Source organism: Bufo bufo, chromosome 11 (assembly GCF_905171765.1).
Source record: "Bufo bufo chromosome 11, aBufBuf1.1, whole genome shotgun sequence".
Classification (NCBI taxonomy): domain Eukaryota; kingdom Metazoa; phylum Chordata; class Amphibia; order Anura; family Bufonidae; genus Bufo; species Bufo bufo.
Window position 1 is genome coordinate 17,346,607 of NC_053399.1, and position 72,089 is coordinate 17,418,695.

At 45.9% G+C, this 72,089-nt stretch overlaps 2 protein-coding genes and 1 long non-coding RNA gene across 5 annotated transcripts in view; 2 read left to right on the forward strand and 1 right to left on the reverse strand.

The window, feature by feature from the left end:
- Window positions 1–3,623, forward strand: part of FBXO33 (F-box protein 33) — a 15,895-nt gene extending 12,272 nt beyond the window's left edge. Inside the window, exon 4 of the mRNA XM_040411143.1 lies at window positions 2,426–3,623. Within this exon, the coding sequence (XP_040267077.1) occupies window positions 2,426–2,697 (272 nt within the window). The 3' untranslated portion in view covers window positions 2,698–3,623. The remainder of the gene's footprint in view (window positions 1–2,425) is intronic.
- An 18,295-nt stretch (window positions 3,624–21,918) lies between these two features.
- On the reverse strand, window positions 21,919–59,702 carry MIA2 (MIA SH3 domain ER export factor 2). Of its 3 annotated transcripts, XM_040411140.1 has the most exons (32): window positions 59,514–59,702; window positions 56,757–56,890; window positions 56,150–56,236; window positions 55,397–55,502; window positions 54,525–55,157; window positions 50,581–51,399; window positions 48,263–48,385; window positions 47,436–47,527; window positions 38,421–38,552; window positions 37,760–37,781; window positions 35,884–35,972; window positions 35,645–35,716; window positions 34,496–34,606; window positions 34,340–34,411; window positions 33,341–33,445; window positions 32,727–32,849; window positions 32,025–32,148; window positions 31,895–31,941; window positions 30,265–30,355; window positions 30,006–30,144; window positions 28,759–28,860; window positions 28,625–28,685; window positions 27,272–27,307; window positions 27,097–27,164; window positions 26,756–26,835; window positions 25,922–25,951; window positions 25,307–25,429; window positions 24,643–24,801; window positions 24,124–24,258; window positions 23,316–23,383; window positions 22,870–23,086; window positions 21,919–22,211 (listed from the first exon to the last, which is right to left on the reverse strand). In XM_040411140.1, exons 1-32 carry the CDS (start codon window positions 59,629–59,631, stop codon window positions 22,021–22,023), a joined length of 4,509 nt encoding a protein of 1,502 aa, XP_040267074.1. In that variant the 5' UTR covers window positions 59,632–59,702; the 3' UTR covers window positions 21,919–22,020. The 3 variants fall into 3 exon arrangements, with proteins under 3 accessions (XP_040267074.1, XP_040267076.1, XP_040267075.1); XM_040411142.1 differs by lacking the exon at window positions 50,581–51,399; XM_040411141.1 differs by lacking the exon at window positions 25,922–25,951.
- Window positions 28,460–33,080, forward strand: LOC120981596. The gene is made up of 3 exons (XR_005774718.1): window positions 28,460–28,571; window positions 29,749–29,751; window positions 33,023–33,080. It is a non-coding gene; the product is annotated as an uncharacterized LOC120981596 (long non-coding RNA).
- Window positions 59,703–72,089: the final 12,387 nt, after the last annotated feature.

A 72,089-nucleotide genomic window follows, 5' to 3' on the forward strand; every position in this document is an offset into this window, starting at 1 on the left:
CAAGTCCCAGCGCTCCCGCCGATCAGTGCCGGCTCCCTGCATCTCTCCATAGCACAGCGCCGTACATTGTATAGTGGTTGTGCTTGATATTGCAGCTCAGCTCCATTCACGTCTGTGGAGCTGAGCTGCTCCTAACATAGGCCATGTGACCGATGTACGGTGAAGTCACATGTCCTAGAAAGAGGCGCATCGCCCACAAAGTGGCCGGCCTCATCTAACAGCTCACAGGTCATCAATATTAATTAAGGGAAAACCCCTTTGTCGCGGTGTGAGACCCCTTATTGCCTCCAGTTTGAATGCTCACCCGCCCCACGTTCCCCCGATGAACAGGTCTGCTGTGACTGTTCATGGCTCAGTTCATGACGTCACTGCATCGTGTCTTCTGCTCCGAACCATCGGAGGCAGGGGAACGGTGAAGCAGAGCTGACGGGCTGACTCCATTCTACTGTATGTGTGTCCTGAGGACATGCAGGGTCCGGACAGCGGCCAGCCTCCGTACTTCTATCCGGGGCATCTGCTGGAAGCTCGGGGCGTCTCTTGTGGATGGATTGTGATGTCCTCACATCTCTGGCGTCGCTCCGATTTTTTTTTTTTTAAATTTTTTTTCATCTGGATTTGCCTGTGGAAAAATCTGCACCGTGTAGCGTGGCAGCAAAATGGAAGAGATGTTAACAAATAATGTCGTCCACATAGTGCAAAACAGTCTGTGTGTGGAAATTGACCTGCGGTGTAGATTTTTAATTCTTAGCGTGTATGTTATTTATAAAACTTTTTTTTTTTTGCTGATTTCTATTGCAAGGACAGGGTGCTGTTTGTTTGCCGTTGTCCATTCTGACTTGCGGATGGTGAGGGGGGGGGGGTCCTTAGCAGAGGGGACCCTCCTCAATAACAACCGTAAGCTGGGGGCTCTCAACATTGTAAACTTCAACTTCTGCAAATTTCAATATTCTTTCAATGACTCATCTTCAAGATCTCTGCCTGCTGTCAGTGAATGGGAATATTGTTTGCTGTAAAAGCTGAAAACCTGGTTTTATGACGTTGCAGTGTGCGACATTCGTGTTGCTGTCGCAAAACCGTTCATGTTTCTCCATGCTGCGCTACATAGCGGGTAAAAAATAATAAAAAATTAAAGGCTATGGACATCTTTGAGGCAGTTTTTGTTTGATTGCATTTTACTCAATTTTGGCTAAAAATCATATTTTCAATTGGCCTTTTATTAAAAATATTGAGCCGCTCTGTCACAAACGGTTAACTGGTTTTCTAGCCGTGTGACTGGTACTTTCACTTTGTGACGGTCATCTAATAAAGCTTATCTGTAAACTGCTGAGAGGTCATAAACGCTTATATAAGCCACGTTATCGGTAAGACAAGAACTGAGCTATAATGTCAGAGAGCAGAGATATGGAGCCCGTCAGCTCCCCAACTGAAGGAAAAGAGAGAGAGACGCCAAAGGCTGCTACTGGAGCATCTCAGCTCTGTACAGAAAAAAGGGCTCCATATTTATAATTAAGACCAATTGAAAAAATATTTTTTGCTCAAAATGAGTACAACACAATAAAAAAATGTCCCCAAAGGTGTCCTTAGCCTTTAAAGGCTATGGAAATCTTCAGGGCAGTTTTTTTAATGATTTGCATTTTACTCCTTTTTGGCTACAAATCCTTTTTCCACTTGGTCTTTATTACAAAGTGTTCAGGTATTTTTGAGATTACAGTTAAAAATCTGTCTGTTTGCAGACAATCATTCCTGAGTTTGGTCAGCTGACGGCTCATGTGAATCCTTTTGCCCATCTCCTGGCCTTATAAACACTCGTTTACTCTTATTAGTTTGAGAAGGGTTTAGCTATAATGAGTGTTTATGAGGTCAGGAGATCAGAGATGAGGCTTTTACATAAGCCATCAGTTGATGGGACTGAGAAGTGATACTCTGTAGACTGATTTTTATTTTATTTTTAACCCCTATATCTCAAAATTGGCTTAAAATATTTAATAAAGACCAACTGAAAAATGCTTTTCGCCCAAAATGAGTACAATGCCGTCTTAAATTTTTTGGCTCGAAGGTATCCATAGCTTTTAATGCTCAGCAGGTTCAATGTTTTTCTGTGTGATTATTGGCCGCGCTGTTAATCATCACATTATAAAATCATAAATTGGCCATGCAGCATGCTTCTGCAACATTTGAACCCAGCCTTACAAAAAAACACCAGGAGTAGTCCCCCACCCCTAAAATAAAAAAGAAGAAAAAAACATCCGGGTGCTTCTGCTTCCTGCACACGTAGCCCGTATCGAACAAGTGTATGACGGGCGTATTTACGTGCCCGTATTGCGGATGAGTGTCACAGATTGGCGACCCGGACTCGCCTGTGAAATATGATATATATCTATTCCACCCACTCTCCAGTAATACTCTCATCATCTCCCTCCTACAGGTTACACAGTCTGGGCCCACAACCTGATAGCAATCGCCCGTCTCCGAGGTCCAGACCTGAAAGTCCTGGAAGTGACCGAAGAAAGCATAGACTTTGACCAAAGCGAGCTGGCCGACCAAGACGTGGACCCGGTGCACAACCTCATAGAGCAGGTGTCCATCGGGCTGGCCCGGCCCTGGCGTGCTGTCATGGACATCGAATTGCTCAGCGTATTCACCGAGCCGGCTCGCCACTTTTACCGAGAGATGCAAAACTTCAGCGAAGGCATTTAAACTTTTTTTTTTTTTCCTTTTTTTTTTTTTTTTAAATCCAGATTTTTTTTTTATTTAATTTTAATTTTTTTGCTTCCGATTTCCCCCCCCCCACCTTTTCCTTGTGGTTATAATATGCAAGTAGGGTCTTTATCATGTTTCCTCAGTAGAGTGAGTTAACCCTTTGTGCTGTGTTTAATCAGTATTGGCGCTATGTAAAAAAAAAAAAAAAAAAAAAATAGTCCGTGTGTATCTACTCTATCAGACTAAGGAACGTCGGGTCTGGGTTCAGAAGCTGAAAGCGACGCCGTTCAGGCTCTTCATGGTTAAAAGTGATTCTCCTGGACACTGGAGCTCGGCAGGTCATGGGCGGACAGTAGAGAATCTCCTTCCCTGCGCAGTTAGCAAAGAACGAGAGCACTTATGGCAGAAACTTCTTGTGCAGAACAAAAACCTTCTTGATCCTTTTTTTTTTTTTTTTTTAACTTTTTTTTTTTTCTTGTCTTTTTTGCTTTACCCCTTCTACATAGATGTTTTTTGATTTGCATGAACTCCACTGTGGGGCTTGTGTATGGAAAAGGATAACTGGCCAAAGTGCACTTGCCCCTTCCAGGTCAAACAAAACTTAGGGGGGGGATAAGTGCCCTTTTAAAGGGGTCGTCCAAGACTTTGATATTGATGGGCTATCCTCAGATCGGTGAGGGTCTGGCTCCCGGCCAGGGCAGGGGTCAGCAACCTCCGGTACTCCGGGTGTTCTGAAACTACAACTCCCAGAGTGCTCCATTCACTTCTAGGGAAGTTAGAAGAACAGCCGAGCACGTTTGCATGCTGGGAGTTGTAGCTTCACAACAGCTGCCGTGCCGATCCCTGCTCTACAGCGGCATCTTCCTGGACCAGTGATGTCACCAGCATCGGTCACATGGCTGATATTGATTACCTGGTCAGCAATATTAAACACCCAGTGTACTCCTTTAAGACAACTTTTTGTCTGCTACCAAGTTTTTATGCACTTTTTGCGTTTTTCTATATTTTCATCTAGGGAAGGGGGGGGGGGGCGGGCGTCTTTTTTTTTTTTTTTTTTTTTTTTTTTAGATAATTTAATAATCTATGCCAGCGATTCTGTATCCGATGTGCGGTAATCGTGTTGTTAAGTACTTTAGAGTATATATTAGAAGTATATATTGTGCTTGGTAAGGGTTATCTCAGCATGCCTTATTACAGGTTAATTGAAGTGTTTAGTCCTTTCCTATGTAAGACCAGGGGGTAGGTGGTGACTTTAGGCAGGCTGTTTCGGCTGCAGATAGGTCACATGATGCTTTTATCCCCTTTTGGGTCATGCAATATTTTTTTTGATTTTTTTATTTTTATGTTTTTGGCCACTAGGAGCAGTGACGCTCCAGAATAGCAGATCATTCAAGCCACAGCGATCCATATGATCTGTGCTGGAGAGCTGCCACCTTCAGGCGTCGTGTGTTTTTTTTTTTTTTTTTTTTCATGCATTGCTGTGGTTGCAACGGCAGGAGGTGTTTTTTTGTTTTTTTTTATGTGTTGGTATCAATAACTTTTTTTTTTTTTTTTTTTTTTTTTTTTTTTTTTTTTCTTCCTCCCTTGGAATATCTAATGGGATTTCTATGTACAGCATTAGATGCTTGCAAGCTTTTAGTCGTGAGATACCCGACAACAGGGTCACTGGGTTTTCTCTGTCAGCGCCTGTTTCAGCTGCCAAAGAATAGATAAAAAAATAAAAACTTTAATGAAGTGCCCACATGCTGGCAGGAGGGGAGGGTGGGGGAGGGCCCTCGCCGCCTTCAGGGGTGGCGTCGGCCAAGATACTGCTAGATTGTAATATAAAAAAAATAAAATAAAAAAAAAGGTCGGGTTTCGACCTGCGGTACGCAGCTGTGCTGTGGTTCAGTGTGAACAACGCCTCAGAATTCTTAAAGAAACACACACCTGTTTTCACTGTGACTAGCGAATGTAAAAAAAAAAACTAAAAGTGAAGAGCTATCGCTGGTGTAAGCTGCTATCATGCGTTACTACGAAGAAAACATTCCACGAAGTTTGTTTTAATATCTCGTTCTATCCGAGAGGCTTGAAAAGCCGACTTAATCTCGTTTCAGGGCAACCGCGGTACGGACGTGGTCTCTGTGAGACTTCCATCTGACCCCAGTTTTAAGTGGTACGAATGTTGTGCATTTAAACGATTTAAGAAAAAAATAAAAATAAAAAATTCTATATATCTATGGACAGTCTGCAATAATGAAACAATAGCGGACGACGTGTGTGCGTGTAGTTGGGGGGTGTCCAGCAGAGCTGACCGCATCCCGGGCCGCGACTTTGGAAATCCGACGATCTTATATACGTTCAAACTGATGTCCGGCTGCGAATTCTATTTATGGGAATTATATTAAAAGTTTAAACGAAGTTTCTATTGTGTTTTACTAAATGGTTTTACCATCTCGTGTTTAAGGACGCTGCTCTGGGACAGGTGTGCGCTGCGTTTATCGCTCCAGCACATACCGTAACGGGTGATTTTATATGACGTACATCAGCGAAGAGGAACCGCTGGCACGCTGTGTGTGGGGGAGGGCGGGGGAAACAACATACATGCCAGATGTGGTGGGAACGATGGCGGCGGTGGTATATTTTTTTTATTTTTATCAGCAAGGTCTGAATGAAATGGGGGAGACTAATTCAGTAACTCCTGACGGGAAGAAAAAAAGGAAACAGCCGAATGTTCGCAACGACTGATGTTGTTTGGTTTATGTTCAATGTATGTTCTTTTAATCAGTGAATAAAGCATTAAAATAGTGCAGCCGCCTCGACTGGTTTCTGACCCCCTAGGGGGTCGCTGGTGTCATGATGGCATCATTTATTTATTTGTTTTTTAGGGGGTTGTGTTTGGTACAATTAGAAAAAAAAAAATTTTTTTTTTTTTTTTGATGATTACACTTTTACTCATTTTGGGCTAAAAGATTTTCCATCGGACTTTATTAAAAATGTTCAGCCATTTTTGACATACAAAGGTTATGCTTGCCGCGTATCACTTCTCAGTCCCATCAGCTGACAGCTCATGTGGAGCCTGAGCCCCTGACTTCATAAACCTTCATTATAGCTAAGCTCTTATCAAACTGAAGTCAGGAGAAAAGGCTTCACATAAGCCGTCAGCTGACGGGACTGAGAAGGGATATGCTGCGAACAGACTTTTTTTATTTTTTATTTTTTTTTATTTTAACCCTTGTATGTCAAAAACGGCTGAACATTTTTAATAAAGATCAGTTTAATAAAAATGATTGTTAGCACAAAATGAGTAAAATAAAATCAGGTATCCATAGCCTTTAAGGCAGGGATGCCCAACCTGCGGCCTTCCAACTCTTGCAAAACTACAATTCCCAGCATGCCTTGACACCCTACAGCTGTCAGCGCATGCTGGGAGTTGTAGTTTTGCAACAGCGGGGGGGGGGCGCAGGTTGAGCGGCATGCTTTAAGGGGTTTTGTTCAGGGTGCACAGAAGGGCTTGGGTCCACCCTAACTGCTCATTTGCGTATAGATTGGCGACACGTTTTCACCAGCAGCTACTGATCACGGAGTGAAAAATATCATGACATTCAGTGGAGCGAGCCCTCCAAGGCAGTGTGCCTGTTGTATTTTCCGGTGGCAGACTCCCTTTAATTCATGTTATGAGAGAAATTCAGAGAATCAGCGATTCCATTAGAATGAGTAACGTTTTCCTTTATTTTTGAAGAATATGTATTATTTTCCCTTCCCCCCCACGACAGCACCACAGAGAGGGGATCCGACCCAGGGAGAGGAAACCTACACGATAAAAAGGCGAGGCCTCTCTCCCACCTCAGTGGTTTCCTGTCCCTGGAGTGGGAGACCTGTAGTTTTTTATTTTCAGGTCCGTACCGCTAGTCTGTAAGTCCCAGATATGTTCTGGAGGACTAGGTGGTAGTATACCTGCTGGGGTCCATCGCCCAGAGGATGGGCTGGCAGGACCCTGGGAGCCTGTGGTTGTCTGGGGCTTCCACTTTGTTCTTGCGGCGGGTGCGTGTGCTCCTCCAGGGGAGTGAGGCCTCACGATGTCCAGAGTGGAAGGATCAAAGGAAGCAGCCCCAGGAGGGGGTGTTGCATTCAACCGCATGCGGCCCGGATCCATGGGGGAACATGTCTTCCGGAGCCTCTCGGCGTGTGGCCCAAACAGGGAGAAAGCGCAAGGGTCCTCTATGTGAGGGTTGAAGACGAATCTTGATTCCCCTGATCTGCTCTTTTTCTTTACATTATAAGATTGTCCTGATTGGAGGAAAGGAGGCCTGATCCGGCAGAAGGGGAGATCCGGGCATCGGTACCGGTTCTGTTTTGGAATGAGTGGGTAAGTGCCCAACAAGTGGTACTGTGTTGATATTTGGTTATTTATTTATTTTAGACCAGGCCTAAAAGTTTTGGCTAAAAGAAAGAATAAATAATGTGCGTTATGTGGATGTCCCTTATCTTCCTCATATACTAAGAAGCTTTGCCAACAAGACAGTAGCGGAGGAGCCTCCATGTTTTCTGAAGAATATAAAAACACTCATTAGGTCAGAGGTGAAAAGTTCCTTGAAATCCTGTAAACGTCATCAGAAAAGATCTGCGGAAGGCTGGTTATCATATATGGATTCTACAGTTGATAGTGAGGAAGTGGTGGAAACATACGACTCCGGATTTTTCCTCATCCTCTGAAGATGATATGGAGGGTAGAGCTTTATTTCCTGTAGAAGATACTGACAAATTATTGAAAGCTATTCGTTCTACTCTGGATTTAGAAGATGTTAAAGATGATAAATCTGTAGTCGATTCAATGTTTGAGGGACTTCAGGAAAGGAGGCGTAGATGTTTCCAGTTACATAAGTGTCTCGGCCTGCGTAAACAAAGTCCAAAAAACCTGATAAAAAGGCATTAAAGTTTTAAAAGAAAGTATCCCTTTGAAGAAGAGGCCTCTTCTTCTTGGGATAAAGCGCCAAAGATTGACGTAGCTAAATCAAAGATTTCTAAAAAATCTTCCCTACCGTTCGAAGATGTGGGTTTCTAAAGGACCCGTTAGATAAAAAAGCAGATTCCTGTCTCAAAAACACCTGGGAAGCAGCGCCTTCCACGTTTAGACCGAATATTGTGACCACGGTTACGGCCAGATCCATGATTATCTGGTTGGAATGATTAGAATGTCAGATTAGGGATAAGTGTCCTAGAGAGCGAATTCTAGCCTCCTTGCCCACTTTACAGAAGGCGTCTGATTTTGTTGCGGATGTTTGCTGTAGATTCAGTCAAACTGGTCGCTCAGGCATCCTCCCTTTCCAATTCCGCTCGCAAAACGTTCTGGTTAAAAAATTGTAAAAGGGGCGATTTGTCTTCAAAGCAAAGATTGTGCAGTATTCCTTGTCAGGGAGAGTTTTTGTTTGGGCCTGATTTTATATTCCCTTTTGGAGAAAGCTGCGGATAGGAAAAGTAAATTTCCCGGTCTTTCTCCAGGTTATTCTTCAACCTCCTTTTCCAGATCCAGGCGTCCCTTTCTTTCCTCATCTAGATTTCGGGGAGGAGGTCAAAATAGCGACGGAAACCAAAGCTTTAGATCTAAAGGTTTTTGGGGGTAAAGGCTTCCTGTTTTGGAGGTTCCTCTTCCCAGCCTAAGAAACCGCCTTAGCAATGACGCCAGGAGTGCTGTGGGAGGAAGACTGAGTTTCTTTCTTCCCGCATGGAAAAAAGTAGCAGGAAAATGGGTCCAGGAGCTCATAGGAGAAGGTTTGAGGTTAGAAACCCCCTCCAGAAATTTGTGGTCACAGAGGCTTAAGGTTCTAGGAATGTCTGCTATGGAGGTAGAAGTCTTAGAGCTGTTTGAGAAGCAGGTTATAATTCCAGTTCCAGTGGCAGAAAAAAAAGGGGGTTCTACTCTCCTCTATTTCTGGTAAAGAAACCAGACAACTCTTTCGGGACGATTTTAAATCAAATTCCTTCTTTTAAGAAAATTCAAGATGGAGACAGTAAAATCAGCAGTTCATCTACTCTACTGTATCTCAATTGTTTTATGGCAGTCTTAGATCTGAAAGACTCGTATTATCATGTCCCCATACACCCTTTGCATCAGCAGTTCCTCAGAGTGGCAGTGACTGTCTAAGGAAGTATTCATCACCTTCATTTTCAGGAGCTTCCGTTTGGCCTGTCTATGGGCCCCTCCAGCTCACGATAAAATCCCTCTGCACGGAACAGACTAGACCGTTCCTTGGCGTGTAAACAGAATAAAAAGTTCCAGCATCCAGGATAAAATGTTGCCAACTTCTTTATTAAACTTCGATTACAATCCAATTTAAACAGACATGATCTCCCTCCACTGCTCGAGCGGTGGAGGGAGATCATGTCTGTTTAATTGGATTGTGACCGAAGTTTAATAAAGAAGTTGGCAACATTTTATCCTGGATGCTGGAACTTTTTCTTCTAATAGCAAAAGTAGCCTCATTTATAAGGAAAGAGAACATTTTATTCCTGCCTTATCTGGACAACTTTCTAATTTATAGCAGGCTCTCGGCGGTACTGTATGATGGCGGTGCAAAAGGTGACGGGAATTTTGGAAGATTTAGGCTGGATAATCAATCTAAAAAAATCCCGAATTACGCCGGAAACTCGTCAGGTGTTTTTGGGTCTTCTCTTGGATTCAGTAGTCCAGAGAGTTTTTCTGACCAAAGAAAAGATATCCCGTGTTCATACAAAGTTGCAGATGCTGAAATCATCTCGGAGCCTGACTATTCGGGAAAGCCATGTCAGTCCTGGGGTCATTGACCTCCTGTATTCCAGCGGTAAAATTGGCCCAGTTTAATGCTCGGCAGCTACAGGCAGAGATTCTTCTAGCACTAAAGAAGAGTGGGGGATCTTTGGACTCGAGGAGGGTAATTTCAAGGAAAACGTTAGAAGATCTTTCCTGGTGAGAAGACAGCACAAATCTAAGTCAGGGGATTCCTTTGAGTCGTTCCGATACAGTGGTTTTGATGACAAATGTCGGCCCTTGGGGGTGGGGGGCATATTTTTTGGACCAAATCATTCAAGGACAGTGGTCACCTGTACAGAGTACATTCTCCTCAAACAGAAAAGAGTTGCTGGCTATAAGACTGGCCTTGGAGACAGCAATACCCTTTATTCATTTAAAACATGTGAGGATAATGTCGGACAATCAGTCAGCTGTAGCTTACATCAATCATCAGGGGGGAACAAAACAGTTTCCCTCATGAAAGAAGCAGATCTTTTGTTCCGAAATCTGGAGCGGAAGGTCAGTCATATTTCTGCTCTCCGCATAAGAACTTCCAGGTGGATTTCCTGAGCCGTCATCAGCTGAGACAGGGGGAGTGGTCTCTAAACCGTTCATTTTTTCGGAGATAGGCTGATAATCTTTTTGCCACTAATAAACTTGCTTTCTCAACCCGGGAGAATTCCCAAATGGGGTGGATGCTTTTCTTCAGAAATGGGGGCTACGATTTTCCTCCCTTCCAGCTTATTCCTCTAGTTCTAAAAAAAATCAGAGATGAGGGTGCAAGAATGATTATGATAGCCCCCTTCTGGCCAAGAAGGGCATGGTTCTCTCTCCTGAGGTCCATGTCAATAACAGACCCCTGGATTCTTTCAGAGATCCCGGACCTTCTGATGTAGGGCCCAGTTTGTCATCCAAATGTCAGAGGCCTACACCTTACGGCCTGGAATTTAAAAGGTCATTTATCACGGTCCCTCCCATGACAGAGGTGAGAAGAGGGTATCTGACAGTCTCTCTGTTTTCTCTTTGCAGTGTTGTTTGGTAATGACCACACCTCTTGTCAGGTGCAGCTTGTGGTCATTACTGAGGCTCTATTTAGTTCTGACTTACCATGCGGTTGATATTTCCTGCTGGTGTGTTGTTCCTTAAGATCTCCTGCTCCTCCATTCTTTTTTAAGCGAAGTGCATTTTGTTTTGCATTTTGATTGTTCGCTTGTGTTTGTTGTTTTCTAGGCCTCAGGGAGACGCTGGTTCCTTCATCTGGGAAAGAACCAGTAGTATCATTCCCTTCCACCACTCCTAGGGTTTTCCAGGGTCTCCAGGGGTAAGGTTCCGGTGTATGAGTATTTCCACATTCAAGGTCTACTTATATTGGCAGGAGTCAGGGAGAGGTCTGGGGATTCCTAGGAGGTCCCCATCCCTCTCTCTTAGACCGGAGTCTAGGCCTCAAAGCTATTTCCTTCTGTGTGTTTTCTGGTGTTTTCCCCTCCCCATTACCTGTGACATCATTATTGATTAGATAGGGGTTTTCGGAAGCTCTAGTATCCACCTTACTAAACAGTAGGAAAGCTGTGACCGTTTCCATTTATGCTAGGGTTTGGAAAAAAAAATCGTAGTATTTTCAGGGATCAAGGCAGGTTCTTTGCCCTCTGAGACTTCGGTCATTCCGATCCTGGAGTTTCTCCAGAGGGGTTTGTCTCTGAGGTTAGCAAAAAACACTCTCTACCTCATGGGCTGAAAGAGCTAATCTGTAAGGCTGCCTTGTGGTCTTCTCCTTCTACTGTCTACCGTCACTATCTGCTCCAACTGAATTCTGCCTCTGATCTTCTGTTTGGTAAGAAGGTTCTGCAAGTAGTGGCCTTCCCCCGTAAGGAAGGGGTATTTTTCTTCTCTGAAATCTCTCTCTGTGGTGCTGTCATGTCGGTAAGGGAAAAATGATGATTACACTCACCGGTAATCAGATTTTCCAGACCTAACGACAGCACCCTTCCTTATTCCCTCCCTGGTGCTTCGTGGTTCTCTGTCTTAAGATGCACGGGGTGTAGCAAAAATAAATAAATAAATATATATACATATTTAGATGAACTGACCTAGGTTGGAGGCTGCACCTTATTCCGCAGGTTTCCTGTCCCTGGGGGTGGATCCTTTCTCTCTCTGTGGTGCTGTCGTGGGGTCTGGAAAATCCGATTACCGGTGAGTGTAATCATAACTCTTTTTTCACCTATGAAGATATTAACCTCTCTGGGGTGTTTATTTAAAGTGTTTAATGCTGGTGAGCTATCTTCTGGATAGGTTATCACTGTCAGTGGTCATCAGTATCTGATTGGTTGGCTCTGACTCCCGGAACCAGTCAGCTGTTTGAAGAGGTTGCAGCGCTCCCGCGAGGCCCACCGCCTCTTCCTAGGCCAGTGATGTCGCGTTCATCGGTCACATGACCTTGACGCAGCTGAGTCCTATTCAAGTGTATGGAGCTAAACAGCAATACCAAGCACAGCCACTATCCAATGGGCGGCGATGTGCTTGAAAAGCTGCGAGGAGGCCATAGACCTCTGGCCTTTTGAGGCTAAGCGTACATGATCAGGATTGCATGCATTGTATTCTATGAGAATTTGAAGTTCTCATGCATACAATGCGGATTTTAAAATATGCAGCATGTCCATTTTTATTTTTCCTGACCGGATTTTCTCAATTCACTTCAATTGGGAGAGGAAAATCCGCATGTAAATCCGCACCAATTGATGCGGATTTCCCTGTGAATGCCTGCGGATTTCAGTACAGATTTTCCGCACATAAATCCTGAACGTGTGCATTTACCCTCAAACAGTTGATATGCAGGGGTGCTGGGGGCCACACTCCCACCGATCAGGTATTAAACACTCTAAAAACGCCTTTAATACACTTTATATTTTAAAATACTGTTTGCTGTTTTTTTGTTGTTGTTAGTTTCCCTTTATATTTTTTTTACAGTTTACCCATTAAGATAGAGATACTGTGTGTGTGTGTATGTGTGTGTGTGTGGTATGTATGTATGTATGTGTGTATGTATATGTATATATATATATATATATATATATATATATATATATATATATATATATATATATATATATATATATATTTTTTTTGTGTGTGTGTGTGTTTTTATTTTAATTGCTTATGTAAGTATAATTTGTATGATTTTATCTTTTGAATCTAAAAGTCCATTCTCTTGGTTTTATTTTCATATGTGTTTTTAATAACTTTTTTTTTTCCCTGAAGGGCTTACTAGGGGACAGAAATAAAAAAACTGTGGAGTCGGAGTCGAGGAGTCGGAGGCAATTTTGGGTACCTGGAGTCGGCAAAAAATGAACAGACTCCGATTCCGACTCCTACTAGATTTAAATTGGAAAATTAAAAAAAAAAGCAAGTTTAAATGTCCCAATTCACAAAAAATTAAAATTAATTACCGTATTTTTCGCCCTATAAGACTCACCTGCCCATAAGACGCACCTAGGTTTTTGAGGAGGAAAATAAGAAAAAAAAAAATTTGAACCAAAAGGTGTGCTTTTGGTGGGTTTTGAACTAATGGTGGTCTGTGGATTGACACTATTATGGGGGGTCTGTGGATTGACACTATTATGGGGGGTCTGTGGATGGCACTGTTATGGGGGCACCTGTGGATGGCACTGTTATGGGGGCACCTGTGGATGGCACTGTTATGGGGGCACCTGTGGATGGCACTGTTATGGGGGCACCTGTGGATGGCACTGTTATGGGGGCACGGCACCTGTGGATGGCACTGTTATGGTTGGCACCTGTGGATGGCACTGTTATGGTTGGCACCTGTGGATGGCACTGTTATGGTTGGCACCTGTGGATGGCACTGTTATGGTTGGCACCTGTGGATGGCACTGTTATGGTTGGCACCTGTGGATGGCACTGTTATGGTTGGCACCTGTGGATGGCACTGTTATGGTTGGCACCTGTGGATGGCACTGTTATGGGGGCATATGTGGATGGCACATATATAGCATCTTATCTTATGTGTCATCCACAGATGCCCCCCCCATAACAGTCTCCCTGTGTAGTGAATGGGGGCCGGCATCTGTTTCTGTAATGGCAGCGGGGCCCCGTGCCTGCTTCATTCATAAAGCAGGCGCGTGACGTAGTGAGCTACTCTACGAGCGCCCACCCGGCCTCCTGACTGCCAAGAAGTTAGTAGTAAGCAGTACAGCGCTAGATTTAAGATGATTGGAATACTTTAACAATACCCACAAGTTAGATATGATTACCGTATACTACAGTGAGCGGGGCCCTGTGTAGTAGAATACAGTGACTGCACCGGGCCCCGCTGCACATTACAGAAACAGATAGCGGCCCAGTCCCTCCTCCCTCTCAGCCTATTCACCGGACGGTCGCAGCATTCGCCTCATAAGACGCACTGCTATTTCCCCCCCACTTTTGGGAGAAATACGGTACTTAAAGGCCAATGCTTGCAGTGCGTCACGTTACCGCAAAACGAACACGTTAAGTGACCGTGAAGAAGCACGCTTTTCATATGCTTCACTATATGGCACGCAACGCACAGTTAAGGAGTGGCAATACTTATACTTTCCATTGTGTTGTGTTCCGCTGTTACAGGGAACGTGACGTCCATGGTTAACCTCGCCTCTCACTGATAACGGATTAAGTAAATATGTTTTTTGCAGGACTAGAGACACTTGTATAAGTGAAGGGAATGGATGGTCAATAGCTCAAGACAGTGTGGATCTATGCAATGATGGGGATCAATAAGGGTGAGTGATGTTTTTTTTTTGTTGTTGTTGTTTTTTTAACCCATTCCACCATTAATTTAACCTTTTACCTACATAACTTTTCATCCCTCTGTGTCACTAACAATCCCTCCATAGCAGAGTGACTGAGGACAGCTGAAGAAAGTAAGGGGCGAAAAAGGACCGTACAGTATAAACGGTGAGTCAGAAAATCCTTCTCATCCACTGGAATATAGAAATGTGTGGTACATTATACTATTTATGCAATTTATTATTATTATTTTTTTTTAGATGTAATCACTTTTTCTCCAGTTCTCTTATAATATGAATGGTGACTATTTTTTATTTTTTTTTGGTCATTGTGGCGTACCGGTCACCAGTTTTTGGAGGTTTATTTATTATCAGTTTGATCTATTCTCTTGTGTGTATCGGCGTTCCTAAAATAAGGGTAGACCGTGTGATTGCCAAGAGGCCTGTTCTTGAGATAGGTGCAGGTCCCACAACCTGTAAGTGTTCAGTTTGCCTGCAGCGCCTCCACAGGAGAAATGAAGCATTGCAGTATGCCTATTCATATCAATGGGTGTAATGCAGGGCAGGTCCTACAGAGCAAGAGATGGTTTTTATAGCTGCTTCCCACTCTGGCCAAGAGATGAGGATCCTGAATAGAAGACTTCAGGATAGGTCCTAAATAGATCGGTGGGGATCCCACACCACGCACCTCCATTGATCACTGGAAACTACGGTATACAATGGAGGGGAAGCTTCATCCGCTGGTTGGTTTCTGGCGTACTGCTGCATGGCTCCCGTAATGACTGTGCTGATCTGACCAGTACACAATGTATGGAGCCTTCTACTTCTGGTCTGTCCACCATATACTTTTCAGTGGTTACCCAAAACAGCTGATTGGTGGTAGTGCTGAGTGTCGGACCCCCACAATCTTACATTAATGGCCTTGAAGTGGACTTGTCACCACAAAATGCACTGCAGGCAGCGGGTACATAGAGCAGGAGGCGCTGAGCAGATTGATATTAGGTTTTGTGGGAAAAGGTTCAGTAAAACTTGTGATTTTTACATTTTTATCTTTTGCCTTTTCTGACTTCAGTTGTACACGGGGGAGGTGTTTATTAGTGAAAGCATTCTCAGTGTAAGGGCTAATGCACATTAGTGTAATTGCTCAGTGCCCGTGCTTGAGCACAGTACATGGGCACTGGCCGTGTGCACTCCTTTTGCGGATGCGGACCTATTGACTTGAATGGGTCGGCGATCCGCAAGATATGGTCAAAGATAGAACAACTTTTTGCAGTGCAGAGGCACGACCCGAAAGCCCACGGAACTGTTTTGTAATACTCCATGCTTCAAGTCATAGGGTCTGCATCCGTGATATAGAGTGCGCACGGCCTGTATATTGCGGACCTGCTGTTTGCGGTCCACAATACGAGCACAGTCGGGTGAATGGGCCCCTAGTGTGTACATAGAGATAGCTGTCAGTCACTAATAGCTGTACACAGGGAGGTGTTATTAGTGATTGATAGCATTCTCTGTGTAAGTTTGTGTATAAAAAGATAGCTGTCAGTCAGGGGCGCACCACCGATGAGGCGATTGCGTCAGACAGCACCACGTAGGGGCAGCGGAAGGGCCATGGGCAATGACTGCTTTCATTGTGTGGCAAAGGGGTTAGGTTAAGAAATTGGCATGGGGGGGGGGGGGGGGGCGTTTCAGTTTTCGCCTCAGGCAGCAGAAAGGCTAGGTGCACCCGTGCGGTCAGTCACTGATATCTGTACACGGGTTGGTGTTAGTAACATAGTTTATAAGGCTGAAAAAAGACATCCGTCCATCCAGTTCGGCCTGTTATCCTGCACGTTGATCCAGAGGAAGGCAAAAATCCCTATGAGGTAGAAGCCAATTTTCCTCACTTTAGGGAAGAAAATTCCTTCCCGACTCCAATCAGGCAATCAGAATCACTCCCTGGATCAACGACCCCTCTCCTTGTATGTACGGGTGACTTGCATTATTCCTTCCCATGTGCAGAACCTTACATTTGTCATTGTTAAACCTCATCTGCCACTTATCTGTCCAAGCCTCCAGTCTATCCAGATCCCTCTGTAGCAGTATACTGTCCTCTGTAGTATGTATATACAGTATACTGTCCTCTGTATTATATATACACAATATACTGTCATCTGTAGTATGTATATACAGTATACTGTCCTCTGTATTATATATACACAATATACTGTCCTCTGTAGTATGTATATACAGTATACTGTCCTCTGTATTATATATACACAATATACTGTCCTCTGTAGTATGTATATACAGTATACTGTCCTCTGTAGTATATATACAGTATACTGTCCTCTGTAGTATATATACAGTATACTGTCCTCTGTAAGATATATATATATACAGTATACTGTCCTCTGTAGTGTATACACAGTATACTGTCCTCTGTATTATATATACATAATATACTGTCCTCTGTAGTATGTATATACAGTATACTGTCCTCTGTATTATATATACACAATATACTGTCCTCTGTAGTATGTATATACAGTATACTGTCCTCTGTATTATATATACATAATATACTGTCCTCTGTAGTATGTATATACAGTATACTGTCCTCTGTATTATATATACACAATATACTGTCCTCTGTAGTATATATATACAGTATACTGTCCTCTGTATTATATATACACAATATACTGTCCTCTGTAGTATGTATATACAGTATACTGTCCTCTGTAGTATATATACAGTATACTGTCCTCTGTAGTATATATACAGTATACTGTCCTCTGTAGTATGTATATACAGTATACTGTCCTCTGTATTATATATACATAATATACTGTCCTCTGTAGTATGTATATACAGTATACTGTCCTCTGTATTATATATATACAGTATACTGTCCTCTGTATTATATATATACAGTATACTGTCCTCTGTATTATATATACACAATATACTGTCCTCTGTAGTATGTATATACAGTATACTGTCCTCTGTATTATATATACACAATATACTGTCCTCTGTAGTATGTATATACAGTATACTGTCCTCTGTATTATATATACAGTATACTGTCCTCTGTAGTATATATACAGTATACTGTCCTCTGTAGTATGTATATACAGTATACTGTCCTCTGTATTATATATACACAATATACTGTCCTCTGTAGTATATATATACAGTATACTGTCCTCTGTATTATATATACACAATATACTGTCCTCTGTAGTATGTATATACAGTATACTGTCCTCTGTAGTGTATATACAGTATACTGTCCTCTGTAGTATATATACAGTATACTGTCCTCTGTAGTATGTATATACAGTATACTGTCCTCTGTATTATATATACATAATATACTGTCCTCTGTAGTATGTATATACAGTATACTGTCCTCTGTATTATATATACACAATATACTGTCCTCTGTAGTATGTATATACAGTATACTGTCCTCTGTATTATATATACAGTATACTGTCCTCTGTATTATATATACACAATATACTGTCCTCTGTAGTATGTATATACAGTATACTGTCCTCTGTATTATATATACACAATATACTGTCCTCTGTAGTAGATATTTTACTGTGCAAGCCTTCTACAAGGTCAATAATAGATATATTGAAGAGAATAGGGCCCAATACTGACCCCTGAGGTACCCAATGGCGTGCCTAGGGTGTTTGGGGCGGATCCTTTCTCTGGTACCTCCCCCGCCCCAAATACTTTAAAAAAAAATTGTACCCCCTCCCAGTAGTATTGCCCTCATTGTACAACCTTCACAGTAGTTTTGTACAGATGTGTGCCCCACTCACACTAGTTATGCCCACATTGTGCCCCCCCTCATAGTAGTTATGCCCTCTGTGCCCCTTTCACAGTTGTAATCCCCTCTGTGCCGCCTTCATAGTAATAATCCCCATTGTGCCCCCTTCATAGTAATAATCCCCATTGTGCCCCCTTCATAGTAATAATCCCCATTGTGCCCCCTTCATAGTAGAAATCCCCATTGTGTCCCCTTTATAGTAATAATGCCCACTGTGCCCCTTCACAGGAATAATGCCCACTGTGCCCCTTCACAGGAATAATGCCCACTGTGGCCCCTTCACAGGAATAATGCCCACTGTGGCCCCTTCACAGGAATAATGCCCACTGGATCAACGACCCCTCTCCCTGTATGTACGGGTGACTTGCATTATTCCTTCCCATGTGCAGAACCTTACATTTGTCAGTGTTAAACCTCATCTGCCACTTATCTGCCCAAACCTCCAGTCTATCCAGATCCCTCTGTAGTAGTATACTGTCCTCTGTAGTATATATACACAATATACTGTCCTCTGTAGTAGATATTTTACTGTGCAAGCCTTCTACAAGGTCAATAATAGATATATTGAAGAGAATAGGGCCCAATACTGACCCCTGAGGTACCCAATGGCGTGCCTAGGGTGTTTGGGGCGGATCCTTTCTCTGGTACCTCCCCCGCCCCAAATACTTAAAAAAAAATTGTACCCCCTCCCAGTAGTATTGCCCTCATTGTACAACCTTCACAGTAGTTTTGTACAGATGTGTGCCCCACTCACACTAGTTATGCCCTCTGTGCCCCTTTCACAGTTGTAATCCCCTCTGTGCCGCCTTCATAGTAATAATCCACATTGTGCCCCCCCTTCATAGTAGAAATCCCCATTGTGTCCCCTTCACAGTAGTAATGCCCACTGTGTCCCCTTCACAGTAGTAATGCCCACTGTGTCCCCTTCACAGTAGTAATGCCCACTGTGTCCCCTTCACAGTAGTAATGCCCACTGTGTCCCCTTCACAGTAGTAATGCCCACTGTGTCCCCTTCACAGTAGTAATGCCCACTGTGTCCCCTTCACAGTAGTAATGCCCACTGTGTCCCCTTCACAGTAGTAATGCCCACTGTGTCCCCTTCACAGTAGTAATGCCCACTGTGTCCCCTTCACAGTAGTAATGCCCACTGTGTCCCCTTCACAGTAGTAATGCCCACTGTGTCCCCTTCACAGTAGTAATGCCCACTGTGTCCCCTTCACAGTAGTAATGCCCACTGTGTCCCCTTCACAGTAGTAATGCCCACTGTGTCCCCTTCACAGTAGTAATGCCCTCTTTACCACCTCTGTATTAATGGTTTTTTTTGTTTTTTTTAACTACTCACCTTGTCCCGTTCCTGAGGCTCACATACCTCTCTTACCTGCAGGCACAGATCGCTCTGCAGCACTGTGTGGGCGGAGCTTGTGCAGATTTCTGGGCTGCAGGCTCCGCCCACACAGACCGGCAGGGCGATCTGTGTCTGCAGGCTGAATGGTGGAGCGGGGAGACGTCTGTATTGATGGAAGCGCTCATTGCTTCTGGCACCCCGACTGAGAGCCGACAGCCGGGGCGGACTGCGCCCCCCCTTAGATTGGGTCACTGCAGTGGCGTACTGAGTGTGTACCATTAATAACCACCCTCTGTTTTCTATCACAGCCAGTTTCTTACCCACATACAGACAAGCATTCTCATTTTATATACTAACCTTTTATGTGTATATTTTTTATACAATCACCTCAGGTATATACTGCACTTTATTCTTGATGTCTTTTGTCTCTATTTTAATAACGCTTTGTAATAAAATTTACTATATATTTAGAGCCTTTTTTAGACTGACTTTTTTTCTTTTGTGTTGACATAACCTTTTATGTGGTACAGTGTCAAATGCTTTGGAGAAGTCCAGATATACGACATCCATTGATTCGCCGCGGTCAAGTCTAGAACTTACCTCCTCATGGAAACTTAATTTAGTTTGACATGGCCGATCCCTCATGAAGCCATGCTGATATGGTGTTATTTGCGTATTTACATTGAGGTACTACTCCAAGATAGCATCTCTTAGAAAACCTTCAAACAGTTTACCCACAACAGATGTTAAACTTACCGGCCTATAGTTTGTGGGCTCTGTTTTTTACAACTTTTTGAACATTGGCACCACATTTGCTATGCGCTAATCCTGTGGAACACTCCCTGTTAGTATAGAGTCCTTAAATATCAGAAATAAGGTTCTGGCTATGATGGTGTATGCCATCTGGTCCCCGCGATTTGTCTATTTTAATCTTTTTAAGACGCCTTAAAGAGGACCTTTCACTTGTAAAAACTATGTGAACTAAGTATGCTGCCATGTAGAGCGGTGCCCGGGGATCTCACTGCACTTACTATTATCCCCGCGTGCCGCTCCGTTCTCCCGTTATGCCCTCCGGTACCTTTGCTCCTTAAGTTATAGTAGGCGGGTCTTCCCTTGTCCTGTGGACGTCTCCTTCTCCCAGGCTGTGAGCTGTGCGCTGCGATTGGCCAGCACTACAGCCTAGGAGAAGGAGACGCCTACTATAACTTAAGGCGCAAAGGTACCGGAGGGCATAACGGGAGAACGGAGCGGCGCCCGGGGATAATAGTAAGTGCAGTGAGATCCCCGGGCACCGATCTACATGGCAGCATACTTAGTTCACATAGTTTTTACAAGTGAAAGGTCCTCTTTAAGATATTGGTGATTGATAGCTATCTTTTGTATACACACTTACACAGAGAATGCTATCAGTGATTGATGGCACCATCAACAAGTTGGTTCGCTGCTGCATGTTCCCCGCTTGTGCCGGGCTTCCTCTGCTTCTATTTTAGTTTTTCTTCCGAGCCTCGTTTTTTTTTTTTTGATGAGGCTGCAAAAGCACCACGGAGTGCCCTTGTATTGTGGAACTGCTGTTTGCTGTCGGCAACACAGGCACAACGGCAATATGGTCGTGTGAATGGGCCCTAAGTCAATTTCTGATTGGTGGTGGTCCGACTCCCAGCACCCTCATCATTCAGCTGTTTAAAAAGCTGTGGTGCTTACAGCAACAGTGCCATAGGTTGCACAGTGGCTGTGCTTGGTATTGCAGCCCAGGGCAATTCACTTGACTGGGACTGAACTGTGCCTAGGATATGTGACATCACTGGCCTAGGAAAAGGCCACAGCGCTCAGCGGAGTGTCGTGGCCTCATTAAACAGCTGATTGGCAGGGGTGCTGGATGTCAGAACTCCCATAGAGAAGAATGAAAAGCATGCTGCACTCTTGTTAGAGCTGGGACCCACCCCTGTCTGACATTGATGGCATATCCTAGCAATGGTTTGCCATAAATGTCCTTGATGGGCTAATCCCTTCAAAAGAAGTCTGGCAGGCCCCCTCATTGTGGCTTACCTGCTCTCTGCTACAGGGTCTCAGTTCCTTCGCTCCAACCAATGACTGACTTTCCGTTCATTGCTATGGGACTTCTGAGTAAGGCTGGACTGCCATTTTCACAAGTCTCATAGAAATGAATGAAGAACCAGTCAAGCATGCATATGGGCTGCTCTCCCTTCACGGTAATCCGGCCCCGTACTAGAGACGTGTGGGACCCACACCTATTGGACATTTATGTTCTATCCACAGTTATGACTTCCTATAACCATCATGAACCCACTGAGTGTCGAACGCTTGTAATGTTGCATGTCCGATTAAAGGACCTTGAGTGTATTCCTGAATGTATAGACACACAAGTAGGCTCAGGCTTAAGATGCATCTATTGTGTCCTCATATATACACAAAAGACTGGACTTTACTAAAAAATCAACTTCTTAAGACAAAAGTCTGCTCCTTTAATGAAAAAGAAGATCTTCACTTCTAAAATGAAATCGCATTTCCTTAGAAATCTAGGTCCTAAAATATCCTTAATTTGAACCAAAACTATAAATATTTCTGTATTTGCAGCCGTAAAGTCTCTTTTTCATCTCCTGCATCAAGTTGTCGGTTCTGGTAACTTGTCTTGGGGTGGGAGGCTGCTGGTGGGGGGAGGAGCAGAGTCCGAGGCAGGATCGTTCCTTGTTGGGGGTCTTATAGGTTGTGGAGAGAAATACGCCTCGCCGTGCATCGGGAAAGGAGGAGGAGGAGGGTAGTGATGCTGCTGGAGCGGGTGCACAGGGCTTCTCACTGCAGTGACAAAAGAAAAATGCTTTTACGTAATGCAGGGGAGATGGAATATCACTAGGCTATGCCCCCATTGTCTGATAGTTGCGGGTCCCAATCTGGGGCCCGCACCTACACAGAGAACAGAGCGCTGCTATTTTCAACAGCCTCATTGGAATGAATGGGGAGCGGCTGCGCATAAATCCTCCACAGCTTTCAGGGCTCCGTTCTCGGTTTAGGTGCGGGTCCCGACAGTGAGACCTGCACCTATCATACAATGAGGGCGTATCCTAGAGATATGCCCCCATTTTCAGGTTTTCTTTGGGCACAAGAAACAGCCGGGCACTTGGGAGCCATTTTGCAGCGGCGCGAGTCAGGACGACAGATGTGGAGTTGTATTCTTTATTAATTACCTTTCTCTTAATTCATTAATAAAGAATACAAACTCCACATTCGTTGTCCTGACTCGCCTGCTTGTGCCGCCATCATCCTCCTATTTATACCTTACTTTGTTGCGCCAACCTACCAAATGTGTTTTAGTAGAACAGATTGGCAGGACTATAGGATCAGACTACACAGCGTTTGTTTGTAGTCTGTTACCATGGAGACACATACCCCTGACTAGGATGGGACTGTTGATGGGTGACAACACCACAGTCACACAATGGCAGACGTGACTTACTTGGCATGAGGGGCGGTGGCATTCCTGGGTAGCCTGGTGGTCCGTACATCTCCATTGGAGGAGGAGGCATAAGAGGTCTTCGGAAATATGGCGCCCTGGGGTCTCTGGGTAACAGGGTCACCCTCATGGGTGGAGGGGGGTGCATGGGAAACTCTCCAGAGGGTCCATCCATTGCTTCATTATCCTGACTGGGTCCTGACTGCAGAAGAGAAGCGTTCTCCAGTTAGAGGGTCAGTATCCCTCATGTTATAACAGCAGCGGCCGGTCACACACAAATGTCTCTCATAACTGAAGGGTCGACAAAGCCGTGACCATTAAGGGGGAAGGGGGGGGGGGGTGGCGGGCAAGGGAGGTTCTGTCATTTACCACATTCACACCACACTCCGTATCACCCCAGCCTGAAAGGGCAGATACCCGGTAGCTGTAGTACACATCCCAATACTTACATTGGCTTCTTCCTCCCCATTTCTACTTGTATTTGTCCTTCCCTTATACTCTGGAGAAGATCGACCCTCTGTGGATTCAACACAAACATTTCACCTCAGGCTGCCGTTTTCTTGGTTATATCCGTTTCTGGGAAAGTTGGGTGATAATTAGTGTTGAGCGAACTTGTGTTTTAAGTTCAGCGTCTAAAGCTCGGGTTATCGAAGAATCGCGTTATGGATTCGGCTACCACGGACCATAACGGAATTTAGAATCCAGAACTCGATTCTTCGATAACCCAAACTTTAGACTCCGAACTTAAAACACCAGTTCGCTCAACACTAGTGATAATCAAAATGGCCACCAAGCTTTCCCACACCCCTAAATAGAAAGTCCTATAGGTATAACGTTACACGGACTTACTATTCAGCACTCAAAGAAAGCTGTAGGAGCTTGAGCAGTAGCCATACTGTAACCCAGCTTTCCTTGAAACAGATGAAACTACACAAACTTTAGCAGAACCAGCAAATATGGCCGTATGAGGGCAGTCACCCAGATTTCACTGCATGGCAAAGCTGCAGCAGTGCAGGGAGAGTGGACATTCAGAACTCTAGGAAAGATGGGTGACATTTAGCATAGCCATAATTATAACACAGCTTTCCCAGAAACAGATACCGCTAAATACAATTCTTTTAACAGCAGCAGATAATTCCAGGACTGCCGTCTGGGGTACCTCTGATTTTAGGGGGTGCACATGACACAGGATATCGTAGGTGCCGCCCCCGGTCAGGTCTTCTGTATTTTTCTTATCTGCATTGGTCATAACGTTACCTTGCGAGTCCATGAAGGGTTTGCCTTGATTCCTGGTAAGTTCTGCAGGACCGGAGAACCTCCCCGAAGGTGGTGGGTAATGATAAAACCTCTCTGCCCGTCTGGGTGGAAACAGGGGCTCAGGGTAGGGCAAACCTGAGGAAATGCGTATAGATACAATGTAACAACCCCCATCTATTACCACTATATACAGACATTATGTAAGTGCAATGTTGCTGCAGGTCAGAACAGCAAAAGTGGAATTTTTCTTGACTGGATACTACATTGATCCCCTAGTGGCAGCTACTACACCCCCATCCTGACTGCCATATTGTACTGATCATGTGGCGAAGGAGAAGACTCGAGAGAGAGAGGAGTAAAGTAGTCAGAACCCAACAGCGGGGCGCAGGTAAGCGCGATTTCTCTGCAGGTCTTTGCTATGTTGGGGGTCTGCCCGAAAGGTCCCCCGGCGGAGTCTGCAGTGTCACCTCTGTACTGTTTAATGTTATCTGCGGGTATAGATTTGGGGGCAGCTGTTACCTGGTGGAGGCATGTTGTTTCTCTGTTCCCTGTCCCAGGGTGGTGATAAAGAGCCGGCATCTGATAAGGTCCGCTGGTGGTCCGCTCTTCTGTCTGCGTTTATTTCCCCTCGTTCTCTAGGCCCAGGGTATCCTGGATAATATCCTGGTGCTCTCACACCTGTCATGAATGCACACAGTCATCATTAGATCTAGATTCACTTCTCATATAAGACATTATGCTGCAGTTTGTGCTCCAGAGCAGCTTTTCCTACAGCTGTTGGGTCACGCCTGATCTTGCCCCAGTGCACCATGGGAGACAGGCATGCAAACGTTTCCTCTAAGGGTATATGATCATGAGGCCAAAAACACACACTGGCAAAATCTGAGATGTATTTGCCATAAATCCAAACCAGACTTTAAGTTCTGCAAATTTGACCTATCGCCCATGTGAGACCGTGACATACCGCATGGGTGACAAGTGACTGCAGCAGCCAGCGATTGGCCGCTATGTAACGTGCCCCCCCTTCCCGTCAACAGGATGTTGATTCCCAGAGATCAAGGACTTGTGGAGGCGGCCATGGAGGAATGAACCCCACCACGGGTCTGTTACACAAGTTTAAATCTTTTATTAACCTCTTTAAAGTTGTCAGTTTGCCCCAATGGACGCTGTAGTGCTGTCGTACCTCTGTCTGCTGCAGGGAGCATCGGGGACAGCCTCAACGGACCCTCCAAAAGAGTGGGGGGCGAGAGGAAGGCGCGACTTTCAGGGAGACGATTTATTGGAGAAATCCCAAACGGTGAGTTCTCTACAAATAAAAGGCCAAAATATAGATGAGCACAAGTGGAGCACACAGAACGAGCAAAAATATGCAGATCACAGCCAAAAGTATGTGCCCCCCCCGTTACATTTTAAATTAGTAAAGGCAGCCATTCCGGCCGCACCTGTCAACAGGTTGTGTGCGGTGGTATTGCAGCTCAACTCTCTTCACTTCAATGTGGCCAAAACGCAACCCACAGACGAGGTAAGAAGCCATGTTTTGTTTTATAACTGCAGGGCCGTGCACTCGGATATGAGGGGTTGTCCACAATCTCCATACAGGACCAGCAGCAGCAGAGTGGGTCACAGCAAAGGTCTCAGTTTGGCAGGGATGTTGAGAAATGGGGCAGGGGTGCACATACTTTTGGCCAAGAACTGAGATGATGTAGACACGTGAGCTGAAGCAGGACGACGCTATGTCACAAAGCACAGGACTTTACAGCATGCAACAAGACTAGAGACTCAAAAGGGTTAAATATACCTTGATGGTTAATAAAAGCATCTGCATAAGCTACCAGGAGGAAAAAAAAAAGACAGAAACGAGACATGTTTAGGGCAGGAATTATGGAAGATAAGACCCAGAGCAGTAAAGCAAGTGCTGATCATTTGAAGACTGTTTCCATGCAATTTAAATAGCTCCACATATAAAATACCACCATACGGTGTGTAAATACTGCCACATAGTGCCCACTTAAAAGGGCACTATGTGGCAGTAAGATATTGATGGCCTATCATCAGGACGGGTAATCAATATCAGATCTGTGGGGGTCCGATGCCATGCTCCCCGCCGATCGGCTGTTTGAAGAGGCCAGTGACGTCTTCTTCATTGGCCGAGTCCCATTCAAGGGAGAACCGAGCTGCAATACCAAGCGCATCCACTATACAATGTAAGGCGCTGTGCTCGATAACCTGCACGAAGGCCCCTCCAAACAGCTGACCACTGGCAGGCGTCGGCCCCCCACCTATCAGATATTGATGATGTCACACTCCTGGAAGACCCCTTCTCGAAGTTACACAATACCAGAAAAAAATTGCAGCCCAAAAGGTTACCAATAAAAAAATAAAAAATAAAAAAAAGTTCACCCCGTAAAGAGTGAGACGTCACAAAAGTTATGGGCAACACAAAGGATCTGATTAGTGAGGGGTCTGACCACTGAGGTCCTTGCCAATGACAAGGATGGGGGTCATGTCTTCCCCAGTTTGACTGGGGCGGGTGTCATGCATGTCTGTACTCATAGAGTAACCCAGATTCTTGGAATTGGCCGGTGTCCCGCAGGTCAAACCCTGCCAACCACACACAAAGCGGTGGCATTACCTCTACCAATTGCTTGCATCACGTCCAGGGCAAAGGGATCTTTCTCCAGAAGTTCCAGTTTGTATTCGGCCTCTGTTAACCTATCGGCAGAATATGAAGGGTCACGAGTCTGATGTGCCGCTTCATTCTCTATCCACATCCAGAGCAGTATTCATCATTCTGCTGGTCTGCAGATCATTGTGATGTCTGTGTCAGACAGTGATGGAGCTAAACTACAGCCCGATTCCCAGGGGGACCAGCATCATTCTAACTGCAGCTCTGGGTGTGTGTGGAGAAAGCAATGATTCAGAATTGCTACAGAGCAATTAAAGCAAATTTGGAAATTCACTGCTTGCACTCACTTCTGTCTCAAGTGCCCGGTTTCCTTTTTCACATCACTCAGGTATCTCTCTGCCGCCCTCGCAGTGAGCTACGGGTGAAAAAGCACACATCACAGGAGACTGAATGAGAGAAAGCCATCAGAGACACAGCTTCACTGAGACGGCACGTTCCACGCAGTAGTCGGGGACCACTTACCCAGTTGTCATGAGATTTCTTTTCATAGGATGTAACCTGAGAAGATAGAGTCAAAAATATCTTACGGAAAAGGCTCGGCAGGACTATGACTTTAATTGTACATTTCCCTCCAGAAGCAGTGGACATGACTTGGAATTACATGAGACTGCTAGCCTCCATTGTACTCCACAGCAGCATTCACAGTACTGCTGGTTGGTAATAGAAATAGGAAGTTTGTCCATCTGACACACACTGTACTGTAGCTCCTATGATGCAAGGGGGCATTAACTTTTCCTATCAGATGGTCCAAAATTACCAGAGCAGGCTCTATACAGACACTAAAGCAGGGAATGCTGGGAGATTTTAGCACCAAAGCCTGCAGATTGGCACGTTCTAGAGCATAATACTAGATGCAATTCAGTAATGTATGTACACAGTGACTCCACCAGCAGAATAGTGAGGGCAGCTCTGGAGTATAATACAGGATAAGTAATGTACGTGCGGTGACTGCACCAGCAGAATAGTGAGTGCAGCTCTGGGGTATAATACAGGATGTAACTCAGGATCAGTACAGGATAAGTAATGTATGTACACAGTGACTGCACCAGCAGAATAGTGAGTGCAGCTCTGGAGTATAATACAGGATGTAACTCAGGATCAGTACAGGATAAGTAATGTACGTGCGGTGACTGCACCAGCAGAATAGTGAGTGCAGCTCTGGGGTATAATACAGGATGTAACTCAGGATCAGTACAGGATAAGTAATGTATGTACACAGTGACTACACCAGCAGAATAGTGAGTGCAGCTCTGGAGTATAATACAGGATGTAACTCAGGATCAGTACAGGATAAGTAATGTACGTGCGGTGACTGCACCAGCAGAATAGTGAGTGCAGCTCTGGGGTATAATACAGGATGTAACTCAGGATCAGTACAGGATAAGTAATGTATGTACACAGTGACTGCACCAGCAGAATAGTGAGTGCAGCTCTGGAGTATAATACAGGATGTAACTCAGGATCAGTACAGGATAAGTAATGTACGTGCGGTGACTGCACCAGCAGAATAGTGAGTGCAGCTCTGGGGTATAATACAGGATGTAACTCAGGATCAGTACAGGATAAGTAATGTATGTACACAGTGACTACACCAGCAGAATAGTGAGTGCAGCTCTGGAGTATAATACAGGATGTAACTCAGGATCAGTACAGGATAAGTAATGTACGTGCGGTGACTGCACCAGCAGAATAGTGAGTGCAGCTCTGGAGTATAATACAGGATGTAACTCAGGATCAGTACAGGATAAGTAATGTACGTGCGGTGACTGCACCAGGATGGACACTTTCCCAATATATGACAAGAAGAACACTGACCTGGTTTTGATAGGAGGAGACAGTCTTCTCCATTTCCTCTTCCAGTTCAGAGACTCTTGTCCTAGAAGATACAAGACTTCTGAGTAATTAGAACCGGCAGAGCGTGCAGCGACCAACTGTAGGACTGATCTTACTTGACGGTGACGAGTTCGCTGGTCGCCATGTTCATCTTCTTATCTGCTTTAGACAGTTTTGCCTCTTTCTGAATCCGCTCCTTTTCCTGTACAGTAAGTTTCCTGGAAAATGTAAAATGTATCTACAGTGAACTCTAGAAGTAAGAGTGTTTGTGACTGGACTACAAAGAGGAAGCAGAGGGAACAGCAGTAACACGAGTGCAGGATCTACGTGGGAGACATGTCTGAATATGGCTGAAATCACGTATGCAGTTTTTGCTGCACGATCAGAAGCAGATTCTTAGGACAGCCAACCATAGGTGGCACTAAGGAGTTTACTTTGCCAATTGGCTTGTTATCAGAGGTTTCAGGTGGAGCAGGTAAATCACACACAAGGACCTCGAGACCTGAGCGTACACAGATAGACGTAATGGCTGACTAGGCAGTCCCGGGCTCTTGAGCAATGCCACTAGGTCACGTAGTTTGAGAGTCTAAAATGGTTGCCAAATGGGCATTAATAGGGTACACTTGTACGTCTTCTTTCATTCGAGTGCACCCCCTTATAGTTTAGCGGATCATTTATATTTCATGGCTCTCTGTGGTCACTTTGCACGTTTGTCGCTTTGGATGTCTCAGGGTGTGGTGCAATTATGGGTGGTCGTAGGGGTGTAGCAATTAGGTTCCTCACCCTCTAGACCCCAGGTCCCCCTTTTGGAGGAACCAAACCTCGAATTTGAGCCCCGGCTCCTGTTTGGATCCAAATACTGGAGCACAGAAAGGTTCTCCTTGAAGGGGTCTTTCCAATCTCGCTAGGACAAGGATCAGCAACCTCCGGCACTCCAGATGTTCTGAAACTACAACTCCCAGAATACTCCTGTCACTTCTATGGGAGTTACAAGAATAGCATAGAACAGAAAAGTGTGCATGCTGGGAGTTGTAGTTTCACAGCAGCTAAAGTGCCGAAGGTTTCTGATCCCTGCGCTAGCGTATGCTACCAATGTCAGATAGGAGCGGGTCCCAGTGATGGGGAAACACTCCCATCTCCAGAACGCAGAATTTTTTTACTAAATGGACATGCGGATATGGAATGCACACAGTCATTTCAGGTTTTTTTTCCAGCCCCATTGAAATTAATGGTAAAAAAACTGTAAAAAAATAAATAAATGAAATGGAAGAGAAATCCGTTCGTGTGCATGAGCCCTTACTGCGCATGACTAGGAGGATCAGCACCTAAGTAATGCGATGTTGTATAATTTAATACCCTTTACCTGTGCAGCTTCTGCTCATTCTCCTGGTACACCTCCATCATGACGCTCATCTTCTGGTTCAGTTTCTCCACCTCTTCCTCCAGCTCGCCCTTCTCCTGCGACAGCGACTGGCGGGTGTTGTGGAGATTGGCGATGCACTCTGCACATACAAACAACGGGGGAGAGAGATCTGTATGAACGGTGCCCAACGCTCTGGGGCCGCAGGCAGGGTCCCCAGTAAACCAGTTATTGCCCCGCAGTATATAAAGTGTCACTCCACCTGCCAGCTGCTCTTTCGCCTTCATTTCATCAGACAGATTCTCACACAGATGCTTCTTCTCGGACTCCACGCTTTTCAGAGATGCGTTCAGCTACAACAGAGATGGTGATGAATGGGCAAACCACAGCCGAAGAGATAAAAGCACGTCTCCTACATTTCTTAGGGCAGTTTCACACTATTTTGGGCAAAGAAAAAAAACCTGATCCGTAACCTGCATCAGGCTTTTTTCATGCCTCTTTTATCCCGTGACGTGTTTTGGTTTCTGCAAGGATAGTCATACCCGGCCATTTGGAATGCTGGACGTGAATTCCACGTCAAGAACGGACAGAACACCTTTTTTTTCCAGGATGTAAAACCGGATGCATAAAAAAAAAAAAAAAGTGCCATATGGATTAACATGCAGATTCCCCACTGAAAGCAATGAGGAGGTTCTGCATAAAGCGTTTTTGGCGCAGAATCAGTCCCAAAATACTCAGTGTGAACCTGGTCTTACAACGTATATTCAAAAGCAGGACGGTTCTGATCCAGACCTCCAAAATTGTCTGCTACTCTTCACACAGCGCCATGAAAGACTTCTGTCTGCCTGCAGCCAGCACTAGGGGGCGCTCACTGCATAAATATATATACGGCTGCCTTTTACCTACCAACCACTTATGGCCGGTGGTGGAGGTCCTCGGTCTCTAATGTCTTTATGCCACAATAATGGTGTGTAAAAAAGTAGCAAATTATTGGGCAGAAAAAGAGTAGGACTTATCGAAAGGAGGGGGGTGTTAGCGTGACCCGCCGCACTGACATCCAGAACCCACTGCTCACCTGTTTTCAGTAGCTCCAGTGCAGAACTACATCCATGGCACAATGGGCAGAGCTGGGCAGTTCTGACGCAAGCGATTAAGGGGTTAAAACACACTATCGCCATCTAGGTTCACTAGGCACATGTTACATCAGGAAAGGTTCTCTTCCTCAGTTTATAAGTCACAACTCAAAGGACATCTGTCAGCAGTTTTGTCCCTATGACACTGGCTAACCTGTTACATGTGCGCTTGGCAGCTGAAGACATCTGTGTTGGTCCCATGTTCCTATGTGTCCGCATTGCTGAGAAAAATGATGTTTTATTATATGAAAAATGAGGGGGCATTACCATTACACCTAGAGGCTCTGCTCTCTCTGCAACTGCTGCGTCCTCTGCACTTTGATTGATAGGGCCAGGCAGTGAAAACGTCATCACTGCCTGGCCCTATCAAAGTGCAGAGGGAGCAGCAATTGCAGAGAGAGCAGAGCCTCTAGGTGTAATGGTAACGCCCCCGTTGCTCCTAGAGACTCATTTTCATATATTAAAACACCATTTTTCTCAGCAGTGCGGCCACATATGAACATGGGACCAACACAGATGCCTTCAGCTGCCAAGCGCACATGTAACAGGTCAGCCGGTGTCATAGGTACAAAACTGCTGACAGATGCCCTTTAATTCAGGGCCGGTTCATCCATCATGTTTTTGCTCTGTGTTCCGGTGCTACAATGCTTTATAGCAGCAACCTGATGATACACTGTAACGAATCAACTGTGTAGAACAGTGTAACCCAAACCCTCGTGTCATGTTAGGGGTCTGCCTGCTCCTACGGAGGACACTTACCATGGCGGCATAGATCAGCTTCTTAATCCTTTGTTTCTGGGGATCCCCTAAAATTAAGAGAAATCTGTAAAACAAACAGAATTCCCATAGAGGAGGAAGAGATGGCGGCCATTGACCTGCCGCTCCTTACCCAGGGGCTCGCCGTTCTCGAAATCCCATTTGATGCTGGACAGAATGGCGTTGTCGTCCTCGTCATTGACTTCGTCCAGCTCCGAGCTCCAGTCTTTCAGTGACAGCAAATTTTCAATTAGCGACTGGGGGAAAAAAAAATTAAAAAAAAATAAAAAAAATAAAAAATCATCAGGGCGACGATCGTATAGTCATCATCCAGCTTTCCTGGACTCCTGATAGGAGGCGGCTCTGCCGGTCAACACTTTAGTCTAACCGGGTATCTACTAGTCTCATGATGGGAAAACTGAGTGACAACCAACGTGGCAAAAACCACAGCTCCCAAGAAACCTGAACGGCACCTACATTAGGAAGAGAAATGCACTACTATAATTAGGGAGATGTGTTATTCAGGAGCCTGGGAAAGCTGGGTGGCATCCATTGTGAGGGCAGCAGTGAAGGTCATACTGGTTGCCACCCATCGTTTCCAGAAGCAGGTCAAGCTAGGATGTAATGAATCCCTATAGGTCCGGGGTTAGCAACCTTCGGCACGCCAGCTGCTGGGAAACTAGAATGAGTTCTGAAAAGAGCAGAGCAAGTACGCATGTTGGGAGTTGTAGTGTCACAACAGCTGAAGTGCCGCAGCTTCCCTAAACCTGCTATAGGTGACCTTTTGGGTGGGGGACAGGTAATAACACATCACCCTGTCTTTACCACCGCTCACCTTGATCTGGCTCTGTTTGCTGCTCAGATCTTCTTGCATCACTAATACAGAGGAGCTGAGGATTCTGGAGTTCTCCGACAGTTCACTAAACCTTTCTTCCCAGCCCTCCGCTTCCTTTGAAAGCTGCAAAGCAAACGTCCATTAATGCACTTCAGAGGTCAATCTGATCTTCGTCTCTTCACAGAATACATTGGATTTCATCCTGTATTATTCCAGCAGAATAGTGAGTGCTGCTCTGGAGTATAATACAGGATGTAACTCAGGATCAGTACAGGATAAGTAATGTATGTACACAGTGACTGCACCAGCAGAATAGTGAGTGCAGCTCTGGAGTATAATACAGGATGTAACTCAGGATCAGTACAGGATAAGTAATGTATGTACACAGTGACTGCACCAGCAGAATAGTGAGTGCAGCTCTGGAGTATAATACAGGATGTAACTCAGGATCAGTACAGGATAAGTAATGTATGTACACAGTGACTCCACCAGCAGAATAGTGAGTGCAGCTCTGGAGTACAACAAAAGGTTTTATTTTGCTAATATCAATCATACAATGTATGTTGAAATTTACTCATTTTCATATTTAGATTGCATCAAATTTTAAAATGTACCTGTTTAATGCTTTCCTCCAGGAGAGATTTCTCCTCTGTTGCATCTTGAAGCGATGACTCCAAACGGCCTTTATTAATTTCAAACACCTTCTGGGTTGTGCGAGTCTGCAGAATAAGACGAGCTCCTGTGACTGCAGAGTAGGGGACGCACCGCTGTTCACCCCCCCCCTATACAATCAGCCGCTCCAAATAGAACTATCCCTTCAACCTCTTAAAGGGCACATGAAAAAGCAGACTTTATCTCCACATTTCATAAATATGATTTTTCTTTTCTTCTTCTATCAAAATAGCAGTAAAAGGGATTGTAGTGACATTTTAAAGAGAACCTGTCACCTCTCCTTGACAGGTCTGTTTCAGTAACCACTCGCATTCCCCATGGAATAACCATTCCGGAGCATCTATTCTTAGGACTGGGTTGTGCTATTCCTATTATTATTCCTGCTAGAGGTTTACAAATAAATTGATAAGCAGTCTGCAGTAACGAGCGTTACCAGTAACCTGTTCAAATCAGTGCTGCTAGTGTCAGACTGTGCAGGGACACGCCCCTGACTGGTAACACCCATCTGTACCTTTACTGCAAGCTGCTGAAAATTCATTCATAAACTTCTAATAGAAATAACAGAGGAATGGCAGAACATGGAGGCATAAGAATAGATGCTATACTCCAGTATTGTTAATATATGGGGGATACAAGTTGTTACTACAGCAGACTGGCCTGGAGAGGGGACAGGTCCTCCAACCGCCCCATTTTGGGGTACATACTAGATAATGATTTGTTGGAGTGTGATGACATCAGTGGGGGCCGCCCTATAATTATAAAGGTAAGACCCTAATTAGACAATTAGACTAGGGCTACACAGATGAAAGGTCCTCTAATTACCACTTGCCAGGGTTGTAATTGCACAGAGTGTTGCAGAAAGGGGTTAAATAAGGCAGTGCATCATCTATGACCACAAGTGCAGGGGTGCACTCCAGGTCCCTCTCTCCGCTGTGACTTACCTCTTCTTTCTGGGATGTTTCCTTCTTGATATCTTCCTCCAGAGCTTTGATTTTCTCATTTAACTCTGCAAGCTGAAAATTAGAAATGTAAGAACAGAGAGAAACAATCGTAGAGACCTTTACAGCAACCTATAGGCTTCACCGCAGATCCATTACCGCATGGTCCACCTCTGACCCCCGCACTCTCTCCTCCTCCAGGTCCCGCTCCAGTTTGGCAAGGTTTTCTTCCAGTTCCTTGTTTGAGGCCTGCAGAGATCCCATAACAGCCTGAAATATGGAGGAACGGGACAAGTCAATGTCATTACCAGGGAGGTGTCTACATGTCCTCTCCAGGTGACCTAAAATGTCCCAGAGGAGCTAAGCAAGAACAGTCCTACAGCCTATGCCAAAATCCCTCAGCCCAAAGGAAAGAAAAAAGTGTCACCAATACCAGCCGCCCCTTATAACGCTCCAGCACTGATATAACCTCCAGAGACATTACATCATATGTGACTGATATCAGCCGCCCCTTATAACGCTCCAGCACTGATATAACCTCCAGAGACATTACATCCTATGTGACTGATATCAGCCGCTCCTCTTATAATGCTCCAGCACTGATATAACCTCCAGAGACATTACATCATATGTGACCGATATCCGCCGCCCCTTATAACGCTCCAGCGCTGATATAACCTCCAGAGACATTACATCCTATGTGACTGATATCAGCCGCCCCTTATAACGCTCCAGCACTGATATAACCTCCAGAGACATTACATCATATGTGACTGATATCAGCCGCCCCTTATAACGCTCCAGCACTGATATAACCTCCAGAGACATTACATCCTATGTGACTGATATCAGCCGCTCCTCTTATAATGCTCCAGCACTGATATAACCTCCAGAGACATTACATCATATGTGACCGATATCCGCCGCCCCTTATAACGCTCCAGCGCTGATATAACCTCCAGAGACATTACATCCTATGTGACTGATATCAGCCGCCCCTTATAACGCTCCAGCACTGATATAACCTCCAGAGACATTACATCATATGTGACTGATATCAGCCGCCCCTTATAACGCTCCAGCACTGATATAACCTCCAGAGACATTACATCATATGTGACCGATATCCGCCGCCCCTTATAACGCTCCAGCACTGATATAACCTCCAGAGACATTACATCCTATGTGACTGATATCAGCTACTCCTCTTATAACGCTCCTGCACTATTATAAAATGTTGACTTTAATGTTACTGGCCCTTTAACCCCAGTTTCCTTGTAATTCATGGACGTCCTCTTCTGTATATACCTTCTGTTCGGAGATCTCGGTCAGTAACTTCTGGTGACCCGATTCCTGTAATTTCTGCTGTACGTCTTCATACTACGGAAGGAGAAGAACAAAGCTTTAAGTTATCAGCTGCATAAAGCGCCCCCTGCTGGGAGGTTATAATTTATATCTAGAATTATTCCGCATAAGAAGGGGAGGTTCTGAGCCCCAGTACATAAACCCTGACATGAGCGAGGTACTCCCCATGGTCACCCCTGTACCTGCTTCTGTACGATGCTGAGTTTTTCCAGGACTTCCCTCTTACTGTCCAGAACTTCAGTAATCTGATTACCAAGTTTACATTCCCGACCTGAGGATGAGAAATATCGAGTGATTGAAGTTACTGCAGTGAACCAGCGAGGCACCGGAGGGGGTAATAGCTGTACACATCTCTCTAAGTATATTGTATGATGGTATCCTGTGGTCTTCCCTGTTGGGCAGATTCTTGATTTCCTGTAGGATTAGCAGCCACTTATTCTCCTACTCTATTGAAGACGCAGGCCTGATCAACCAAACTGAATACACACATATTCCCTCCCTACAGACCCTCCCCCCCATACCGTCCTCCCTACAGACCCCTCCCCCCCATACCGTCCTCCCTACAGACCCCTCCCCCCCATACCGTGCACCCTACAGACCCTCCCCCCCCATACCGTGCACCCTACAGACCCTCCCCCCCATACCGTGCACCCTACAGACCCTCCCCCCATACCGTGCACCCTACAGACCCTCCCCCCCATACCGTGCACCCTACAGACTCTCCCCCCCATACCGTGCACCCTACAGACTCTCCCCCCCATACCGTGCACCCTACAGACTCTCCCCCCCATACCGTGCACCCTACAGACCCCTCCCCCCCATACCGTGCACCCTACAGACCCCTCCCCCCCATACCGTGCACCCTACAGACCCCTCCCCCCATACCGTGCACCCTACAGACCCTCCCCCCTTACCGTGCACCCTACAGAATCCCCTCTGACAGGAGTGGGGAGTTGGGACACCCCCATACATATTAGATATTTGCCCAATGCTTAAAAAATTGGTAAGTTCAGTTAAAGGGGTTGTCCAGGTTCAGAGCTGAACCCGGACATACCCTTTTTTTTCACCCAGACAACCCCCCTGAGGCTAGCATCGGTGCATCTCATGCTCCGATGCGCTCCCGTGCCCTGCGCTAAATCGCCCAGGGCACAGGCTTTTTTGTTTTCAATAACACACTGCCGGGCGGTAACTTCCACCCAGCAGTGTGTTCGGTGACGTCACCGGCTCTGAGGGGCAGTTTTACTGGCTAGGGCAGAGCTAAATCCCGCCCATCAGTGCTGGTGACGTCACCGGGGTTCCTAGCAGCCCCATGGAAAGCCCCAGTACGTCACCGGAACTCCTAAAAATGCCTTTGCCCTGCGTGATTTAGCGCAGGGCAAAGGAGAGCATCGGAGCATGAACTGCTCCGATGCTCATGTCAGGGGGTCTGCCAGGGTGAAAATGGAGGGATGTCCGGGTTCAGCTCTGAACCCGGACAACCCCTTTAACACTCTTCTAATGCATATGGCCACCTTAAAAGAGGTTTTCCCACATGGAAATTCATGGCATATCCGGAAACTGGGAGGCGTGCGCACATGTGCAGTTCTCTCCATTCACTTCTATGGGACCATTGAAAATAGCTGAGTAAGTGTGCTCAGCCATTTTTCGGAGGTCCCATAGAAGTGAATGGAGAGAACCACACACGTGCGCACGCCTCCACTCCGGCGGTGTGAAATAGGGTCCCGTTCTCACGGTTGGAGAAGGTTCCAGAGCTGGGGCCGCACCAGACATTTATGGCACATCCTGTGTAGATGCCATAAACGTCCAGATGGGAAACCTCTTTAAACCCTAAGAGGGCATCACATTAAACTAGCAGAGCGGAAAACGACCTGACCGCTGAGGCCAGTGATTGGCTGCAGCGGTCACATGAATGATGTAAAGTGACATCACTGCTGCAGTGACCACCAGAGCGCTAGGGGTTAAAGGGCAAGTATGATTATTTTTTTTCTGTTATACCAGCTAATTGGGCCGAGTCACATTATAAAACACAATCCAGGGATCACGACTGCAGACACTTACCGGCATAAAATCTGCTTTTAATCTGAAAAAGAGGGAAGAAACTGTAAGAAACCAATTCACTATAAAACAGCACCACTGTTATCCACAGGCTGTGCGTGGTATTGCAGCTTAGGCCTTTTGGTTTGAATGGTGCAATACCACACACGACCTGTGGACAAGTGTGGTGCTATTTCTGGAGGAAAGTTATCTTGAAACCTGAACATCCCGCATCTTACCGTGACATTACCATCTATTAGGGAATTGTAAGCCTAGCAATTGCCCACTGTATAAAACCCGGTGTAAGTTCCAGCTTTAGGCATACTTTAAGGCAAGGGCTGCACAGCAACGTTGGTCGCGGCCAGGCCAGCGGTGTTGGATTTCTTGCCACTGCGATCCCATTCATTTCTATGGGATCACCACTACTCCGCGATCCTGGCCGCGACCAATGTTGCCGTGCAGCCCTTGCCTAAAGGGGTTGTGCAGCCAGTACATATTGATGACCTATTCCAACAGCTGATCGGTAGGGGGTGCCAGGAGTCTGACCCCCTCCGATCACGTACTGATGAGGATAGGTCATCAATATGTACTGGCAGCACTGCCCCTTTAATTTCATGGCCAGACTATCGGCCAAGTGACCCCAATCCTGCAGGCGATAGTATAAGGCGGCACACATCGCACTTACGCATCGCATGGTTCTGCACATAAACATCAAGACGGAGAGAAATCCGAAGAGTGCGGTGAAAATCACAACATCCCAGGGACAGCCATAAAAATCTGCGCCGGGCTGGAGGTCCTCCGGTAACAGCGAGGCAACCTACGAGGAAACAGAATCAATAGGCGTCAGCCGCGCAGAGAAAAACTACAGCTGTAACAAACCCTCAGCTGCGAGAAGTATGGGGTCTTCACGATCTGGACATAAACAAAATGGCAGGGCTCTGCTATATCCCGCAATCCCACAGAGAATACATGGAGAGGTAGGATGCATGCACGACCTCCCGCACCATCAGGTCAGGGGAACAGGACCCTCGTTCCCGGGATCAGTGGGGGTCTCAGCGGTCGGTCCCCACTGATCAGTTAGTAATCCTCTAGTACAGGGTAGAACTTCCATACTTGGCACAACCCCTTTAAGCCCTGGTACAGGTCCAAGGAACTAAATCGGCACCCCCTTGATTTTGCACAGGTGCTGATCGGAGGCCAGGATGACTCCGATCCCGGTCTCTGCGGCGGATGTCAGATGTATTATACAGCCAGAACCCGCGGCACAGAGAGCAGGTTCGGCTCAAGAGCCCGCTCTGCACTCCCTTGATGCCATTATGCAGTAAATGTATGCCACATGGCGCCAGGTGGTTCATAGAAGTTTCACAAACTTCCTACTCCGTTCCAAGATCTCTGCTTGCTGTCAGTGAATGGGAAATTCCCTGTTAATGTGGAGAGGTGGAAAACCCCTCTTGACCTACTCCTGCTTTTGGTTTGTTATAATGTATCAGGCCCAAACCTCAGACTCCTGCATTTTATCTCTGCGGCGGGATCGTGACTGATGTCCACTAGAGACACTGAAGCCAGGTATTGGCGGCAGCAGAGCAGGCGATCATGCACGTGCTGGGGACTAATCAAACAAGTGACAGACTGGAAGATGGACATGACACATGAGCAGCACGCTGGACCAGAGCAGCGAGGAGTAGGTAGGCACCATTCTTTCCATGGCAGAGGCAGGCTGTGAAAAGTCACTTATTCTCAGATAACACCTTTAAAGCTTAGTTCACACTTCAGTGGTTTGATCAGTGATTGTGAGCCAAGGTGCCGCTCAAAAACACAGAACAGGTGCAGGTCTTTCCACTATATCTCTGAGGAGGCTCCACTTCTGGTTTAAGCTCACAATCACTGATCAAACCACTAAAGTGTGAACTAGGCCTAATGCTGTAAACCTGTCTAGCAATTTTGAGCATGTATCGCACAGGTTCAGGCATTCTAACTAACGGCCTTGAGGCATCATGAAAATACCTAGTATAATGACAGGAGAGGTGAGAACTGATTATCTATCACCACTAAAACATCCTGCTTATTACTGATTATATTATAAGGACAAGAGAGGTGAGAACTGATTATCTATCACCACTAGAACATCCTGCTTATTACTGATTATATTATAAGGACAAGAGAGGTGAGAACTGATTATCTATCACCACTAGAACACCTTGCACTGATTATAGTATAAGGACAGAAGAGGTGAGAACTGATTATCTATCACCACTAGAACACCTTGCACTGATTATAGTATAAGGACAGAAGAGGTGAGAACTGATTATCACCACTAGAACATCCTGCTTATCACTGATTATAGTATAAAGACAGGAGAGGGGAGAACTGATTATCTATCACCACTAGAACATCCTGCTCATCACCGATAACTGTTTATACAACATAAAATATATTTGTGATTAAAGTTTCTAAATATCTCCACAGTTATATTTAAATCAGTACATTTCCATCGACTCCACCGCCCTTTTGGCCGGCTCAAGTTTTTTCACCATCTGTTTGTAAACAGCAAGCAGAGATTTTGAAAAAAAAAAAAAAAAAAAAAAAAGAGTGAGAAATTGAAGCATGAAGTATGGGAGAAGTTCAAAAAGTTCATTATTGTAGGATTAGGCCTCGATTCCTTAAATCTACATTTGTGCTTTAGGGGTTGAACCGCTGAGACTAAGCCACCCAGGAAACAACGCCAGCTCTGCTACATAGGAAGCCGTTACACAAGACTAGTGGAGGGGAGGGGTTTGTTACCCCTCCAGGCGAAAGCTACATCAGCAACCAGATCACAAGACACCGCTGCACGTCTGACAAAATCCACTCCGTGCGTTCCTGTGACCCTACGGGTGCCAGATTATCAGATATTCTGAATGATCAGTCACAGTTTCCTATGTAATCAATCATTGCAAAAAAATTATAATAATTCTGCAACGTCCCAATAGACAGCGCCTTTTAACTTCCCACCATTTATAAGATCTCTGCTCCCTGTCAGTGACTGTGAACATTCATTTACACCCAGCAGCAGAAAAACCTGTCTTCTAATATGCAGCTGAGGCTTTGTTACCATTGTATCCAGACTAGGCAATCATCTGTGAGTCCAGACTGCACTGACACATTGTAACAAACCCATCAGGAAAGAATTTTACAGTAAGTATATTGCAGTTTCGGCGCCATTCCGGCTGTCAAACACCCCGAGACCCAAAAACAGAAAGCTGACGACTCCGTGGGGTCTGTAGATACATTGACTTCCATCCAAAAACGTACACAGCAGAGCGGTCACTGCGCAGTAATAAACGTAAACCTGCCGCTGGTGTGAACGGAGCCTTAACAGCAGTATGTCCGTTTCAGTGCATACGTTTACTGTGGCTAGGTAACAGCCTATCAAAAATTTTTGCACTGTTTTTGGGACTAAAATTAGTGATTTTGCTAAAATGGCGCACACGTATAGCGGTATCGCGGTCATACGTGTGCACTACAGCCCAGATATAAGGCACAGTGCAACCTGTTACTATATGGGGTGCTTATATTTTTGCAACCTCCTCATGCAGGTGCAGGGGTGCACCAGTCACTGGTTACTGTGGGGGCACCAGTCACTGGTTACTGTGGGGGCACCAGTCACTGGTTACTGTGGGGGCACCAGTCACTGGTTACTGTGGGGGCACCAGTCACTGGTTACTGTGGGGGCACCAGTCACTGGTTACTGTGGGGGCACCAGTCACTGGTTACTGTGGGGGCACCAGTCACTGGTTACTGTGGGGGCACCAGTCACTGGTTACTGTGGGGGCACCAGTCACTGGTTACTGTGGGGGCACCAGTCACTGGTTACTGTGGGGGCACCAGTCACTGGTTACTGTGGGGGCACCAGCTGGCTCCCCCTCCATAGCATAGGCCTGTCAGACTTAGAGGTAAACGTGGTCAAAAGCTGATCCCTGACTCACCTGCCTCACCGTGCCCGCCATGTAATCGCCGCTCTCCGCCATCCCCGGTCATGAAAACACAACCAGCCGCAGCCCTCAGTCACCGGCAGGACGCTACCATCTGCCCAGGAAGTAGGGGGTGTCGTACCATTCACCGTCTAGAACCACGGACACTGCACCCAGGAACTGGATTTGTATTCTTATGTTCATATCAGCTTAATATTATCCTATAAACATAGTCTTCTGCGAGGCTATACGGGATTCAATACTGGGTACACCCCCCCCCCCCCCCCCCTTCGTCATCGTTTGGTTTAGTCCAATCTAGCGTCAGGGGAAGAGGAAAGAGCGGAGCTGTACGTGTCCGTGGAAGGGGCGGGGCGTCCGAAGCCGCGGCGGCCATATTGACTGGCAAAGCCTCTGCTTGAAAAATTAAAGGGGCAATCCATCTAAACTCCTATTAGATAGAGATATAATCAGGGGCGTTGTATAAAGAAAGCAATAAAAGCCACAGTTCTCATTTATGCCCCCAAATGATGATTTACACCTAAATGAAGTACTCTAGCTTCCCCCAATCTGGGAGGGGCTTCATCATCCCCCCCCCCCCTCTGCAGTCAGGCTACTGAGAAATTGTATAGAACTTTGTAAGTGCACACATATATTGCCTACTGGCCATCAGATATCTTCAAAGCCATATAACAGGGATGCTCAACCCGCAGACTTCCAGCTGTTGCAAAACTACAACTCCCAGCATACCCTAATGGCTGTAGACTGTCCAGGGATGCTGAGAGTTGTAGTTTTGCAACAGCTGGAGGGCCGCAGGTTGGGCATCCCTGCCATATAACATCATTCTGCCCTACAATGGCTTTATAATGGGACAATACTACATTAAAATCAGCTTACACACAGTGGCGTACATACAGGGGTCGCAGTTGCGACCGGGCCCGGCACTCCAGGGGGGCCCGGCCACCTGTGGACCCCTGGTCCCTGCAGTAGTGGATTGTGTGTACACCACTGCTTACACAGTTGCTTTCTCAGCTGCTGCTTGACATTGAGCGCTGCTGCCTGGGTTACCCGCACAACAGAAACGTTGGACACTCCAGCTGCAGTGAAACTACTACTCCCAGCATGCACACTTGCTTGGTTGTTCTCGGAACTCCAATAGAAGTGAATGGAGCAGGCTGGGAGTTGTAGTTCCTGCAGTATCCTCAGGGTCCTTCTCTTGCTTACTGCATACAGGGCCTATGGATATACCATCAGCGAGGCGTCTGATCGGCTCCAAATTTATTCTGCATCAGGACAACGACTCCAAACATCCAGCCAATGTCATTAAAGGGCTTGTCTCACCGCTGGGACCTGCACCTATCTTCTAAACGGTGGCAAAGTGCGCAGCCGCCCTCTGTTCATTTCTATGGGGCCTCCGAAAATAGCCGAGCACTGACTCGGCTATTTCCGTCTGGCCCATAGAAGAGAATGGGAGCTGTGGCCATTCACTTGTATGGGGAGCCGGCTTGGTGGTGGTCGGACCTGAAGTCCTCCAGCTACCACCTTGCAGGGCTCTTTTCCCGATATAGATGCGGGTCCCAGAGGTGGGACCCGCACCTATCAGACAATGGGGGCATATCCTAGCGATATGCCCCCATTGTCTCAGATGAGACAACCCCTTCAAGAACTTTCTAGAGCGTGAAGAAGAAGAAGAAGAAGGAGCCCTGGAAGTGATGAGAGAACCCTGTTCTCAAGATCATCCAGTCTGCCTGGGATTACATGAAGAGACAGAAGGATCTGAACAAGCCTACATCCTCAGAAGATCTGTGCTTCCTTCTCCAAGATGGTAACAACCTCCCTGCCGAAGTCCTTCAAAACCCCTGTGAAAGTCTACCTAGAAGAACCGATGCTTGGATTGGATTTAGATTTAGTTCTCTTTTCTTCCTTCCCTTTGCATTTTGTTAGGGCCTCATGCACACGACTGTTGTGTGTTTTGCGGTCCGCAAAACACGGGTGGCGTCCGTGTGCGTTCCGCAATTTGCGGAACGGCACGGACAGCCATTGATATAACTGCCTATTCTTGTCCGCAAAACGGACAAGAATAGGACAGGTTATATAATGTTTTTTTTGCGGACCACGGAACGGAGCAACGGACGCGGACAGCACGCGGAGCGCAGTCCGCATCTTTTGCGGCCCCATTGAAGTGAATGGGTCCGCATCCGAGACGCAAAAAATGCGGCCCGGATGCGGACCAGAACTACAGTCGTGTGCATGAGACCTAAGTGACTTTTAACACTTCTGTATGTGAAATCCTTCTCACCTGGCAGCACGTCTCCACACCTGCCTATTACTTTTGCCCAGTTCTTCTATTCTTCACCTTTCTTATCTTCCCGCATCCTTGTCTGAATCCGGCCACCTCTCCTCCTGCCTGATAACAGGGAGCGCGGCCCCAGCCAGACAAAAGCCCTTTCCTCTCCCTCAAGCAAGCGAGGCATTAATCATTAAACCCAAACCCCGACCCTACGGCACCAGAATATTACCCCGCACCATCGCCACCATCAGGGGTGCACCTAGCCTTTCTGCTGCCTGAGGCAAAAACTGAACCCCCCCCCATACCAATTTCTTAACCTGACCCCTTCCCTTCAGCCCATGGCCCTTCGGCTGTCCCTCTCTTGCCTGAGGCGATCGTCTCACCTGCCCTCATTGGTGGTGCACCCCTGGCCCCCCCATGTTAGTCCAGGAAGCTGAGATCTCAGGTGCTGTAGTTATCACCCCTGACATAGATGTCAATTAATGCCGGATCCGGCATTCCGGCAACTGATCAGTATTTTTGGCGCGGAGAGAAAACTGCAGCACGCTGCGGTATTTTCTCCGTCCAAAAAAACGTAAGAGGGACTGAACTGATGCGTCCTGAGCGGATTGCTCTCCTCCGTTCATAATGCATTAGGATAAAACAGATCACTTTTTTTTCGGTATTGAGCCCCGAGGACGGAACTCGATGCCGGAAAACTTTAACGCAAGTGTGAAAGTGCCCGGAGTCTGTAGCCCATTCAGCTACCTCCGTCAGTCCCGTAGACTTGGATTGAAGCGGGCAGCGTGCATACGTGACGACCGGGTCCGGAATAGCGTACACGAGAAAGGGGTCTGCCTTTATTAAAAAAATAAAATAATTAGCCCCCCCCCCCCTTCCCCACAATAATCTGAAACGAGCTCTAGTAACCCGCGGCACTGCGCACTGCGTGAACTTCTGGCCCCGTGACATCTGCTGCCTCGCACTTCCATTGGCAAATGTCCGTAAAAATTGATTATAAGCGGCTGTCTATACGGTCACATTAAGGCGGCATTCTTCTGCACCTACCTCCTCCTCCTCCTCCGCGACTGGAGGCTCCATCCGAATACTATAGAATTAAAGGTTTCAGGGGGCGTCACAAGGCCCAGCGGACATGCTACCTGCACAGAGGGCGGCAGGGTCACTGCTGCTGGCTGTAAGGTGATCCTGCCGGGGGTGACGCAGGCGGTTTAATGACAAACAGCACAGACCCTTATCTGCCCCTGTCGGCGGCTGTTACTTTCCATGTGTTATTTACCTACAGCGCAGATGTAGCAGAGCTGAATGGATCACTCCAGAAGAGATCTGTAGTCTGCTCATCCTGACCTTCCTGTTTCATGAATAAAATGGAGACAACTACTGAGAAGACTCTCGCAGGCAGTGAAGGAGCAGGACAACAGCCCCAGCGTATAGGCTCCTTTATGGACAGTGACATATGCTCACCGACCCCAAAGGAAGACCTCCCAAGTGTCCCTCTTTTTGATCCAAGTCCCTCTGTCCCTCTTTTTGATTTCCATTACTGCATTTACTATATTGATCCACAAAGTGTTTGTCCGGTTCCTCTATCTGTATATCGGAGCCCACCTCTATATCTGTATATCGGAGCCCACCTCTATATCTGTATATTGGAGCCCACCTCTATCTGTATATCGGAGCCCACCTCTATATCTGTATATTGGAGCCCACCTCTATCTGTATATTAGAGCCCACCTCTATATCTGTATATCGGAGCCCACCTCTATATCTGTATATCGGAGCCCACCTCTATATCTGTATATTAGAGCCCACCTCTATATCTGTATATCGGAGCCCACCTCTATATCTGTATATTGGAGCCCACCTCTATCTGTATATTAGAGCCCACCGGTTCCTCTATCTGTATATTAGAGCCCACCTCTATCTGTATATCGGAGCCCGCCTTGTAGATCATTTCATTATTTGATGCAATTAGAATTTTGGAAATGTCTATATTCAGATAATTTTTTGCGCTAATTTCATAACAGAAAACGATTGAAGTGTATAAATAGGCAGGAAAAAATGTATGTTTCACGGAGTGAACCGTAAGGCTGGGTTCACACGGGCGAGATTTCCGCGCGGGTGCGATGCGGGAGGTGAACGCGTTGCGCCCGCACTGAATCCGGACCCAATTCACTTCTATGGGGCTGTGCAGATGAGCGGTGATTTTCACGCATCACTTGTGCGTTGCGTGAAAATCGCAGCATGTTCTATATTGTGCATTTATCACGCAACGCAGGCCCCATAGAAGTGAATGGGGCTGCGTGAAAATCGCAAGCAAGTGCGGATGCGGTGCGATTTACACGCATGGTTGCGTCTATTCACTGTATTATTTTCCCTTATAACATGGTTATAAGGGAAAATAATAGCTTTCTTTAATACAGAATGCATAGTACAAGGTCAATTGAGGGTTAAAAAAAAATATTTACTCACCTTCTCTTCTTGATCGCGTAGTTGCCGATCTCTTCTTACTTCTTTAATCGTGAGCTGCCGGCTATAGGACCTGTGGTGATGTCACATCACATGGTCCGTCACCGTGGTGATGGACCATGTGATGAGCTCAGTGACGTCACCACAGGTCTTTTGACAGGTCTTGAAGAAAGAACAGGAGACCGGCAGCTACGCGATCAATTGGAGGAGGTGAGTTAATTTTTTATTTATTTTTTAACCCTCAATTAACCACCTACTAAGCATTCTGTATTAAAGAATGCTATTATTTTCCCTTATAACCACGTTATAAGGGAAAATAATTCCATCTACACAACCTTGAATCCAAACCTGAACTTCAGTGAAGAAGTTCGGGTCTGGGTACCACATTCAGTTTTTTATCACGGGCGTGCAAAACGCATTGCACCCTGAACAACGGAACGCAATCGCAGTCAAAACTGACTGCAATTGGGTACCTACTCGCGCGGGTTTGCCGCAATGCACCCGGGACTGAGCCAAAACGTGACGCCCGTGTGAACCCGGCCTATAAGTGTCCCTCTTTGAACGTCCAACAGGTTAGGAGGCATGCAGAGGTAAACCTCCTGGCTTAGTAGTCGGCTCTGCTACATCTTGTACGGAAGCAAATGTCTCTGGAGGAAGCTAAGGGAGGGCCCCACTGAAGAACACTACAGTCAACCTCTTCCATGGCTGATAACAGAGAGCAATAGATGCAACTGGAAAGACGATAGACTGTGGTTTGCTTTGAGAGGTTGTCTCATCACAGACAATGGGGGCATAGCGCTAGGATATGCCCCCATTGTCTTATAGGTGCGGGTGCCATCTCTGGAGCCCTGAAAGTGTTGGAGGGCACTAAGTTCCCAATATAGGTGCCTGTGGGTGCACCTATAAGACAATGGGGGCATATCCTAGTGATATGCCCCCATTATCTGTGATGAGAAAACCCCTTTAATGTTAATTCCGCCATGCAAGTTAGGTGGCGTACCTTGCCAATTTTACTTGTCACCAAGGACCAGACGGGCATAAGATGGTGGGTGTGGACATCATTGTACCCGGAATAGATCTTCCTCAGTATCGCTGTGTGATAAAAACATGATACATTGTGTCACATTGAGCTCTGTCATTACATTGCATCTATTTGTCTGCTACTCAGTAGCGCCCCCTACATTCAAACAGCCCCGGGTGCATCTGACAGCAGATTTGTACCTATGACATGTGCGCTTGGCAGCTGAAGACATCTGTGTTGGTCCCATGTTCATATGTGCCCGCATTGCTGAGAAAAATGATGTTTTGTTATATGCAAATGAGCCTCTAGGAGCAACGGGGGCGTTACCATTACACCTACAGGCTCTGCTCTCTCTGCAACTGCTGCGTCCTCTGCACTTTGATTGACAGGACCAGGCAGTGAAAACATCATCACACCTGGCTCGGACTTCCCCTAAAGTCAATCAAAGTGCAGAGAGAGCAGAGCCTCTTGGAGCAATGGCGACGCCCCCGTTGCATCTAGAGGCTAATTTGCATATATTAAAACATCATTTTTCTCAGCAATGCGGGCACATAGGAACATGGGACCAACACAGACGTCTTCAGCTGCCAAGTGCACATGTAACAGGTAACAAAACTGCTGACAGATGCCCTGTAAAATGTATTAATATCGGCTTCTAGGTGATAACCAATATGGCTGACACCTTCATCCAGCATTCCCAGATCCCTGAGCGGAAAGTCTACAGTACTGCCCCCATCATGGTATCACTAGCAAGATTTGCCATTCAGGGGTCCAGGAAAGCTGGGTGCTGACATAATATAACTCACCTGTGAAAGCCAGGACCCCCGGATCGGATTGTATTGGCACAGGGGTCTCCTCTGCCCCCTGTGGAGGTTCCATACATGAGGTCCCGGCCGCCTCCTTGGCATCAGAACATGAAGAAAATTCATCTAGAAAGCAAAATAAACGGTTTTATCTGATTTTATGATCTACAGATAGGACTACAAAAACCTTATTACACAGACTGGGGAGAGGGGGTCACAGAGCGAAAGTCACCCCTATAGTCAAAGCTACGATCCCGGATTAATCATTGCCCATCTCTGAGGGCTTCTGGTGGAGGAGCACAGTGGGCCAGCAGCATGTCTCAATGCCACTCAATGACACCCAACCATCTCAATGCCAAAGAACCAGTCCTTGATTTTGGCTGGTGTCCCGCTTTCCTACTGCAGCTCCACCATTGACCCTTTGACGTCATCGTGGTGGGGGGTCCCAGCTTGTGTTCTGCTAAGGGGGTATTACTATTAGTATTTTAATAAAACTAAGGAGACATCACTAGGGGCGCTATTTCTGAGTGAGGGACCCTAAGGGGGCATCACTAATGTGAGGGAGCACTTAGAGGGTATTCTTACTGTGCGGGGGGCAATATGAGAGCGTCACCACTGTGAGGGGGGGGTCTCCCTTAATTTGTAGGGAGGCACTAAAAGGACATCACCATCGCTTCTGTTTGGTGGGGGCATCCTTACTGTGTGAGGGCACCAAGTAGGCATAACTACTGTGAAGGAGAGACTAAGGGGGTATAATTAACCTCAGGGACGCAAAGGGTGCATCATTACTGCGTGCCACACAAAGAGGGCACTATGTGGGGGCGCTATTGCTGTGTATTACACGAAGGACGGTACGGTTACTGAGTGGGAGCACAGAGGGATGTATGGGGGGGGGGGTGGAGAAGGACTGGGCACGGTTAGGGGCATGGCTTACCATGAAAGAAATGCAGGAGTGGTCTCTTTTTACTCTCTTTGAAAGTTGGAGGCTCTTTGGTTGGCACTGTATAAGGGTTTCTGTGGTGGCACTGTATAAGAGTTTATGTAGGTGGCACTATATGGGGTCTCTGTGGTGGCACTGTGTATAAGGGTTTCTATAGGTGGCACTTTATAGGTCTCTGTGGTGGCACTGTGTATAAGGGTTTCTATAGTTGGCACTTTATAGGGCTCTGTGGTGGCACTGTATATAAGGGGTTCTGTAGGTGGCACTTTATAGGGCTCTGTGTTGGCATTGTATATAAGGGTTTCTATAGGTGGCACTTTGTAGGGCTCTGTGGTGGCACTGTATATAAGGGTTTCTATAGGTGGCACTTTATAGGGCTCTGCGGTGGCACTGTATAAGAGTTTATGTATGTGGCACTTTATAGGGCTCTGTGTTGGCACTGTATATAAGGGTTTCTATAGGTGGCACTTTATAGGGCTCTGTGGTGGCACTGTATATAAGGGGTTCTGTAGGTGGCACTTTATAGGGCTCTGTGATGGCATTGTATATAAGGGTTTCTATAGGTGGCACTTTGTAGGGCTCTGTGGTGGCACTGTATATAAGGGTTTCTATAGTTGGCACTTTATAGGTCTATGTGGTGGCACTGTATAAGAGTTTCCATGGGTGGCAATTTATGGGGTTCTGTGGTGGCACAGTATATAAAGGTTTCTGTAGGTGGCAATCTATGAGAACTCTGTGGTTTCTGTGGGTAGAAGTTTATGGGGGCTCTGTAGGTGGATGTCTCTGTACATAGGGCAGAGAATTAGTATGATGCTCAACTACACACATATGGAAAAATTCCCTATCCATGCTGTCCTGTCCTTCCTCGATAGCACATGCCCCTAAAATACAAAACCTTCAGTATGACTGTCACCATTGCAGATCCCACAAGGGGTGCTTGTCCTGCTCTCCTAGACCCCTAAATAGCACATCTTCAGAGATATGGTAAGATACATCCCATACGCCCATATGTTGGCAGATATGAATGTTTATCTTTTCCTCCTTGTAAAACTTCCCCTTTCGTCAGTATCACCTTCACTTGACTCACTGTCCTCCTCTTGACTTCTGAGCTTGGGACTTGTGGGTCTATTGCTGGTGTCTGCAGACCCCAAAGTGACACATTGAGAGTCTGTTTCCAGCCTAGTGTCTGGTCCCTCTGTTTCCATCCCACCCATTGTGGTCTTATCAGCTCCGTAGGTAGAGCTGACTGTAAATCTATGGTGTCCATCACATCTTGATCCCATATGTGCAGTACTTAGGAAGTCATGATCCATACTTGTGGTGCACACAGGTTTGTCTTTCCTTTCTATTGACCCCTTGGTCTCTATTTTAAGTTCTTCACCTAATTTTTCTTCTGTATCATCTTTTGTCTTTTGGTTGATTCTGGTTGACTCCGTTGATTCTGGTTTGTCTATGAGATGATGGGAAGCCAAATAGATATTGTCTTCAAGATTTGGGTCTTCATCTTGTTCTTGAGTTCTAATTGGGTTGAAGGTTTCTTCTAGTCTCTTGAAGGTCACTTTACTTCTTTCTTCCATTGTCCGTTTATTTTCTTGAGTGATCTTTGACTGATACAACTCTTCAGAATTTATGACTTCAGTCTTATCATGATCATCTGTGATGACAGAACCATGCTTAACACAATCTACAATCTCCTGTGACAATGTCTCAGAATATTCAGGAATCATCTTCTCTATATGTTCTCTGGGGTCTTCTGCTTGACTATTTTGTGTATGATGCTCTGCTTCTTGATATCTCAGTTTCTCACCATAGTCTTCATCTTGTATTGCCTTGTCCTTTTCTGTCGTCAATGCCTCAAGAGGCTTTACTAGATGCCCCTTCGTAAGGATTTGAATGTCATCCTTGGAATGCTCATCTACACCAGAATTCACTTCATGTCTGAGTCCACTTAGGTCAATCCCTTGTGACATTGTATCAGAATATTCATTGATGTTCTTAGCTACCTGTTCTTGGTAATCATCAGCTTGACTAGACACTAAGGTCTTTGTAGAATGATCTTCTTCTTCAAGCTTATGTTCCTCTTCATAGTCACCTCCTTTGTCTTGAAAAGAACTGTCCATCTTGGTCAATGCATCCTTATGAGGACCTTCTGGTTGATGTTTGTCTTTAAGAATGTTGAATTCATCCTTAGCTTGGGCATCTACAATAGAACCAAGTCCATTTAGTTCACTCCCCTGTGACAATGTATTGAGATGTTTATTTAAGTTGTTATTCAAATTTCATATTTTATTTTTCAGATATTCTACTCATTGTTTTGTTATGTGAGGGTGCAGAGGGAGATGGATTCTTGACAGGAACGTCGCAGATGGTGTTGATCGAGCATGCTTGGCCGAACACCAGTTCGGCTTGAGCATCGCGATGCTCGGCACATCGAGGTGTTTGGCCGAATACCGCGTGTGCTTGAGCGCGATGCTCGAGTCTCCTCCCCGCATATTTGTTGGCTGCTACGCAGCCAATAAACCTGCAGGTAAGTGCTGACCTCACTGTAATGCCAGTAGCCATGTTGGCTGATGGCATTACAGTGATTGGCTGGCCGGAACGCGTCATCGGGTGCTTTAAAGCACCCGATGACACGTGGCTCGGCCAGTCTTAGTCAGGGAGAGCTGTGCTGTAGAAGGGACAGATAGTGTAGGGAATTGAATTGAATTTTTTTGTTAGGCAGGGTTGGTGTTAAAGACCCAAAAGTCCTTTTAAGGACTATAGTTGTGTCTGACAGCAATATGTATTTTTAGCACAACCTGCGCTAAATAGCTTGCAATCGTTTGGCCGCTGCAGACAGCGACATTATCTGCGCTACATCTCCTGTGTAACGTGTGCGCAGCCTAAAAATATCTGTGACACCCAGTGTACTTTTTCTGTAGACGGTGTCCGCTGCGGACAGTTACATTACCTGCGCTACATCTCCTGTATAACGTGTGGGCATCCGAAATATCAGTGACATTCAGTCTAATTTATTTGCGCCTACACTTACAAAACCTGCGCTACTGTACGTGTGACATACTTTTAAGCATATATAACATTTAATATGAAGAAGGCGAGAAGTAAGGGACGGAGAAGTGGCCGTGCTGCTGAAGGTGCACGCAGAGGCCGTGGCCCTGGGCGCGGTGAAACTGTACCTGGTGCCAGAGCACAAGGAACGCTGGGACAGAAGCGGATGTCTCCTCCCTTGTGCGAAGATAGTACTAATTAGCATACAGCGCGGCAGACGGTAACGGGGGCCACTGCGGGCAAACGGAGCGGCGCCCAGATATAATAGTAAGTGCAGGGACATCTAAATAGTTAACAAAGTCCGGACCCATGAAAGGTCCTCTTTAACTGACTACAACAATTCTCCCATTGTTTTCAGAAAACTTGCATTCTTCAAAACAGCCACAAGAGGGCAGCAGAGCTCAAACACGTCAGTAAGTTTCTACAAAAGGCGGCAAGGACCCAGATCATGTCCTCCTCTGGACTGCAGCTGCAGCCCTATTTCAAAGATGGAAAGCTGGCGCTGCTGCTCTACAAAATGTCTGTAGCCCCAGCCTGACCTGTAGCCATTAACTATAGAACATGTCATTTCCCGATATATGAGGCTTGTGTCCTTGTGATTTCATCTGTGCATTGAAGCAGTAACTGTAATGTTAATACTAACTAGGGTAACACATATCCACCTGTGCCATCTCCTGTCCGGGGTCATGGTCAGCGGCTCAGCGCTCATGTATTGTGACTATTGACCTTCACCAGGGTGTGTGTGACAATACATGAGCGCTGACCATGCCCCGGACAGGAGAGGGCACAGGTGGATATGTGTTACCCTAGTTAGTATTGAGTGATGAAGTGAGTGACGGTACGCTTACGCTGCAGTCCGGCCAGGCCTGCCTGCTGCGCTACTTTGATAGTGACTCGTTGCGTCATGAGTAAGTAGTACAAAGTAGACTTGGCGGGGCAGCTCCCTGCAGGAGCCTCTCACGGCCGCGGGCCCTCGGTCCATGCCTAAGCGCCCAAATGGTCAGTCCGCCCCTGGTTGTGAGACGTGAGCATGCGCTGGAACTCCACGTTCCACATGTTGGCCAGGCTTTGTGAGCAGCTGAGGGCAGTAGTGGAATACCAGCTGCAACATGGTCATCGCCTTTCCAGTCGGCTTCTGCTCTTCACAAGCGAGGAGTGGGCATGGATGTCTGACCTCTGTGAGGTTTTACGCAACTTTGATGAATCAACACAGATGGTGAGCGGCGATAACGCTATTATCAGCATAACCATCCCACTTCTGTGTCTACTGAAACGCTCGCTGCTCACAATGAAGGCGGACGCTTTGCATGTGGAAGAGGTGGAAATGGCGGAAGACATTACACAGGGTGATAGCCAGACCACCCTCCGTTCATCTTCTCAGCGCGTATTGGATGATGATGATGATGAGGAGGAGACGGTTGCCTCCGCTACAGAGGGTAGTACCCACAGCAGGTTTATTCCATCTGTTCAGCGTGGATGGGCCAAAGAGGAGGAAGATGATGAGGAGATTGAGAGTCATCCTCCTGATGAGGACAGCAAAGTCTTGTCTGCTGGGACTCTGGCACACATGGCTGACTTCATGTTATGCTGCCCTTTCCATGACCCTTGCGTTATACGCATTTTGGTCAACACGGATTACTGGTTGTTCACCCTTCTCGACCCCCGCTACAAAGAGAACTTCTCATCTCTCATTCCTGTGGTGGAGAGGACGAGCAAAATGGTGCAATACCAGAAGGTCCTTGTGGAAAAATTGCTCCAAAAATTTCCAGCTGACAACGCTGGCTGCAGAGAACGTAGTTCCTTGGCCAACCGAGGAGTGGAGACGAGGGGAACACACAGCAGTTCCAACAGAGGCAGGGCAACACTCTCCAAGGCCTGGGACAGTTTTAAGACACCCCGCCAGCACCCTCACCCTGATGCGCGGCCTAGTGCCACAAGGAGGGAAACGTTTTGGAAGATGGTGAAGGAGTACGTAGCAGACCGTGTTCCATGTTGTCACCGAAAGGTTCCTGGAGAACGTTCTGTGCTGATGACAAAACCTCCTGCAGAATGGTTGATGAGCCCTCATAATCAAGGCTATGTACAGTAGGTCCTGCACTAAATACACCCATGTCAGCCCTTTACCCCAGGAAACATGCCACCACATAACATAGTCATAAAGTAACATAATGAAATGTAAGAACAAATGCAACACATAATTCACACAGAGTAGAGCATTCTGATACACACAATACATAGACAAGGCCGCTCAGTACGCCACAGACTCATCAGACCCACCTTTCTTTTGTGCATTGGGTAGAGTTGTGTCTTCTTCTTCAATGTTGTCCTTTGTCTTGTCCGTTTGGTCAGGTCTTGAGATCTCTGACTGGTCTGGCATCAGATTACTCTCCACTGCTTCTTCTTTACTCTCCGATATCATCTCATTGTCTGCTCCATCCACATTCAAGTTTAGTTCTTCTTTCTTCTCACTTTTAGCCCCGAAACCTAAAACTTCCCTAATTCTGAAATGAAACCACTTTGGCTTTGAGTCTTCCCCCTCCATATTTGTATTACTTTGCTCTTGCTCGGTCTGTTGGGTTGAGGTGGAAGCATTTTCTCCGTAATCCTCATTATCCTTGCTTTGTGTTTCATCTCTTTGTCCTCCAAATGGCAGGAACGTTTTGATTCGGCCACCAAGCCAGCCGGACTTTTCTGGAGGAGCTTCCTCTGGTGGTTCCTGAGGTTCAGTTTCCAAGTTTGTTTCTAGGTCTATGTTTTTGGCATCAGTTTCTGCATCTTTATTTTCATTCGATTGTCCCATGCCAAACCATCCTGCAATGCCAGAAGCAGCCCATGACTCTTTCTGTGGAGCTTCTGGCTCTGGTGCTACCTGGGTGATGGCATCTGGTTGCCCTTCAGTAGGATGTCCACCTATAGAATGAAGCAATGTAGCTGAGTTTCTAATGTTATACATTGTATATATTTAGGATCTGACCATGACAAACCCACGTTAGTGTAATAGGAAATTGCTTAAACCGCTCCACACTTGTCCATGGGTCGTGCCTGATATTGCAGCTCAGCTCCACTGAAGTGAACGGGGCAGAGCTGCAATACCATCCATCACCGGTGGACAAGTGTGGGGCCTGACCCCTCACCTCCCGTCCTCTTACCTCCCTGGACACTGTGGTCTGCAGGCTCTTCTCTGATGTCACCTAAGACACTATCCTCATTCTCAAAAAAATATTCTCCGCCGTCCAGACACACAAAATCTGTTTCCTGGGAGAGAAAATAAGAAGTGTTTCATTTATAGTGTATTTTTCACCCTCAGTTATAAAGACTAGCAGTGCCGTGCCTAAATAATGCCGCCATATACAGTGCCTACAGTATAGCGCCATACACTGAACGCACAGCAGCACCAAACCAGTCCTATCAGGGTGGAGCTGTCTCTTAAGGGCTGGGTGATACAAGCTCATGCATTATGCTGCAGTGTAAAGCATGGAGGATCAGCAATTGTCTGACCCTCTGAAGACAATGGAGGTGCATTTCAGACTCCAATAGACAATGCAGTCAAACTGCAGTCACTGATCATACCTATCCTCACACGGAGCAGAGCTGCAGTGTAAAGCACAAGGGAGGGACAACAATGCTACTAAACTGGAGTCAATGATCATATCTGCAGTGAAAAGCACAGGGGAGAGACAGAGCAGGGATGGAATTCAGACTACCTCAGACACCAACAGACAATGCTTGGGCGGACCTACTGATCATACATGTTACTTAATGGAGCAGCGCTGCAGTGTAAAGCATTTGGAAGATAATATGTAGCAGCCTGAACCTCTCAGGGGACAGACTACTTCAGACTCCAACAGGCAGTGCAGCTAAGCTGGAGTCACTGATCATAGCTGACATATATACTTTGTTACCTGTGCGGGGACCTCCATCTCCTCACTAAGATAAACCTCCTCAATGGTGACTGCATCCTTGGGAAAGAAGCCGTACGCTTTTCCTTTCTGAAAAATATGGAACGTGACACAATATAACCACAAGCCACCTGCGGCCCGCCAGCATGCTGGAACTTGTAGTTCCAGCTGGAGATCCACAGGAAATGAGAGGATACCCAGCGATGATTGTTCCTATTAAAGGACAGCAAGCAGAGGTCTTGAAGATTACGTAAAAAGTTCATTGGGCAATTTATTTGCCCCAAATGTAACTTTTCTACCCATGACAACACTTCCTGCACTGGAACGGCTCACTGTTACCATAGGAACCCTGGGCATCGTCATAACCAGCCCCGATGCTTCTTCGACATAACGCCAGCTATATTCTGATTGGCGGCTATGAAGCCAATTCTTTCTATGATAATGTTGTACTGCCAGAGCACAGGGGCAGGAAGTGTTATCATAGGGACATAAGCAGAGAAGCCCAAAGGACCTTTCTCATACACCTTCTAATCATGGCCATAAGGATAATGTACTGGCCAGAAATCAGCCAGCCGCGCCCGGGTGGGGGGGTCCCTGCTGGGTAACTTACACTTCCTTGCCACAAGTCTTCTCTCCTTCCAGTCAGTTTATAATAGACATTAATTTCATCTCCTGTCTTAAAGGTTAAGAATCTGCAGTCGGGGCCGGAGTAATTTTCTTTCGCCGAAACCCGCAGCATAAGACCTTGAAGAGAAAGGATAAGCATGTGATACACTGTAACAGAAGCGCCCTGACGTATTGTCTCGGAGCCTCGACCTATTATCTCAGAGCGTTGACTTATCTCAGTGCCCCAAATTATTATCTCAGAGCCCCAACATATTATGTCAGAGCCCTATCTTTTTAATCCCAGAGTCCCTACTTATTATGTCAAAGCCCCGACTTATTATCCCAGAGCCCCGACTTATTATCTCAGATCTTCGACTTATTATCTTAGAACCCTGAAGTATCGTCTCAGAATCAACTCATCATTTCAGTGCCCCGACTTATTATCTCAAAGCCCGGCTTATTATCCCAGAGCACCAACTAATTATCTCAGAGCCCTGACTTATTATGCCAGAGCCCCGACTTATTATGCCAGAGCCCCGACTTATTATCCCAGAGCCCCGACTTATTATCTCAGATCTTCGACTTATTATCTTAGAACCCTGAAGTATCGTCTCAGAATTAACTCATCATTTCAGTGCCCCGACTTATTATCTCAAAGCCCGGCTTATTATCCCAGAGCACCAACTAATTATCTCAGAGCCCCGACTAATTATCTCAGAGCCCCGACTTATTATCCCAGAGCCCTGACTTATTATCCCAGAGCCCTGACTAATTATCTCAGAGCCCCGACTTATTATCCCAGAGCCCCGACTTATTATCCCAGAGCCCCGACTTATTATCCCAGAGCCCCGACTTATTATCCCAGAGCCCCGACTTATTATCTCAAAGCCCGACTTATTATCCCAGAGCCCCGACTTATTATCCCAGAGCCCCGACTTATTATCCCAGAGCCCCGACTTATTATCCCAGAGCCCCGACTTATTATCCCAGAGCCCCGACTTATTATCCCAGAGCCCCGACTTATTATCCCAGAGCCCCGACTTATTATCCCAGAGCCCCGACTTATTATCCCAGAGTCCCAACTCATCATTTCAGTGCCCCGACTTATTATCTCAAAGCCCGACTTATTATCCCAGAGCCCCGACTTATTATCCCAGAGCCCCGACTTATTATCCCAGAGCCCCGACTTATTATCCCAGAGCCCTGACTTATTATCCCAGAGCCCCGACTTATTATCTCAGATCTTCGACTTATTATCTTAGAACCCTGAAGTATCGTCTCAGAATCAACTCATCATTTCAGTGCCCCGACTTATTATCTCAAAGCCCGGCTTATTATCCCAGAGCACCAACTAATTATGCCAGAGCCCCGACTTATTATGCCAGAGCCCCGACTTATTATCCCAGAGCCCCGACTTATTATCCCAGAGCCCCGACTTATTATCCCAGAGCCCCGACTTATTATCCCAGAGCCCTGACTTATTATCCCAGAGCCCCGACTTATTATCTCAGAGCCTCGACTTATTATTGAGATAATAAGCCAGGTATTTGATCCAAATAGTAATGCTAAACTTCAAGCAACTAGACCACCAATGAGGAACAGAAGGTTATCTCCCAGGCTGAGATGAGGAGTCTTAAAGGGGTATTCTGAGATTCTGATATTGATGACCTATATCAGGATAAGTCATCAGTATCTGATCAGTGGTGGTCTGACTGTCGGCATCCCTGCAGATCAACTGTTTGAAGAGGTTGTCATTGACCAGGCAAGTGACATCACGTTCATTGGTCACATGGCCTAGGCTCAGCCCTATTAAAGCGAATGGCGCAGAGCTGCAATACCAAGCACAGCCACCATATAATAGATGGCGCTGTGCTTGGTAAGTTGCAAGGAGGCTGCAGCACGCACAGGAGCACCATGACCTTCTCAAACAGCTGATCAGCCGGGCATCGGACCCCCTGCCGATCTGATATTGATGACCTATCGTGAGGATAGGTCATTTATATAAAGAACCCAAAAGCGCCTTCAATAAAGGATAACCCTGGGCATCCTGGCAATGGGTAGCCAGTGAAAGAATGGGCAGAGAAGAGAGGCATGTAAGGCATGGTAACCGTCCAGTGAGGTTGAAGATTGGAGGCCAAAGAGAATGATGTTGCAGTAGTCCAGGTGGGAGATGATAAGGACGGGTAAAAGCCTTTGGTCCACATGCGTTTGTGGAAAGAGCTGATTTGAGTTTTTTTGGGGGTTGTAAGGACTGGAAACAATTGTAACAGCCTCCCAGCTGTAACAAGTATAAATTCTCTGCTTCCATCCTGCATCTGAACCACTATACAGGACGTATAGAAGGTGGCTGTAAAAAGTGGACTTCCCCTTTAAGCTGCAGCTAATCAATCCAGGCTTCAGTTTACTCTTCCCCTGGTTTCATTATCTGTAGCCATAAACAGACTGGACGACCTTTGCCCCCCTCAGTTTCGTAACGCGCTGCCTACTTTCAATCCCAACCACAAACCGCATATTGAAATGTTCATAGGGCGCACTTATATATGCAACATAAAATGTAATATAAAATACAAGAAACAGTAAGCACCTGTTGGTGACCCGTGCAAACCTCTCAGGGGGTCAAAATGTTCCCAAAATTTATGAACGTATGTCAGTTATAGGTGGAGGTCATGACGATGGATACATACCAGAACATTCATCCTATCTCATCCTTGCTCCTTTATCTATGAGCAACTTAACATTGCTTGTTAGGGGGTGCACTTACTTTGGCAATGGGGGTCTCCGCATTTCTTACGGTCAGAGAGAATCTTCTGGCTGTAGATCTGTGTAGTAAATAGAAGTACCAGGGTGACCAGCGCCCTGAAGACCCTGAGATATTCCATGACTGATCCTCATGGAGGAATCTGCTGCAGGAATGACGGCCGCTTTACGCCAGGTCGGTCCCTGAGGCCTAAACTGCTGCAGTGGGTTAATGGTTAACTAAACCTCTGTGAATCTTGTCCCTGGAGGCCACAACCCCAATCATCCTCACTCACTCCTATCCATCTCCATAGTCCCAATGCTTATGAACATGGAATTTATTCTGAAAGCTCATGTCTCCCAAATCTGCTCAGTTATAATGTGATATGTAGATAAATCCCCCTACTAATATATTTACTATGTAACCGGGAACGTTTTTCATTCAGGTTTCTCGAAATGTACTATAAAGATAAGAAAACATCAAGAAATATTTCAGAATGTGCCATATTTTATCCTGTATTATACTCCAGAGCTGCACTCACTATTCTGCTGGTGGAGTCACTGTGTGCATACATTATTTATCCTGTACTGATCCTGAGTTACATTCTGTATTATACTCCAGAGCTGCACTCACTGTTCAGCTGGTGGAGTCACTGTATAGCTACCTTACATTACTTATCCTGTACTTATCCTGAGTTACATCATGTATTATACTCCAGAGCTGCACTCACTATTCTGCTGGTGGAGTCACTGTGTGCATACATTACTTATCCTGTACTGATCCTGAGTTACATCATGTATTATACTCCAGAGCTGCACTCACTATTCTGCTGGTGGAATCACTGTGTACACACATTACTTATGCTGATTTACATCATGTATTATACTCCAGAGCTGCACTCGCTATTCTGCTGGTGCAGTCACTGTGTACATACATTACATCACTTATCCTGTACTGCTCCTGAGTTACATCCTATATTATACTCCAGAGCTCTACTCACTATTCTGCTAATGGAGACACTGTGTGCATACATTACTTATCCAGTACTGATCCTGAGTTACATCCTGTATTATACTCCAGAGCTGCACTCACTATTCTGCTGGTGCAATCACCTTGTACATACATTACTTATCCTGAGTTACATCATGTATTATACTCCAGAGCTGCACTCACTATTCTGCTGGTGCAGTCACTGTGTACATACATTACTTATCCTGTACTGATCCTGAGTTACATCATGTATTATACTCCAGAGCTGCACTCACTATTCTGCTGGTGCAGTCAACTGTGTACATACATTATATTACTTATCCTGTACTGATCCTGAGTTACATCCTGTATTATACTCCAGAGCTGCACTCACTATTCTGCTGGTGGAGTCACTGTGTACATACATTACATTATGTATCCTGTACTGATCCTGAGTTACATCCTGTATTATACTCCAGAGCTGTATTCACTATTCTGCTGGTGGAGTCACTGTGTACATACAGTTGCAAGAAAAAGTATGTGAACCCTTTGGAATTATATGGATTTCTGCACAAAATGGTCATAAAATGTGATCTGATCTTCATCTAAGTCACAACAATAGACAATCACAGTCTGCTTGAACTAATAACACACAAAGAGTTAAATGTTACCATGTTTTTATTGAACACACCATGTAAACATTCACAGTGCAGGTGGAAAAAGTATGTGAACCCCTGGATTTAATAACTGGTTGAACCTCCTTTGGCAGCAATAACTTCAACCAAACGTTTCCTGTAGTTGCAGATCAGACATGCACAACGGTCAGGAGTAATTCTTGACCATTCCTCTTTACAGAACTGTTTCAGTTCAGCAATATTCTTGGGATGTCTGGTGTGAATCGCTTTCTTGAGGTCATGCCACAGCATCTCAATCGGGTTGAGGTCAGGACTCTGACTGGGCCACTCCAGAAGGCGTATTTTCTTCTGTTTAAGCCATTCTGTTGTTGATTTACTTCTATGCTTTGGGTCGTTGTCCTGTTGCAACACCCATCTTCTGTTGAGCTTCAGCTGGTGGACAGATGCCCTTAAGTTTTCCTGCAAAATGTCTTGATAAACTTGCGAATTCATTTTTCCTTTCGATGATAGCAATCCATCCAGGCCCTGACGCAGCAAAGCAGCCCCAAACCATGATGCCCCCACCACCATACTTCACAGTTGAGATGAGGTTTTGATGTTGGTGTGCTGTGCCTCTTTTTCTCCACACATAGTGTTGTGTGTTTCTTACAAACAACTCAACTTTGGTTTCATCTGTCCACAGAATATTTTGCCAGTTCTGCTGTGGAACATCCAGGTGCTCTTGTGCAAACTGTAAACGTGCAGCAATGTTTTTTTGGACAGCAGTGGCTTCCTCTGTGGTATCCTCCCATGAAATCCATTCTTGCTTAGTGTTTTACGTATCGCAGATTCACTAACAGGGATGTTAGCATATGCCAGAGACTTTTGTAAGTCTTTAGCTGACACTCTAGGATTCTTCTTCACCTCATTGAGCAGTCTGCGCTGTGCTCTTGCAGTCATCTTTACAGGACGGCCACTCCTAGGGAGAGCAGCAGCAGTGCTGAACTTTCTCCATTTATAGACAATTTGTCTTACCATGGACTGATGAACAGCAAGGCTTTTGTAGATACTTTTATAAACCTTTCCAGCTTTATGCAAGTCAACAATTCTTAATCGTAGGTCTTCTGGCAGCTCTTTTGTGCGAGGAATCATTCACATCAGGCAATGCTTCTTGTGAAAAGCAAACCTAGAACTGGTGTGTGTTTTTTATAGGGCAGGGCAGCTGTAATCAACACCTCCAATCTCATCTCATTGATTGGACTCCAGTTGGCTGACACCTCACTCCAATTAGCTCTTGGAGATGTCATTATTCTAGGGGTTCACATACTTTTTCCACCTGCACTGTGAATGTTTACATGGTGTGTTCAATAAAAACATGGTAACATTTAATTCTTCGTGTGTTATTAGTTTAAGCAGACTGTGATTGTCTATTGTTGTGACTTAGATGAAGATCAGATCACATTTTATGACCATTTTGTGCAGAAAGCCATATCATTCCAAAGGGTTCACATACTTTTTCTTGCAACTGTACATTACATTATTTATCCTGTACTAATCCTGATTTACATTCTGTATTATACTCCAGAGCTGCACTCACTGTTCTGCTGGTTCAGTCACTGTGTACATACATTACTTATCCTGTACTGATCCTGAGTTACATCCTGTATTATACTCCAGAGCTGCACTAACTATTCTGCTGGTGGAGTCACTGTGTACATATGTAGCGGTCAGAGGAGGGAGAGACCGAAAAGCAGGATTCAAGTACAGTACAGCGGACAAGGAGACTGAAGCAAAAGCCGGCTTTATTAAGGAGCAAAATGAAACTGCCGGAAAACCTGAGTAACAATACAGTACCACCGCACCAGAGGCACAATGGGTCAATGACAGGAATGGTATGAACAGGTGAATATAAAACAACAACAGTGGTAATGAGATTTTGCATAGACACAGAATAAGCTAAACAGCAAACAGTCAGCTTACAAGCTACTCTCAACACTTATTTCCTATCTAGCCCTGCTACCCAGGGGACGCTTCTACAGCGCACTGACTGAGTCCCTGACTCTAGAACCTATCACAGGAAAGCACCGGTGCCACTCACAGTTCTGCAGATTCTCTTGGATCCAATAAGATGCAGTCTGGCTCCAGGTCCGGTTGCTTGCTTGTCTGTCTTTCTCTCTCTGGTCACAACAGATGCAGCTCTCCACCTCTGGCAGGAAGGATCCGGCTGGTCTCTAGACACGGTCCCACTTCTTCTGGAACACACAGTGAAGTCCTCTGTGTGCAGCTCCACAGCTGTCAGGAAAATCTCAGCTAATATAGCCTCCTGCTGCTACAGTCTTTTTCTGTTATCTCTCAGCAGTCCATCTCTCTCTGTTATCTCAGCAAGGCCCCCAGCAACTTCTGGAACAGCCCTGGAAACTTCTTAACTCTTTCTTAGCCTCTGGCCAGCACTACTCAGGTTCCTGTTTAGTCACAGTGGCCTCTGGTGGCCGGAGGGAAACATGACAGTCTGCATAGATATAAGTGCTGGAAATGCTGCTGGTTGATTCAGGGCTGCCTCTTACACATACATTACTTATCCTGTACTGATCCTGAGTTACATCCTGTATTATACTCCAGAGCTGCATTCACTATTCTGCTGGTGGAGTCACTGTGTACATACATTACTTATCCTGTACTGATCCTGAATTACATCCTGTATTATATTCCAGAGCTGCACTCACTATTCTGCTGGTGCAGTCACCTTGTACATACATTACTTATCCTGAGTTACATCATGTATCATACTCCAGAGCTGCACTCACTATTCTGCTGGTGGAGTCACTGTGTGCATACATTACTTATCCTGTACTGATCCTGATTTACATCCTGTATTATACTCCAGAGCTGCACTCACTATTCTGCTGGTGCAGTCACTTTGTACATACATTACTTATCCTTTACTGTTCCTGATTTACATATTGTATTATACTCCAGAGCTGCACTCACTATTCTGCTGGTGCAGTCACTGTGTACATACATTACTCATCCTTTACTGTTCCTGATTTACATCCTGTATTATACTCCAGAGCTGCACTCACTATTCTGCTGGTGGAGTTACTGGGGCCATCTAAGACCATCTTTTTATGCCGGTCTTTTGTTAGTGTAAAACAGTCTAAATTGCTTAATAAATAGATTTGCTATTCTTAATTTGTGTTCTCACACAGTGCAGCATCCCTACCTGATAGGCCATACTCAAGATGACCACTAGGTGGAGCCAAATTACAAAATAACTCTCAGATCCTGCAGGTTCTCCTGCTGCCTGTAAGCAAATGTTGCACAATGTATCCAATAAGCAACAAAACAAAAACGATTTAGAAATATTTTAGATTTTTATGAAAACATAAGGGGCCATTCACACAACTTCATCCAATTGACTCCATTTGTGCTTATTTTATTGCTATCCTTGGTTTAAGAAAAAATAAAATAAAATATAAATTGAACGTTGTTTGTAAATTTAACCACGTTCTTGTTGGTGATGTCATAGTAGATAATGATTGCGCAAATAGATGGCATGTGGCCCCGGGGCCCTGGATGTGTTTTGCATTAGGGCTCATGCACACGACCGTATGGCTTTTTCAGTGTTTTGTGGGCCGTTTTTAACTGATCCATTTTTCAGTTTTTTTGTATCAGTAGTGTTTCTGGTTCCGTTCCGCTTTTCCGTATGGCATATACAGTATACAGTAATCTATAGAAAAAATTGGGCTGGGCATAAAATTTCCAATAGACGGTTCCGCAAAAACGGAACGGATACGGAAGACATACGGAGTACATTCTGTATGTGTTCCGTTTTTTTTTGCGGCCCCATTGACTTGAATGGAGCCACAGAAAGTAATTTGCGGGCAATAATAGGACATGTTCTATCTTTGAACGGAAAAACTGAAATACGGAAATGGAATGCACACGGAGACACTTCAGTTTTTTTTTGCTGACCCATTGAAATAAATGGTTCAGTATAAGTAAGGGTACTTTCACACTCGCGGCAGATGATTCCGGCTGGCAGTTCGGACGCAATCGGATGGCATTTGTCAGATGGATCCAGATGCGGATGCGTCTGATAAATGCATTGAAATACCGGATCTGTCTCTCATGTGTCATTCGGAAAAACGGATCCGGTATAAATTATTTTAGCATTTCTAAAGGTCTGGAAAGCCGGATCCGTTTTGCTGGAACACTTAATGCCAGATCCGGCACTAAAACACTTCAATGTAAATTAATGCCGCATCCGGCATTCCGGCAAGTGTTCAGTATTTTTTGGCTGGAGATAAAACTGCAGCATGTTGCGGTATTTTTTCCGGTCAAAAAACGTAAGAGGAACTGAACTGATGCATCCTGAACGGAATGCTCTCCATTCAGAATGCATTAGGATAAAACTGATCAGTTTTTTTCCGGTATTGAGCCCCTGTGACGGAACTCAATACCGGAAAACAAAAACGCTAGTGTGAAAGTAACCTAACGCATATTGAACGCAAAAAACGGGCAGTATACTGAACGCAAAAAAGTTTGTGTGCATGAGTCCTTACAGTCCAGTGACTTCAATTTCATGTTTCAGGGCTACATGAGAACTTTGGCTGCCTGACAGGAATATTATAAGACTGCATTGCAACATCGCAATTAATGACTAGCGTTGGTTGTGTTGCTACACGACATTCACAAAAAATCCAGACTTGCCGGATTTTTGGTTGCAAGTCATTTACATTTTTGCCAGCCTAAACTTCCATGTAAGACAGGTGTGGCATGTCTGCGATTTCCTTTAAGGCCTTATTCACACTTCTGTGTCCGTGATGAAATCCGCAATAAGACTGTCAGTGATTAATCCGTAAAGATTTTAGTAAAGAATCTGCGTTTGGTCTGTGCCTCCGTTTTTTGGTCTCTGCGCGGACACTGCACATCTGAAAATTCATTTTCAGAGCATTTCCTAAAAATGGTCTGCGAAACACGGATGGCGTCTGTGTTGGGATTTTATTTTTCACTGACCCATAGACTAGAATGGGCGTGATGGACAAAAATAGGGGAAATCCACGGACGGTGATAAAAAAACGGATGTGTGAATAGACACATTGAAATGAATGGGTACGTGTGCTGTCCGTGGAGAGCATTGAATCATGGGCATGTGAATGGCCATGTTCAAGGCTGGGGTTACACTGCAATCTTGCTACTGCTTTGGTGCCCGAACTCATAAGGGGCCCTCCTGGACTCAGAGCAGAATCCACAGCTCTAAGTGATGCAAACGTTTTCTAGCACAAAGCACCGTTTATGTTGAGTTTTAATGTTGTAGTTTATGAGTCGTATTCCTGATATTTTAGGGTGTATATAAACTTCGAGGTAGTGCACCAAGAGGGGGTGTAGCAGAGTGCAACAAGAGGGGTTCCTGTCTGGGCTGCCTCACCCTGTGGCTTCACTGGGAGATTTGGAAGGGGCACAGTGGAAGACACAGTCCGCACATACACACGCCATGCTCATCTATACCCGGGAGCCATGAGGAGAGACGTTCTGGCCGGAGCTTATGTCCACATAAAGCCAGGCAGGAGATTGGTAATTAACCCATTCAAGCGACAGCCAGTTTGGACCAAATGCCGGAGCCCCATTTTTCAATAGTGGGTAATAACTTTGGAACGATTTTACTTATCCAAGCCATTCTGAGAATGTTTTCTCGTGACACATCGTACTTCATGGTATTGGTGAATTTGAGTTGATACATTTCACCTCGCGGGATTAGTAACATGATACTTTTATAGATCAGGTCGTTACGGACGCTGGAATACCAATTATGTTTAGATTTTTTATTTATTTAATTTTTTTATGACATAAATGAATGGATATGAGAAAAGCCAATTTTTATTACATTTTTATTTTCTATCGTTTTATCTTTACCTTTTTTTTTACACTTTTTTATTTATTTATCAAGACCCATTTAGATCTTGAAGATCCAGCGGGCCTGATGGCTATACCTTGCATTGCAATAGTCATCTATTGTAATGCACTGTACAGTCTGTATTACAGTTACACTAAGGCTGATCAGACCCTCAGGGTCTGATAAGCCTTAGGTACATGGCAGCCCGTAGGCCTTTGTAAGGCGTCCGGTTGCCATGGCAACCATCGGCCTGCTGCCATCGCACCAGTGGCGCCCCGATGCAAGAGAGAGGGAGCTCCCTCCCTCTCAACCACATGGATGCCGCAGGCAGCTACTGACCGCGGCATCTATGGTGTTATACGGCCGAGATCGGTGCCAGCACCGATTTCGGCCGTAGCAGCAGAGTATCAGCTGTAAATTACAGCAGACAGTCTCTGCTGATGGCAGCGGCTCTGTTCCTGAGCCGCTGCCATCATAGATGGCAGAGAGGATCAGGCTGCAGGGGGGCATCAGGAGGCAATGCGGGCATCTGGGGTGCATTATGGGGGCCACTAAATTACTGGGGGCAATATAAATATCATGGGCACTGGGGCACATTGGGGGTCTTACCCGATTTCAGGCTGTGATCTCCAGCCTAACCAATCGGAGCGCTTGCCGGCAAGGGACGACTCTATTGGTCCTTTGCTGGCTTCCCCGGTGTGTCTGCTCTTCGGGAGAGCGGAGACTCCGGGGCTGTGACACTTTATAGTGTCACAGACCTGGTAAGCAGTTTGGACGTGATTGTACGTCCAAATGCAGTAAATTACTTGCGATTTGGACGTACAGTTACGTCCAAATGCGTGAAGGGGTTAAAGGTCCCTTTAAACGGGACAATTCAGCAGGTGATTGTTGAGAAGGAAGTGTTCCTTCCCGGCAATCGCCTGCTCATCAGTGGAGGAGACAGCTGTATTTACATGCAGTGACTTCCTCCACAGTATGGTGAGTAATGATCAGGGGCGTAGCTATAGGCGGTGCAGAGGTAGCAGTCACTACCGGGCCCAGGAGCCTGAGGGGGCCCAAAGACCTTTGTTCCACGTAAGACACCAGTATTATAGAAAGTGCATGCTGTTCAAGTTACACCTCTGGCTGGAAGGAAGGGGTTAGGTCAAGAATTTGGCATGGCGGTTCCCGTTTCAATTTTTGTCTTAGGCACACGAAAGCTATATGCTTCCCTGCCCCTGGCCACAAAGCACTGAGGGAAGGAGAGCCCAAGCTGAACTCTTGCACCAGGGCCCATGAGCATTTAGCTACGCCCCTGGTAATGATCACTAATGCCATTGCTCTTCCCGATACAGAATCATTACTTGCCGGCAGCAGAGAGTGATTGCTGGCAAACGATGATTTAGGTGCCTGCACAAACGCTGGTTCGTTGGGTAATCGCCGGCACCTTTATACCGCCAGATAATGGCTCACAAGTGTTCCTACGAGATTATCTGGCCTGTGTAAAGCAGCCTTAAAGGAATCATTCCATTAGCCTCGTTAGTGTCTTGGGGGCCTCGATTAAGCCATTGTTCTCCCAGCCACTACTCCTAATATGAGGTTGGTGACAGGTAGACCCAGTGGTGCCACTCCCACAGGGGGTCTCACGTGTAGCCTCAGGTGAGGATCTCGGCCTCAGGGAAATACATCCAGCAATGCATAGTTAGCAGGTTATCTGGTTTATCAGGTCACGTAAAATTCCCAGAATGCAAGGTACTGGTCCGCTGAAAATACCCATTTGACTGACGAAACACCACTTCACGCCCAGAAAATTGGCGTTTGGTGTGCAGTGTTAGGGACACGAATAGTGGGCCCAATTATCTGTGAATACCTCAATTTACCTGGAAATCTTTGAAAAGTTTTACAACCAGAAGAAAAAATGTCCTGTTTTTCTCCAAGATGATGGGACAACATGGCGCCCCCATAGATCTCACTGGCACGGGTTATGGAGCAGCGAACTGTGAGCAAAGGGTTATGGCCGCCACGCTCCCCAGACTTTTCCACTGGCCATTTTTACCTGTGGGGAAATTTAAACCGGAAAGTGTCGGCTAACAATCCACATCCCCTGGATGAACTCAAGGAGAACATCACAAACGCCATCCGCAGCATCACAAGCAGTATCAGCCAACAGAATCCAACCTGCCCAAAGATACAGAGACCTGAAGGGGGACCACTCTCAGCATCTTCTGTGACATGTCGGTAATAAAAAAAAAAAGATAAATCATGGAAAATAATGCACTAACACAATAGATGCAAACATTATATATGAACTAAGCCCTCACTCTGATATGATCAAATCTGAGACTCTCAGCCAATATATTTTGATCAAAACACATCTGTGCCTTCCTACCAAGCGCTAAGGTGGTCTCAGTCAGGCAGGTCCTACTCTACAACTACCTATGCTGTTGGGCATCTTCATTCAGAAGAGCAGACCCTGCACATATAGTGTGCCGCTCCTCAAGTATGAATACTCTTCTATTTTATCTTGTGAGCAGCATTTTTGTGCACTTTTGCCCTGCCTATCAGACAGGTGACCTTGATTAAGTGGTACAAATAGCTTCCTGGGCTCCCACAGGTGACCTTGATTAGGTGGTACATATAGCTGTGTGGGCTCACACAGGAGACCTTGATTAGGTGGTACATATAGCTGTGCGAGCTCCCACAGGCGACCTTGATTAGGTCGTACATATACCTGTGCAGGTTCCCACAGGCGACCTTGATTAGGTGGTACATATACCTGTGCGGGTTCCCACAGGCGACCTTGATTAGGTGGTACATATAGCCGTGCCAGCTCCCACAGGCGACCTTGATTAGGTGGTACATATAGCTGTGCGGGCTCCCATAGGCAACCTTGATTAGGTGGTATATATTGCTTTGCGGGCTCCTACAGGCGACCTTGATTAGGTGGTACATATAGCTGTGCGGGCTCCTTCAGGCGACCTTGATTAGGTGGTACATCTAGCTGTGCCGGCTCCCACAGGCGACCTTGATTAGGTGGTACATATAGCTGTGCAGGCTCCTACAGGCGACCTTGATTAGGTGGTACATACAGCTGTGCTGGCTCCCACAGGCGACCTTGATTAGGTGGTACATATAGCTGTGCGGGCTCCTACAGGCGACCTTGATTAGGTGGTACATATAGCCGTGCCAGCTCACACAGGCGACCTTGATTAGGTGGTACATATAGCTGTGCGGGCTCCCATAGGCAACCTTGATTAGGTGGTATATATTGCTTTGCGGGCTCCTACAGGCGACCTTGATTAGGTGGTACATATAGCTGTGCGGGCTCCTTCAGGCGACCTTGATTAGGTGGTACATCTAGCTGTGCCGGCTCCCACAGGCGACCTTGATTAGGTGGTACATATAGCTGTGCAGGCTCCTACAGGCGACCTTGATTAGGTGGTACATACAGCTGTGCTGGCTCCCACAGGCGACCTTGATTAGGTGGTACATATAGTTGTGCGGGCTCCTACAGGCGACCTTGATTAGGTGGTACATATAGCTGTGCGGGCTCCTACAGGCGACCTTGATTAGGTGGTACATATAGCTACTGTATGCGGGCTCCCACAGGCAACCTTGATTAGGTGGTACATATAGCTGTGTGTGCTATTCCTCTCATTGGTTGCTTGATGCCCACAGAGGTAACTAGAAGCAGCACACTATATGTGCCCTGAATATAGATGCCCAACGTCATAGGTAGATTTAGAGTAGGACCTGCCTGACTGAGACCACCTTGGTGCTGGTAGGTGGGCACATATGTGTTTTGATCAAAATATATTGGCTGAGAGTCTCAGATTTTATTATATCAGATTGAATGCTTAGTCTATTGTGTTAGTGCATTATTTTCTGTGATTTTTCTTTTATATATGTCAGGGATGGCCAACCTTACAGACACAAAGAGCCAGAAAAAAAAAACGTATGACTACTAGGAGCCACAAGCTATACATTTACACACAAGTAACCGTATTTTTCGCCCTATAAGATGCACCTAGGTTTTAACGGAGAAAAATAAGAAAAAAAAAGATCTCTTTCATCTGATCTGAGGTTTTTTGCCTTTTTTTTCATTAGCAGAGAAGAAAAGAATTTTTTTTTTTTTTCATTAGACCCCCAATGCTCATCTGACCTAAGATAAGATCCCCAATCCTCATCAGAACTCCAAATAAGACCCCCAAAATAAGACCCACAATGCTCAGACAACACAAATCAGACTCCCAGTGTCAGACTCCCCCGTGCTCAGATCAGACCCCCCCGTGCTCAGATCAGACCTCCCCATGCTCAGATCAGACCCCTCCATGATCAGATCAGACCCCCTATGATCAGATCAGACCCCCTGTGCTCAGATCAGACCCCCATGTTCAGATCAGACCCCCCCATACTCAGATTATACCCCCCATGCTCAGACCAGACTCCTATGCTCAGACCAGACCCCCATTGCTCAGACCAGACCCCCATTGCTCAGACCAGACCCCCATTGCTCAGATCAGACCCTCATTGCTTAGATAAGAGCCCCTCCATGTTCAGCTAAGATTCCCCCATATTCAGATAAAATCCCCCCCATGCTCACATAAGTTGCCCCCCATGCTGAGATCAGGACCCCCCATGCTCAGATCCCCACCTCCTATTCTTAGATTAGACCTCCATGCTCAGTACTATAATTTTAAGAAATTGCGTACCTCTCCTGATTGGGCACCGGGCTCCTGATCAGGCACCTGCTACTCTGCAGGTCTGACACAGTCTCCACTGTGACATGATGCGCACAGCGTCAGTTCATAGTACGCATCTCCACCTACTACGTTCTGACACTGTGCGCATCAGGACGTAGTGGCGAGCGAGCTGGAGCGGCAGAGTAGCAACGGTGCCCGATCAGGAAAGGAGATCTGAGCCTGGGGTGGAGAGTGCGCTGGTCTGACTGCTTCCCAGCTCCACTGCTAGAGCCGCACTTGAAGAGGCTCGAGAGCCGCGGGTTGGCCACCCCTGATATATGTAGCCATGCACATCCGCATATTCAGTTATCATATCATGCAGGATATTCTGTATCTTTTTCAGTGATTTTTAATTAAAAAAAACTAAAAAAAAACACTTGCTCCTTCATCTTGTCATACTGTC

What these genes read in the sequence shown, in the direction of transcription:
- MIA2 (XM_040411140.1), bottom strand. Translation starts at nt 59,631, where the DNA reads ATGGAATATCTCAGGGTCTTCAGGGCGCTGGTCACCCTGGTACTTCTA. An exon ending in TGCTTTTATTAACCATCAAG is followed by an intron (nt 25,430 to 25,921) that starts GTATATTTAACC and finishes TTTTATTTGTAG; the next exon opens with AGAACTCACCGTTTGGGATT. An exon ending in ACCCTTCATGGACTCGCAAG is followed by an intron (nt 23,384 to 24,123) that starts GTAACGTTATGA and finishes TTGAATCCACAG; the next exon opens with AGGGTCGATCTTCTCCAGAG.